The sequence below is a fragment of the Lolium perenne genome, chromosome 3, assembly GCF_019359855.2.
Source record: "Lolium perenne isolate Kyuss_39 chromosome 3, Kyuss_2.0, whole genome shotgun sequence".
Lineage (NCBI taxonomy): Eukaryota > Viridiplantae > Streptophyta > Magnoliopsida > Poales > Poaceae > Lolium > Lolium perenne.
The window spans coordinates 46259264-46331352 of NC_067246.2; the positions used below are offsets into that span (position 1 = coordinate 46259264).

The following is a 72089-nucleotide window of genomic DNA, read 5'->3' on the forward strand; positions in this document are numbered from 1 at the left end:
GAGCATCCTAGATCCCTCTGTATCTCGGTTTCGAAATCTCGCCGGAGCACCTCGCCGCAGAAGCATGTCGTCGGCGATGCTCCGCTGCTCCTTTTGGAAAAGCGTCATCACCATTAGGTTTACCTTGTTGTCCTCGTTCGATTAAGCCTAGTCGCTTGTCCCCGGGTGTCATAAATCGGCAGCGCCGTCGTGCGTTGGCCGCCGGCGTCAAGCCGCCGGCGAGGCCAACGTGGCCTGTAAGACCCCGTGTGGTCTTTGACTTGTCCACGCCAACGTGGCAGTCAACATATGTTTTGGTCCCACCAGTCAGTCGCTGCGGGTATACATGAACCGGTATGTTTAGTATTTTCACTTTATTTCAAATTCCAGAAAATAGCTGAAACTTTACAGAAATAGATTAAATTCATTTCAACTCAGAAAAATATGAATAATATATCAAAATGCTCACAAAAATAAACTCTATTCAAATAAAATATAAAACAAAAATGTGTGTCAAAATAAAAATTCACTTATTTTTAACCTTATTAATTATGCCATTTCAATTATTTAAGATACAATTTGAATTCAATAAATTGTTAAGTGTAAAAATTAAATTTTAACTATTCAGTAACTAAGTAAAATGTTAGGATTAATTTTATTTACCATATTTGCATTAACTTAATTATTAGTGGTAATTCATAAACCCTAATTGCAAATTACTATTTTCTATTTTCTTTAAATAGTAATAACTTATGAAAATATTATAAGCCAATATTATTTTGGTAAATCAAAACTTATTTACTTAAACATCTTTAGTTAACAAGTTAATTATTTTAAACCCTAATAACAATTATTAAACCCTGATTCTTAATTAAACCAAAATAGGAGTTACCCTAATTATTAATTCTTGTGGAAAATTAATAAAATGTTAAACCATTACTAATTTTGATTCAAAGTAATTAGTAACCAGAACTCTATTACCAATTATAATTTTAGGAGATGTACCATAATTTAGAAACCTAGTTACAATTTGAGTAAGACCTTGATCTCATTAATTCATGTGATCACCCTAAATTAGAAGCAACTCCAAAACCCTAGTTATGTGTTACATGTGATCATGTGAATTTCCCTTACATAGAGAACCTTATTATGTGACCAACAAATACAAGTCATGATCCACCAAAATAAAACTAAGTCACATGAGATTATCATTTCATGTCCCTATTCTTAATTAAAACCTATATGATCCACTAATGTCACCTAGGTATAAACCCTAGCTTGTTACCACATGTTAGCACCATTGATCATCAATCCTATATACCACACCATTAGGATCAACCTCAACCATCAAACCCTAGTAGAACTATAATGATGAACCTTAATACCAACCTTGTGTAGCAAATCACATAACATGCTCCTATCCAACTCAACCCTACTTAAGAAATGATAAACCACTTAGCTGGGCAACCATTAGAGATTACTTAGTGAAGTAGTTGTGCAACCATAGTAAACTCTAATAGCTAATTTATAGAACCATCTTAAACAACCATCCTTTGATATGATGTATATAGGAAACCATAGTAATAACCTTACCAATACTTGCTATATAGAAACCCAATCCAAATTAAGAATAAACTAGTTCCTATTAGTGAAACTAAAGGAATCCAAAAGTAAATCCTAGAAGCCATAGCCCCTAATTATAGTAGTTCTTGTTCTTATTTAACCTGTTCTTCAAAAGTTATTCTTTTGAAGTACAAATGTCAATCAAACCTTAGAAGCCCTATCCTTCTTTGAAATACTTAATATTTCTTAAACAACATGTTCTTCAAAAGTTATTCTTTTGAAGTATAGTATAAGTAATCATCAACCATGTTCTGTAGAACCTAAAATTGACAACTGTTCTTTATATATTATTCCACCACTATTCCTTATGTGTAAGATTGTTATGATGTCATATACCACTCAATTATGATGCTAATATAACCAAACCCTAATAAGAACCTTGTTTGAGAACCATTCTAAAAGTGCAACCAACCGAAAGAAATCTTTACAACCCATCCATCCTAAGTCATCAAGGTTAGGTTACGCTCGGGACGATTGCATCTCATACTATGCATTATAGCATTTTTACTAGTTCTTTAAACATTGTCCTTACCGGACAATGATGGTATTTCAGCATTTGGAGTTCTCACGTATCGAAGCTTTTGCCTGCATAATCTTGCAGTCAAGAAAGGCAAGTTCATCGCTTGCTCATGTCATTTGATTATTTTTATCAAATTATATGCAAAGTACTATACTTATCACTCATGCATTGAAAAGCAAAGTATTATTTTACAATTATGAATATGACTATGTGGTGGGCAATGGAACCATGGTATGTGTTGATATGGTGGAGGTTCCATTGCATGGGTTATATCACCCTAGGATTAATTACCAATGCCGTCCAGTGATTCTAGCGTCGTACATATCGCGTTGACCATAAGATCTATAATGGCTCTGGGGAAGTCAGCTGTATCTTTTCCCTTCTGCACGCCAACGGATTGGTAGAGACGGTGGGGTGTTGGAGGCACTGCCGCAATAGGTTGGGATATCCTTTTAAATCCCCATCCATTAGTGATGTTAATCTCTACCATCTATGAGGGATTGTCCGGAGTACACCATGAGTAAAGCCGTATTATCGGGGGAAGTCTACTGGAGGTGTACGGTTGGACAAAAGGGTGGGTTTGCAGGGTCGCGGAGAAGGCAGTGATTGGCTTGGATCTTACACCTGGCCCCACACCAAGGAAGTGTGGACGAGCATGCATCTCGGATAGGTATCAAGGATAAGGTCTCTTATGGGAAAAGTAACGCACCTCTGCAGAGGATACTGAATTGTGACTCACACCCTGTTCGGAAGGGAACTGCGAACGCGGCAGGAAAGGAACTCCACGAAGTTCTGTTCAACCTGTGAAGACTGACGGGCATAGTTTTCAGAATAAAATAAACCTTTTGAAGAAATGTTTATGAAAACTTGCATTGGCCTATGACTTTCTGGTCTATGGCTGTAGCTAGTGCATGATACACCTATTTCCTAATATGAACTTGCTGAGTACGCTCGTACTCATTCTATCTCGTTTGAACCCCCTTCTTAGATCAATGCACCGAAGGAGAAACTACCGTGGAACTCGAAGATAAAGGAGTCAACTGCAACAAGATAAAGAATCCAATCAAAGAAGTCAATGGAGTCAACTTTTGCATCAGCTAGAGTGGAAACTTAGACTATTAATAGAAGGGAACATTTCCCTAATCCTAGCACCTAATTAGCTAGATTTCTATAGCAAGCCAATTAGCTCTTAAACTTGAGTTAGCTATAAGATAGACTACGAGTCGTTCTTCTGGAGCTTTATTTGAAGTTTTACCTCACTGTAAAGTAGGAGGTTGTGTTGATCTTATGTAAACAGATTGTGTATCCTTCTATAGACATACCTTGGACTCGCATATGTTTCTGTTGTACCACTCTGAGAGATGTAATATAAGTGGAACGGTGTTTCACTTGTGTTATGTCAACGACTTGTGTACTACACCATGCAGTGGTACGCTGGGTCACCGCAGCTGGTATCAGAGCAAATGCTTTGACCTTAGGATTAAAACCCTTTAAAGGAGACCTATAGGTTTGGTAGTGTCTATAGGAAGTTGTCTTAGCCAAACCAACTACTCTTTTGACTTGAGATGGGTATTCACTTGAGAATAATCCTGACACACTTGAGTCAATCTTTCTTATCTATCTTCCTTAAGTAAAGTTAGTTAGTTATCTTGCTTCATTCCAAATAATTAGAACACCATTGAAGCTTAAGATAAATGGTGGTAGTAGACCACAGTTGGTATACAACCCATGGTAGTCCAAAGAGAGGATACAACCATAAGGAAGATATCCTATTGGAAGAAGTATACCAATATAAGTATAGTTAAGTTAGAGTCATTCAAAATGTCAAATGGCTGATGTTAAGTAAGGGAGATAAGTTATATAAGGTAGTATATGTCTATGATGAGTCAATCATAGGAGGTAAGGAAGAGTGATAGGAGTTACATGAGTCTACTTGCAATAATAAACTAGGTACTCATATATGAATCACTTGAGAATCATGGTATGATGGAGTAGAACATCATAAGTACGATAACAAAAGAATGATAAGGAGTAGGATTTAAGGAATAGTTCGAAAGCTTAGGCCTTAAAATCCTAATAATTGTACCAAGTATGTTAGAACCATAGTCCTTAATTCAAAGAAGGCTTATTTAGAGCATATCACATAGAGAAATCCTAGAGTTATAGGTGGTATATTCTAAACAACCATGTGTTTAGAGTAGACATGTTAGAACTAATTGTATTATAGGAAGTAGTCTTCAATAGCACATATATATAGTATTCTATTTTGTTAGTACTTCCAAAGAAAACTAGGTTAACTTCAACTATCCCAAGCCATTTTGTTTCAAGTTTGTCTCATTGCAAATGTGCAATTAAGATAAATGTTGAGACAAATAGTAGAAATTCACGTATTGTGCTAAGTATCACAACCTAAACCTATCTTATGTGGTGTTTTATACTACACATATGATCCTGATGTTTAGGGATGTCTTACCCAATTATTATATTCAGGCATATAAGGATGTGTATTATAAGCACAAAGCTGGATCTTCTTGGATTTTCTTGAATCTTCATTGATTGACTAGATCCATACATGAAGTTTGACTTTGATATGCAAATGCATGTTGCAATATCAAGCTCTTACTTGATGTTATAGGTCTAGAGGGTCAAGGTATTCGTGTGAGGAAGTGACGAATTCTGAAGATTTTGAAGATAATATGAAGGTTCACTAGAAGAAAGAAGTCAAATTGTGGGAAGCAACCACAATACTCTACAGGAAGGACCAATAAAACTTACTTCTATCCTTAATCAAGGAGTACTTCAATAAAAGTACCATGGAAGTGAGAAAAATAGTGAATATGAAGCAGAAGAAGTAGAGCTGTATTCATTATGGAAGAAGGGAATGCAAGTGAAGTCACTTACAATACTATTTTCATAGTGTCAACAAGTGGTTTTCTTGCAAAACAAACCCTAGAAGAAGGAAAATAGACAAGTGAAGTCGCAGCTGGTATAATAAGACCGCAGCTGATATAGGATAATCATGAAGAGAAAGAATGTAAAGTGAGGTATATCTTAACTAAAACTATGTAAGTAGCCACAACTGGTAGGTAGATACTGCCTAAAACCATAACATAGCCACAGCTGGTATGCAATCAGCCACATCTGGTACTAGGTAGTCTGCAGCTGGTACCAGATAGCCCACAGCCTGAACATTTCTTTACCCTAAAAGAAACGGGGATTCCGCAGCTAGTATTTCACAGCTGGTATCTCGTGGTTGGTAAATATTTAGTCGGAGGATTCATAATGGATACCCACAACTGTGTGGATACACCACAAAGAATTCTTCGTGAGAATTTAGAAAGGTACAAAATATAAACCAGACTTAAACCAACTACCTAACCTTGGAGTTTAATGATTAGAAGAAAGGAAGATTGAAGATCATTAGTAAACTCCAAGGGGGAGAGGAAGGCTGAATGAGAAGTATTAAGATATAATATTTAGAGTATGATGGACCAAGAAGAAGGTCTGAACTGAGAGGAAGTCCGATCTTATTTTTATAAGGTTGTTGGGAACTACTCATATAATAGTACTCTCGGGAGGTTGTCAGGACTTCGTGCTTCTAGATTCATATCTCGAGGAAGTAAGGGTTAGACCTTAACTTGAGTGGGTAATTATAATTACTCGAAACCAAGAGAACTCAAGTAAGCTTAAGATGATGAAGTTGGATGAAGAAAATGTCGGAGGACAATCCAAGCTTAAGAAGATACTATACGAAGAAGTTTGACCATACTAAAACATACGCCTAGTAGAAAGATTCCTTTCATGGAACCTAAAGAAACCAAAAAGAGGATAACTAGTATAAACTAGAAGCCATGATTGGATGGATTAAATGAGTCTAATCCATTCGTAGGACTAAACAACTAGGACCACACCTATTGTAAATACCTTACCAAGTACCATTACTTTCGTTATGGTAGTAAGGGAAAACAATACCCTACCTTAAATAAATCTTTTAGAATTAAGGTTGGACATCGCAGTTGGTACCTCATAGTGCCATATTACATCACAGCTGGTAGAACCAAGTTTTTAGTACCCAAATAGGAAGATGTCACCACAACCATTAGTAAAGACCATTAACACAATAAGACGTCCTAATCCAAGAATCTTTGGAGAGTAATCCTATAAGTTTAGAGTGTTGGAAGAAATCATAGAATTGAAGAAAGTATCAGTGCCAGACATCAGAAGACTTCCGGAAGGATCTGGACAAGGGATATAATCAATTATATCTAATGTGATCACCATGGAGTTGAAGGATGGTGATCTGTTCAACACATTTCAACATTCCGAAACATGAGAGCGTTCGAACTTCGGGACGAAGTTCAGTTTAAGGGGGAGAGGCTGTAATATCCCAAGTTTAGAGGCTACAAAATGAGAACACACCAAAGTGTGCATTGCATTCATGCATAGAAAATCCGGGAAATTTTCGCGCTTCAAATAAAACTTACCATAGTAACTGAAGTTTCACTTGACTTGCTGGAATTGAAGTAGATCATCAAGTCAAGCGCTATAAACTTCACTGTGATCTTTGTTAAAACCTTGTTTTGGGTAGAGATGATTTGATCTATGGACTAGATCAAATGAATTAGTTTTACAACAAACAACACCTTAAGTAAGGATCAACTACAAGATCTTATAAAGGATCTCAACATGCCATTCCTTACCACAACACATGAATAATTATTCAACCATAAATCCAAGAACACAAATAATTAAGAAACTATTCTTTACTTATCTTTTCAATGTCTTCTACTAAATAAATGTTCCTACCATGAGTCACATGGTATATATATTTTCAACCACAATAATTGAATCCATGTCAAGGACATTCAAATTTATTCTTAATTAACTTTGACATTCCAACTTTGTTTCCCAACTCCTACCATTAAACTTAGAGAAAGGAGAGAACTATTCATATGCTTATGTTATGCATTCAATAGAACCAAACTAAATATTTAAACCTTGTCCAAGGGAGGTAATTGTTGATACTAATTAATGATACAAGAAATAAAGTCAAGTATTAAACCCTACTTGACCTAGCTAACACTTGATGGTAAGCAAGAACCTATTCTTCTAGTAATTATAGAGAGGCAAGTGTTGTGATCATTACAACTTGGTAATGATCATAAACCCTAGGGGAACCCTACCTATTCAGTAGAGTTTAACCTAAAGAGGTATACTCAAGTATATGGACTTGTACTTGATCTTGGATAGAGAACCATAAACCCTAGAGAATCCTACCTTATGAATTGAGTGATGATCATAAACCTTAAGAATCTAAGTGAGGGTGTTGAGAGAAGTATTAAAGAAGAGAGATTGGTGAGGAATAAGTGAATCATGTATGATGCATGATCTTGCTTGATAAATATAGATGATAAGTTCAACCTATATATGTGATCCATAGATCTCATTCTTCTCATGAAATAATAAGCAACTCATTAGTAATTAACCAAACCAATACTCATGCCTTATATAGAGTAGTAATGATATTGTATTTAAACCTTGCCTATCCAAACACTTGAGACAAACCTAGCATTGCCTTGATACAACAATTCCACCTAAGTGAGGAGAATAACCCTAGCCAATTAAACATAACCAAGCTTATGCTCATACCTAATCCTAGTGGTGTATCACATTGGTGATCACTACTTAAACCCTAAACTACATTTGAATTCCAACCCATGGATTAACTTGGATTATAATTACAACCCTGCCATACCTCAGCCTATAAATAGGGGTGAAAGCACCGCCGAGCACTTCTTGATCTCATCCACTCCTCCAGATCTTCTCTATCCCTCTCAATCTGCCGCTATCGTCCACCGTACCTCGCCGGAGTCGAGCATGAATTCGAATTTGTAGGCCACCCCAGGGTCCAGGAGGTAGCTGAGCAGCACCGCCGTGTTCCAGAGAGTCTCCTGGCAGAAGGAATCGAAGGGGGAAGCTTCCTATCAACGAAATCGACTCGATTCCTTCCGCTCGGGTTCGTCGGAATCCATGGACTTGCCGTTGTCCCCGACCATCAACGCCTTCGTCGAGCACACCATCATCCTCAGGGTGAGTCGACGCATCTTTAGAGACCACTTGAGCATCCTAGATCCCTCTGTATCTCGGTTTCGAAATCTCGCCGGAGCACCTCGCCGCAGAAGCATGTCGTCGGCGATGCTCCGCTGCTCCTTTTGGAAAAGCGTCATCACCATTAGGTTTACCTTGTTGTCCTCGTTCGATTAAGCCTAGTCGCTTGTCCCCGGGTGTCATAAATCGGCAGCGCCGTCGTGCGTTGGCCGCCGGCGTCAAGCCGCCGGCGAGGCCAACGTGGCCTGTAAGACCCCGTGTGGTCTTTGACTTGTCCACGCCAACGTGGCAGTCAACATATGTTTTGGTCCCACCAGTCAGTCGCTGCGGGTATACATGAACCGGTATGTTTAGTATTTTCACTTTATTTCAAATTCCAGAAAATAGCTGAAACTTTACAGAAATAGATTAAATTCATTTCAACTCAGAAAAATATGAATAATATATCAAAATGCTCACAAAAATAAACTCTATTCAAATAAAATATAAAACAAAAATGTGTGTCAAAATAAAAATTCACTTATTTTTAACCTTATTAATTATGCCATTTCAATTATTTAAGATACAATTTGAATTCAATAAATTGTTAAGTGTAAAAATTAAATTTTAACTATTCAGTAACTAAGTAAAATGTTAGGATTAATTTTATTTACCATATTTGCATTAACTTAATTATTAGTGGTAATTCATAAACCCTAATTGCAAATTACTATTTTCTATTTTCTTTAAGAGAGCGGATTTGTAGCCACCCGGTGGCAATGCCCCCCACCTGACTGCCGTCCGATCACATGCTGGAGATTCGGTCTGCAATGGCAGTGGTCAGTTATGGAGCGGTTAAAACTAGGTAGATCTGGTACAAAATTGAATTATATCCTAATTATACGTTGATATGGCATGACACCGGCAGAAATGTGCAGCGACGTATCCGGCCCTTTGACCATTTGATGGCAGGCCGCCCAGCGTGCATGCATGCATGGCGCGCTGCCCCCAGCATGTGCACATAAACAGGCATTCATGGCGCTATTGAGCTGCTGGGTACACAAACAGGCATGAATTGCATGGGTACACAAGCAGGTCGCCAGTGCTCGCGCTCGCCGGCTGATACATTGTTGCTGCATGCTAGCTAGTGCGTAGCTACAAAAGCTGGGTTGGGAGGCAGTCGTGCTAGCTCAGATTGCTAGCTGCAAGTGGCTCCTGCGTGCCTACAAAAGCTGAAATATTTTGCACAGTATTTTTAAACATGCATTTAAGTGATAGAATCATGAAGAGGAGAGCAAAAAAAGGAGGAGCATCGGCTGGCTCTCTCACTCGATCTGTCTAGACAAAACATGGGCGCAACTCTTGTCCTCTCTCTAGAAATAGTTCAAGCCGTTTGTGCCTTCAACTGTTTCAGGGTGGTCGCTGGTAGGTATCTGTGTTGGTCTCTCGTCAATGTGGTGATGATTTAGTGAGCGGTGTTTATTTAATTAAAAGGTTTGCAAGTGCTGAGGTAGCTGCTGATAGGGACGCGAGCCGTGATTGAAATTTTTACTTGGACCACACGTAAATTAGGAGTGGTGGCTTCTAAACTGACCACTTTTGTTAGTAGTTAAGTACTATTAGATAGCACCACCTGACATCACCACATGTTGGTGGCATGTAAATTTATTGAGTGAAGATAACAAGGCTGAGCACACACAAGACATTGACAAAGTGGTCGTGAATGCAGTATGCTGCAGCGCTCTGTCCCCTTTCCGCTTGTGGCAGGCGTTAACGCTGGCGTATGCTGCAGCTCGTGCAGGTGTTTTGCAGATAGTGCAGGTAATTAGAGCTTGAGATGAAATATTACATTTGTATTGAGACCGAATCTATATGACAGATCGACGGCAGCCAAAGTGGGGGCATTGCCACCGGGTGGCAACACCATATTTGCCTTTCTTTAAATAGTAATAACTTATGAAAATATTATAAGCCAATATTATTTTGGTAAATCAAAACTTATTTACTTAAACATCTTTAGTTAACAAGTTAATTATTTTAAACCCTAATAACAATTATTAAACCCTGATTCTTAATTAAACCAAAATAGGAGTTACCCTAATTATTAATTCTTGTGGAAAATTAATAAAATGTTAAACCATTACTAATTTTGATTCAAAGTAATTAGTAACCAGAACTCTATTACCAATTATAATTTTAGGAGATGTACCATAATTTAGAAACCTAGTTACAATTTGAGTAAGACCTTGATCTCATTAATTCATGTGATCACCCTAAATTAGAAGCAACTCCAAAACCCTAGTTATGTGTTATATGTGATCATGTGAATTTCCCTTACATAGAGAACCTTATTATGTGACCAACAAATACAAGTCATGATCCACCAAAATAAAACTAAGTCACATGAGATTATCATTTCATGTCCCTATTCTTAATTAAAACCTATATGATCCACTAATGTCACCTAGGTATAAACCCTAGCTTGTTACCACATGTTAGCACCATTGATCATCAATCCTATATACCACACCATTAGGATCAACCTCAACCATCAAACCCTAGTAGAACTATAATGATGAACCTTAATACCAACCTTGTGTAGCAAATCACATAACATGCTCCTATCCAACTCAACCCTACTTAAGAAATGATAAACCACTTAGCTGGGCAACCATTAGAGATTACTTAGTGAAGTAGTTGTGCAACCATAGTAAACTCTAATAGCTAATTTATAGAACCATCTTAAACAACCATCCTTTGATATGATGTATATAGGAAACCATAGTAATAACCTTACCAATACTTGCTATATAGAAACCCAATCCAAATTAAGAATAAACTAGTTCCTATTAGTGAAACTAAAGGAATCCAAAAGTAAATCCTAGAAGCCATAGCCCCTAATTATAGTAGTTCTTGTTCTTATTTAACCTGTTCTTCAAAAGTTATTCTTTTGAAGTACAAATGTCAATCAAACCTTAGAAGCCCTATCCTTCTTTGAAATACTCAATATTTCTTAAACAACATGTTCTTCAAAAGTTATTCTTTTGAAGTATAGTATAAGTAATCATCAACCATGTTCTGTAGAACCTAAAATTGACAACTGTTCTTTATATATTATTCCACCACTATTCCTTATGTGTAAGATTGTTATGATGTCATATACCACTCAATTATGATGCTAATATAACCAAACCCTAATAAGAACCTTGTTTGAGAACCATTCTAAAAGTGCAACCAACCGAAAGAAATCTTTACAACCCATCCATCCTAAGTCATCAAGGTTAGGTTACGCTCGGGACGATTGCATCTCATACTATGCATTATAGCATTTTTGCCAGTTCTTTAAACATTGTCCTTACCGGACAATGATGGTATTTCAGCATTTGGAGTTCTCACGTATCGAAGCTTTTGCCTGCATAATCTTGCAGTCAAGAAAGGCAAGTTCATCGCTTGCTCATGTCATTTGATTATTTTTATCAAATTATATGCAAAGTACTATACTTATCACTCATGCATTGAAAAGCAAAGTATTATTTTACAATTATGAATATGACTATGTGGTGGGCAATGGAACCATGGTATGTGTTGATATGGTGGAGGTTCCATTGCATGGGTTATATCACCCTAGGATTAATTACCAATGCCGTCCAGTGATTCTAGCGCCGTACATATCGCGTTGACCATAAGATCTATAATGGCTCTGGGGAAGTCAGCTGTATCTTTTCCCTTCTGCACGCCAACGGATTGGTAGAGACGGTGGGGTGTTGGAGGCACTGCCGCAATAGGTTGGGATATCCTTTTAAATCCCCATCCATTAGTGATGTTAATCTCTACCATCTATGAGGGATTGTCCGGAGTACACCATGAGTAAAGCCGTATTATCGGGGGAAGTTTACTGGAGGTGTACGGTTGGACAAAAGGGTGGGTTTGCAGGGTCGCGGAGAAGGCAGTGATTGGCTTGGATCTTACACCTGGCCCCACACCAAGGAAGTGTGGACGAGCATGCATCTCGGATAGGTATCAAGGATAAGGTCTCTTATGGGAAAAGTAACGCACCTCTGCAGAGGATACTGAATTGTGACTGTCACTCCCTGTTCCGGGAAGGGAACTGCGAACGCGGCAGGAAAGGAACTCCACGAAGTTCTGTTCAACCTGTGAAGACTGACGGGCATAGTTTTCAGAATAAAATAAACCTTTTGAAGAAATGTTTATGAAAACTTGCATTGGCCTATGACTTTCTGGTCTATGGCTGTAGCTAGTGCATGATACACCTATTTCCTAATATGAACTTGCTGAGTACGCTCGTACTCATTCTATCTCGTTTGAACCCCCTTCTTAGATCAATGCACCGAAGGAGAAACTACCGTGGAACTCGAAGACAAAGGAGTCAACTGCAACAAGATAAAGAATCCAATCAAAGAAGTCAATGGAGTCAACTTTTGCATCAGCTAGAGTGGAAACTTAGACTATTAATAGAAGGGAACATTTCCCTAATCCTAGCACCTAAGTAGATAGATTTCTATAGCAAGCCAATTAGCTCTTAAACTTGAGTTAGCTATAAGATAGACTACGAGTCGTTCTTCTGGAGCTTTATTTGAAGTTTTACCTCACTGTAAAGTAGGAGGTTGTGTTGATCTTATGTAAACAGATTGTGTATCCTTCTATAGACATACCTTGGACTCGCATATGTTTCTGTTGTACCACTCTGAGAGATGTAATATAAGTGGAACGGTGTTTCACTTGTGTTATGTCAACGACTTGTGTACTACACCATGCAGTGGTACGCTGGGTCACCGCACATCATCACTATCTTTTACCTTTTTACTATCAAGTAGTGTCATATCATGAGTAGGGAAGTTATCATATAAGATAGTTTGCAGTGTGGAAGTATCTCTCTTTTAGTTGGTTATCTATGTATCCCTTGGTGTGAGTTATCGTTATGGAATATTAATGAGAAGTTTTATCATTTACTTTTTGCACACCTTATTTTAGTTTGCAATTTATGTTATATGATTGATCTTGTTGTTAGTATTGGTATCACTTTGGGAGCATCAAGTAAATCTATTTGGTTTTGGCAAACTTAGCATTGGTCAATAGCAACATTACTTGGAGACTTAAGTAGAAAAGAGGAATATACATGTAGATATATTATTTCATTATCTTTCTTTCTTGTTAGCTAATGAGCTTAGTATTCTGAAGCTAAAATTGTTTGTGCTTACAAGGAAGATGCATGATTGTTTCTATCACATGTATACCTGTTTGTTTCCCTCAACTCTTATGCTTGCTAATCAACCTTGCTAGCCAAAGACCTGTACTGAGAGGGAATGCTTCTCGTGCATCCAAAACCTTAAACAAAACTCATGCCATTTGTGTCCACCATAACTACCTACTATGTGGAATTTTGCGCCACTCCAAGTAAATATTTCATGTGCTACCTTTAAACAATTCAAAAGTTATTATCTCTTATTTGTGTCAATGTTTTATAGCTCATGAGGAAGTATGTGGTGTTTTATCTTTCAATCTTGTTGGGCAGACTTTCACCAATGGACTAGTGGCACATCCGCTTATCCAATAATGTTGCAAAAAGAGCTGGCATCGGGGTTCCCAGTCCCAATTAATTAGCCTTCATTAATAATTCTCTTCACATGTTTTGCCCTGATTCATCAGTAAGCAACTTAATTTTGCAATAGACACTCCTCCATGGTATGTGAAATGTTGGAAGGCACCCGAGGATTCGGTTAGCCATGGCTTGTGAAAGCAAAGGTTGGGAGGAGTGTCATCCATAAATTAAACTAAAGTACATGTGTAAACAAGAGAGAAGAGGGATGATCTACCTTGCTGGTAGAGATAACGTCCTTCATGGGAGCCGCTCTTTGAGAGTCTGTTTGGCAAGTGGGTTAGAGTGCCCACTACCATTCGTTGACAACAACAAACACCTCTCAAAACTTTACTTTTATGCTCTCTATATGATTTCAAAACTTAAAAAGCTCTAGCACATGATTTAATCCCTGCTTCCCTCTGCGAAGGGCCTATCTTTTACTTTCATGTTGAGTCAGTAAACCTATTTCCTTCCATCTCAAGCAAGCAATTGAGTTGTACGTTGTGATCCAACCATTTATATTGTGATCTATTTAATCATGTCTTTTATTCTTCCTTGTTTAGTACAAAATTAATCTGAATGGATATGACTTTGAAGGTTATCTATGCTTGAAAAATGAGTACAATCTGTTAATCGTTCTTTGACCAACAACAAAGTTTGCCATCACCAATTATGATTTCCTATGCACCTTTATTTGTGATTTCTCTTTACTTGTTTCAAGTTGAGTTATATGAGGAAGTTGTTTACTAGAATGTTTTGTGTGGATTAATAAATGTGATGCTTCTTGTCCGTATTTTATTTATCGACTCTTCACTCCATAAACATGTGGTCTTGTTTACTGAGTTCAGCTTCGCTTGGGGACAAGCGAGGTCTAAGCTTGGGGGGAGTTGATACGTCCATTTTGCATCACTATTTTATATCATAATTTACTGTTATTCATTGATATATTTCAAATTTAGAGATGATACTTATGTTATTTCGCCTATTTTGCATGTTTCATGATTATTGGAGAATCACTCACCGGAGTCAGGATTCTGCTGGAAAAAACACCGTCAGGATACAGTATTTCTCAAGATCAACAATTGACGGAAAATATACCGAAGCTCTTATTATTCCAGAAGACGGACACAGCCAAAAGGGGAGGCTGAGGAGGGCCGCCATAGCCCCCCCATAGGCCGGCGCGGGCTCCACCCTGGCCGCGCCGCCATGTGGGGAGGGGGCCCACGACCCCCCTCGGCCATCTCCCTTTCGCGTACTTCATCTCCAGAGAACCCTAAGGTGTGGGGGGACATCGAGAATAGACGCAGCCGCCTCTGCGGGGCGGAAAACACCAGAGAGAAAAGAGCTCTCCAGCAGGCTGAAATCTGCCGGGGAAATTCCCTCCCGGAGGGGGAAATCGTCGCCATCGTCACCGTCATCGAGCTGGTCTTCATTGGGATCATCATCATCTCCACCGCCAACACCATCATCTCCACCGCTGCACCTCGTCTCCGCTGTAACATCTAGGGTTGAATCTTGATTATTTCATAGGGGAAACTCTCCCGGTATTGATTACTCCTTGTTATTGATGCTATTGAGTGAAACCATTGAACCAAGGTTTATGTTCAGATTGTTATTCATCATCATATCACCTCTGATCGTCCATATGATGTCTCGTGAGTAGTTCGTTTAGTTCTTGAGGACATGGGTGAAGTCTAAATGTTAGTAGTGAACTATGTTGAGTAATATTTAATGGTTTGATATTTAAGTTGTGGTGTTATTCTTCTAGTGGTGTCATGTGAACGTCGACTACATGATACTTCACCTTTATGGGCCTAGGGGAATGCATCTTGTATTCGTTTGCCAATTGTGGGGTTGCCGGAGTGACAGCAACCTGAACCCCCGTTGGTATATCGATGCATGAGGGATAGCAGGATCTCAAAGTATAAGGTTGTGCTTAGATTTATCTTAATTACTTTCTTGTATTTGCGGATGCTTGCAAGGGGTTTAATCACAAGTATGTATTAGTCCTAGGAAGGGAGGTGCATTAGCATAGGTTCACCCACACAACACTTATCAAAACAATGAAGATTAATCAACTATATGAAGCGAAAGCACTAGACTAAATTCCCGTGTGTCCTCAAGAACGTTTGGTCATCATAAGTAAACAAACCGGCTTGTCCTTTGTGCTAAAAAGGATTGGGCCACTCGCTGCAACTATTACTCTCGCATTTTACTTACTTGTACTTTATTTATCTGCTATATCAAAACCCCCTGAAAACTTGTCTGTGAGCATTTACAGTGAATCCTTTATCGAAACTGTTTGTCAACACCTTCTGCTCCTCGTTGGGTTCGACACTCTTATTTATCGAAAGTACTACGATACACCCCCTATACTTGTGAGTCATCAACCGCTTCTCTTCTAGTCAACTTGTCGGGGTTGTATGGCTTGAAGCCTTCCATGATGATTCTCCAAAGTTCATTGGAGGCACTGCGAACATGTGAACGAAACTCGAATTGCCAAGTATAGTAATCTTTAATATTAAACTTAGGTGGGTCGCCCCTAATGTTTAAATGAGGATGGGGAACCGGGATATCGGGAGATAGGAAAGGCGGAGCCACTCGATTGTAGCTCTCACCTCCACTAGTTCCCCTAGGAGATGCAATGGGAGATTTGATAGAAGTTGAGTTATCACCATCCACGGATTTGGTGGAGGAGGGTAATGCCGAAGCACCTCCCTCTTCTAACACACCCGTGCCCTTTACCTCTACGGCGGGAGACATGGGAAGGACCGGAGTCAAAAGCTCGGAAATCATTTTTCTCATTCTTTCCATTTGAGCTTCCATGGAGGACCTCAACGAATTGATGTCATCCATGGAGACCATCTTAGCGTCCCCTTCCGCAGACCCATCGTCCGGCATACTCTTAGGCGGTTAAGCCCGAAATAAGAGCCGAGGCTCTGATACCAATTGAAAGGATCGTATGCCGCACCTAGAGGAGGGTGAATAGGTGCTAACCAATTTTTAGTTCGTTTTCAATTTAGGCTTGACACAAAGGTAAATTCTCTAGATATGCAACTAAGTGGATTTACCTATATGACAAGGTTACCAACTAAGCAAGATATAGCTACGCAATATATAGGAGATAGAATAGGATAGAGGTAACCGAGAGTGGAGCATGCGATGCCACGGAGATGATTCCCGTAGTTCCCTTCCTTTGCAAGAAGGTACGTCTACGTTTGGAGGAGTGTGGTTGCTATGAAAGCCAAACCAACAGCCACGAAGGCTTCACTCAGATCTCCTGTGAGCAACGCCACGAAGGCCTAGCCCACTTCCACTAAGGGATTTCCTCGAGGCGGAAACCGGGCCTTTACAAAGTTCTTGGGGCACACATCCACAACCGAATTGGAGGCTCCCAAATCTGTAACAACACAACAATCAACAACAATACATCAACACAAATCAACTAGGGATCCAAAGAGGAACACTAGCAAGGGGGCCCTCAAACAAATGAGGGGGAAATGTAAATCGCTTCGGTGAGGATGTAGATCGGTGTCTTCTCCTTCGAATCCCCTAAGATCAAGAGCTTTGGTTGGGGGAGGGAGGAGATCTTGCAAATCTTGAGTTCTTGAGGTGGCTCTAATGGTGGTGAAGCTTGGTAGATTTTTGTGCAATGATTGAGCAAGGAGGAAGGTAGAAGAAGGGGGTATAAATACCCCCCCCCCCCCCCGAAAAATCCAGCCGTTGGAGTCTTCGAGGGCCGGATAATCCGGCCTAAGTTGGGGCCGGATAATCCGCCCCCCACCAAAAATCCGGCCCTGGGAAAAATCCGGCCAAATGTCCGGCCCATGTCCAGGGCCTTACTGAGCCGTGTCGCCTCTGGTCCTTAGCCATTTTTTGGGGGGCCGGATATTTCGAAAATATCCGGCCCGGATTATCCAGCCTTGGGGAAACTCCGGGCAAATGTCCGGCCAATTATCCGGCCCTTGTCCAGGGGAGTACTGAGCCACTTTGCCTCGAGTCCTTAGCAAAAAATTGGGGGACGGATATTTTGCAAATATCCGGCCCGGATTATCCGGCCTGGTGAATCTATTTCAGCTTTCTTTTGACTCGTTTTTCCACACGAGTTACTCATATACATGTATCTATATAAATCCTACGCCACTTCATCAAACATTAGTGTATCACATATATTGACATCAAACACACAAAACATATTGTAAGAGATGTTCTTTCACCAGGGGAACGTGATGCAGAAGGGAAGATGCCATACTCCGGTGATCGGCTATGTGCCCTGGATGAGAGGAAGAAAAAGGTACAAGGGGCAAAGTCATCAACTGGCTCAGCATCGGCTGGTCAGGGCCAGCCGCCTGTGCATGCCACCAATGAGAGGCCATGTCAGGCAGCCAACAATGGTGGCGCAGCGGGTCAAAGTAAGAAGCAAGGTGATTTCGCCGAGGTGTCTTCTCCGGTGAAGAAACGACAGACACGAGCACGCGCCAATGATGTCTACGTTCCCCCTCCTTTCCTGTAGACAGTGTTGGGCCTCCAAGAGCAGAGGTTTGTAGAACAGCAGCAAGTTTTCCCTTAAGTGGATCACCCAAGGTTTATCGAACTCAGGGAGGAAGAGGTCAAAGATATCCCTCTCATGCAACCCTGCAACCACAAAGCAAGAAATCTCTTGTGTCCCCAACACACCTAATAGGTGCACTAGTTCGGCGAAGAGATAGTGAAATACAGGTGGTATGAATAAGTATGAGCAGTAGCAGCGGTGCCAGAAAATAGCTTGCTGGCGTGTAGTTGATGGTGGTAGTATTGCAGCAGTAGTAACACAAAGAAACAAGAAACAAGCAGTAGTAACGCAGCAGTATTTAGGAACAAGGCCTAGGGATTACACTTTCACTAGTGGACACTCTCAATATTGATCACATAACAGAATAGATAAATGCATACTCTACACTTTTGTTGGATGATGAACACATTGCGTAGGATTACACGAACCCTCAATGCCGGAGTTAACAAGCTCCACAATAATGCTCATGTTTAAGTAACCTTATAGTGTAAGATAGATCAATAGACTAAACCAAGTACTAGCATAGCATGCACACTGTCACCTTCATGCATATGTAGGAGGAATAGATCACATCAATATTATCATAGCAATAGTTAACTTCGCAATCTACAAGAGATCATGATCATAGCATAAACCAAGTACTAACACGGTGCACACACTGTCACCTTTACACACGTGCAGGAGGAATAGAACTACTTTAATAACTTTGCTAGAGTAGCGCATAGATAAATTGTGATACAAACTCATATGAATCTCAATCATGTAAAGCAGCTCATGAGATTATTGTATTGAGGTACATGGGAGAGAGATGAACCACATAGCTACAGCGGAGCCCTCAGCCTCGGAGGTGGATTACTCCCTCCTCATCATGGAGGCAGCGATGGCGGTGAAGATGGCGGTGAAGACGGCGGTGGAGATGGCTCCGGGGGCAATTCCCCGTCCGGCAGGGTGCCGGAACAGAGAGTTCTGTCCCCCGAATTGGAGTTTCGCGACGGTGGCGGCGCCCACTGGAGTCTTTACGGAGTTTCGTCAATTGGTACTGCGTTTTTAGGTCGAAAGGGCTTTTATAGGCGAAGAGGTGGCGCGGGGGCACACAGGGCGCCACACCTAGGCCGGCGCGGCCTAGGCCCGGCCCGCGCCGCCATGTGGTGTGGTGGCCCCCTGGCCCCTCTCCGACTCTTCTTCGGTGTTACGGACGCTTCCGGGACAAATAGGAGGTTTGGCGTTGATTTCGTCCAATTCCGAGAATATTGCCCGTACAGCCTTTCTGGAAGCCAAAACAGCAGAAAACAGAACTGCACTTTGTGGCATCTTGTTAATAGGTTAGTTAGGAAAATGCATGAAAATGATATAAAGTGTGAACAAAACATGTTGGTATTGTCATAAAACAAGCATGGAACATCGGAAATTATAGATACGTTGGAGACGTATCAGCATCCCCAAGCTTAGTTCCTACTCGTCCTCGAGTAGGTAAACGATAAAAGATAATTTACGAGGTGACATGCTACCAACATAATCTTAATCATACCATTGTAAAGCATATGAGATGAATGCAGCGATTCGAAACAATGTAAATGCAATGAGTAAACAAGTGAATCATATAGCAAAGACTTTTCATGAATAGTACTTTCGAGACAAGCATCAATAAGTCTTGCATAAGAGTTACTCATAAAGCAATAAATTCATAGTAGAGACATTGAAGCAACACAATGGAAGATTAAGTTTCAGCGGTTGCTTTCAACTTGTAACATGTATATCTCATGGATAGTTGTCAATGCAAAGCAATATAACAAATGCAATAAGCAAGTATATAAGAATCAATGCACAGTTCACACAAATGTTTGCTTCTTGAGGTGGAGAAAGATAGGTGAACTGACTCAACAATAAAAGTAAAAGAATGGTCCTTCAAAGAGGAAAGCATCGATTGCTATATTTGTGCTAGAACTTTTATTTTGAAAACATGAAACAATTTTGTCAACGGTAGTAATAAAGCATATGTATCATGTAAACTATATCTTACAAGTTGCAAGCCTCATGCATAGTATACTAATAGTGCCCGCACCTTGTCCTAATTAGCTTGGACTACCGGATCATCACAATGCACATGTTTTAACCAAGTGTCACAAAGGGGTACCTCTATGCCGCCTGTACAAAGGTCTAAGGAGAAAGCTCGCATTGGATTTCTCGCTATTGATTATTCTCAACTTAGACATCCATACCGGGACAACATAGACAACAGATAATGGACTCCTCTTTTATGCATAAGCATGTAACAACAATTAATAATTTTCTCATATGAGATTGAGGATATATGTCCAAAACTGAAACTTCCACCATGGATCATGGCTTTAGTTAGCGGCCCAATGTTCTTCTCTAACAATATGCATGCTTAACCATAGGGTGGTAGATCTCTCTTACTTCAGACAAGACGGACATGCATAGCAACTCACATGAAATTCAACAATGAATAGTTGATGGCGTCCCCAGTGAACATGGTTATCGCACAACAAGCAACTTAATAAGAGATAAAGTGCATAATTACATATTCAATACCACAATAGTTTTTAAGCTATTTGTCCCATTAGCTATATATTGCAAAGGTGAATGATGGAATTTTAAAGGTAGCACTCAAGCAATTTACTTTGGAATGGCGGAAAATACCATGTAGTAGGTAGGTATGGTGGACACAAATGGCATAGTGGTTGGCTCAAGTATTTTGGATGCATGAGAAGTATTCCCTCTCGATACAAGGTTTAGGCTAGCAAGGTTGTTTGAAGCAAACACAAGTATGAACTAGTACAGCAAAACTCACATAAAAGACATATTACAAGCATTATAAAACTATACATCGTCTTCCTTGTTGTTCAAACATCTTACTAGAAAATATCTAGACTCTAGAGAAACCACTCATGCAAACCCAAATTTTAACAAGCTCTATGTATTTCCTCACTAATGGGTGCAAGGTATATGATGCAAGAGCTTAAACAAGAGCACAACAATTGCCAAGTATCACATTATTCAAGACATCACACCAATTTCTACATGTAGCATTTTCCAATTCCAACCATATAATAATTTAACGAAGCAGTTTCAACCTTCGCCATGAATATTATGAGCTAAGAACACATGTGTTCATACGAACCAGCGGAGCGTGTCTCTCTCCCACACAAGCATTTATTCAAACACAAACAAAAACAAAAGCATACAGACGCTCCAAGTAAAGCACATAAGATGTGACCGAATAAAAATATAGTTTCAAGAGAAGGAACCTGATAATTTGTCGATGAAGAAGGGGATGCCTTGGGCATCCCCAAGCTTAGACGCTTGAGTCTTCTTGAAATATGCAGGGATGAACCACCGGGGCATCCCCAAGCTTAGAGCTTTCACTCTTCTTGATCATAGTATATCATCCTCCTTTCTTGACCCTTGAAAACTTCCTCCACACCAAACTCGAAACAACTCATTAGAGGGTTAGTGCACAATAAAAATTAACATATTCAGAGGTGACACAATCATTCTTAACACTTCTGGACATTGCATAATGCTACTGGACATTAGTGGATCAAAGAAATTCATCCAACATAGCAAAAGAGGCAATGCGAAATAAAAGGCAGAATCTGTCAAAACAGAACAGTTCGTATTGACGAATTTTAAAATGGCACCAGACTTGCTCAAATGAAAATGCTCAAATTGAATGAAAGTTGCGTACATATCTGAGGATCATGCACGTAAATTGGCTTAATTTTCTGAGCTACCTACAGGGAGGTGGACCCAGATTCGTGACAGCAAAGAAATCTGGAACTGTGCAGTAATCCAAATCTAGTACTTACTTTTCTATCAACGGCTTTACTTGGCACAACAAAACACAAAACTAAGATAAGGAGAGGTTGCTACAGTAGTAAACAACTTCCAAGACACAAATATAAAACAAAGTACTGTAGCAACATAACACATGGGTTATCTCCCAAGAAGTTCTTTCTTTATAGCCATTAAGATGGGCTCAGTAGTTTTAATAATCCATTCGCGGGAAATAGTATTTGAAGCAAAAGAGAGCTTCAAGAGGCAAATTCAAAACAAATTTAAGTCTAACATGCTTCCTATGAAGTGGAATCTTGTACACAAATGAATTCATGAAGAACAAAGTAACAAGCATAGGAAGATAAAACAAGTGTAGCTTGAAAAATTTCAGCACATAGAGAGGTGTTTTAGTAACATGAAAATTTCTACAACCATATTTTCCTCTCTCATAATAATATCCAGTAGCATCATGAGCAAACTCAACAATATAACTATCACATAAAGCATTCTTATCATGAGTCTCATGCATAAAATTATTACTCTCCACATAAGCATAATCAATTTTATTAGTAGTTGTGGGAGCAAATTCAACAAAGTAGCTATCATTATTATTCTCATCAAGTGTAAGAGGCATAGTATAATCACAACAAAATTTACTCTCCATAGTAGGTGGCACCAAAAGACCACTATCATTATAATCATCATAAATAGGAGGCAAAGTATCATCAAAGAAAATTTTCTCCTCAATGCTTGGGGGACTAAAAATATCATGCTCATCAAAGCCAGCTTCCCCAAGGTTAGAATTTTCCATATCATTAGCAACAATGGTGTTCAAAGCGTTCATACTAATATCATTGCTACTAGCATGCAAATAAGATTCCATAGGTTTTTTAATTTTCGCATTAAACCATTCATGTCTTGACTCAGGAAATAGAATAAAAAGCTCACAGATGTTTTCCATTATGCCTTACTAGTGTAAACAAGAAACAAAAAGTTGCAATTGCAGGATCTAAAGGAAATAGCTTCGAGTACTTACGGCGCCAGAGAATAGCTTAGTAGCCGAGATCCGGAGTGTGAGTACCTTTTACCTTTCCTCCCCGGCAACGGCGCCAGAAAAGTACTTTACCTGGAACCGAAGTATGAGTGCCTTTTACCTTTCCTCCCCGGCAACGGCGCCAGAAAAGTGCTTGATGTCTACGTTCCCCCTCCTTTCCTGTAGACAGTGTTGGGCCTCCAAGAGCAGAGGTTTGTAGAACAGCAGCAAGTTTTCCCTTAAGTGGATCACCCAAGGTTTATCGAACTCAGGGAGGAAGAGGTCAAAGATATCCCTCTCATGCAACCCTGCAACCACAAAGCAAGAAATCTCTTGTGTCCCCAACACACCTAATAGGTGCACTAGTTCGGCGAAGAGATAGTGAAATACAGGTGGTATGAATAAGTATGAGCAGTAGCAGCGGTGCCAGAAAATAGCTTGCTGGCGTGTAGTTGATGGTGGTAGTATTGCAGCAGTAGTAACACAGTAAAACAGTAAACAAGCAGTAGTAACGCAGCAGTATTTAGGAACAAGGCCTAGGGATTACACTTTCACTAGTGGACACTCTCAATATTGATCACATAACAGAATAGATAAATGCATACTCTACACTTTTGTTGGATGATGAACACATTGCGTAGGATTACACGAACCCTCAATGCCGGAGTTAACAAGCTCCACAATAATGCTCATGTTTAAGTAACCTTATAGTGTAAGATAGATCAATAGACTAAACCAAGTACTAGCATAGCATGCACACTGTCACCTTCATGCATATGTAGGAGGAATAGATCACATCAATATTATCATAGCAATAGTTAACTTCGCAATCTACAAGAGATCATGATCATAGCATAAACCAAGTACTAACACGGTGCACACACTGTCACCTTTACACACGTGCAGGAGGAATAGAACTACTTTAATAACTTTGCTAGAGTAGCGCATAGATAAATTGTGATACAAACTCATATGAATCTCAATCATGTAAAGCAGCTCATGAGATTATTGTATTGAGGTACATGGGAGAGAGATGAACCACATAGCTACAGCGGAGCCCTCAGCCTCGGAGGTGGATTACTCCCTCCTCATCATGGAGGCAGCGATGGCGGTGAAGATGGCGGTGAAGACGGCGGTGGAGATGGCTCCGGGGGCAATTCCCCGTCCGGCAGGGTGCCGGAACAGAGAGTTCTGTCCCCCGAATTGGAGTTTCGCGACGGTGGCGGCGCCCCTGGAGTCTTTCTGGAGTTTCGTCAATTGGTACTGCGTTTTTAGGTCGAAAGGGCTTTTATAGGCGAAGAGGCGGCGCAGGGGGGCACCTGGGGGCGCCACACCCTAGGCCGGCGCGGCCTAGGCCTGGCCCGCGCCGCCATGTGGTGTGGTGGCCCCCTGGCCCCTCTCCGACTCTTCTTCGGTGTTCTGGACGCTTCCGGGAAAAATAGGAGGTTTGGCGTTGATTTCGTCCAATTCCGAGAATATTGCCCGAACAGCCTTTCTGGAACCAAAAACAGCAGAAAACAGGAACTGGCACTGTGGCATCTTGTTAATAGGTTAGTTCCGGAAAATGCATGAAAATGATATAAAGTGTGAACAAAACATGTTGGTATTGTCATAAAACAAGCATGGAACATCGGAAATTATAGATACGTTGGAGACGTATCAGCCAACACCTCCAAGACTGTCAGGGGTCAAGGCAAGGACAAGGGTCCTGCCCAAACGGACGATGGGACGATAGTGGGGCAGAAGCGTAAACAAGTTTATCGTGCTAAGGCCTCGCTCATGGCTGAAGCGGAGACAATGAACCCACTAGCTGTGGCGGTGCACCAAAAGACTTATGTCCCAGAAAATAATGACGTACAAAATGATGATGTTCTAAGCTCATATTCTAATAAGAAGTTGAAGAAGAGCGGAGGAAATGGATCGGCGGATCTGGAGGGAGCTGTTGAACAGCCCTGCCACACGCAATGAGGATTTTATGTTGGAACTGTCGTGGATTGGGGTCGGACTACGCTGGCTTGTGCGAGCACTTCGCCCCTCCCTCCTCTTTCTATCAGAGACAAAGATGTGGGATTCTAGAGTGGTCATTAGGGTACTCTGGATGCTATGCTATCAGTAGTGTTGGCCTTAGCGGTGGCTTGGCCTTATTCTAGTTGTCTTCTATTTCCGTTACTGTTAAACCTTGTAATCCACGGTGCATCGATGTTCACATCACACCGAAAAGCGGAATAAAATGACGTGCAACCTTTATGTATGGAGAACCTCGTCGAGAACTTTGTTCGGAATTCTGGGAGTTTCTTCGTTTTATGCGAACTCAATGGGACGGCCCCTGGATTTGTTGTGGGGATTTCAATGAAGTACTGAGTCAAGATGAACATCTGGGGCCTCGGGATAGAACCGAAGCACATATCAGTGCTTTCCAAGAATGCTTGCAGGACCGGCAGCTTAGGGACTTGGGTTATGAAGGGCCTAAGTACACCTGGAGCAATTGACAAGGAAGCGACACTAACGTGAAAGTTCGTCTTGATCGAGCTGTCGCAAATGGTGATTTTTCACACATGTTTCAAGACTGTTGTGTGGAGAATCTAATTACTACTTCCTCAGACCACTATGCTATTCTTATATCTTTGATGGGGCAATCGGAAGTGGCCATACAGCAGCCGGTTCAGCTAGGCTTCAAGTTTGAAGCAATGTGGTTGCATGCCCCAGATTATAAAGAAACAATTGAAAAATCTTGGGTGGAAGGAAGCTCTGGATCGCGATCCTTGCAAGATACATGGTCTACGCTTGGACGTGTAGCGACGTCTCTGAAGGATTGGAGTCGAGCTACTTTCGGCTCGGTACGAAAGAAAATTCGGCAGCTCGAAGGAAGGAAGATTACGTGATGTTAGAGAACAAGAGGTGTCCGAATAGGTTGTAAAGGAAGAAAAGGAAATTGAACGCGCGCTTTGTGAATTGTTCGAAAGGGAGGAAATAATGGCTCGTCAACGTTCTCGGGTTGAATGGCTGCGAGAAGGTGATCGTAACACATCTTTCTTCCATGCAAGGGCATCGACACGACGGAGAACAAATAAAATTGATATGTTACTGCGTGCAGATGGCTCTAAGTGTGAAGTACATGGGGAGATTAAAGGGATGGTTCAGAATTTCTATGAGAAACTTTTTTCTTCACTTCCGGTGATGCAGTTCTAGATGCTATCACCTCTAAAGTAACAGCTGCTATGAATGAGGACCTTTGCAAACTGTACACTAATGAGGAGATCAGAGCTGCTCTATTCCAAATGGATCCGACAAAAGCACCTGGCCCTGATGGTTTCCCGGCGTTATTTTATCAGACACGTTGGGAGTTTTTTTAGGAGGAGATTTGCAATGTCGTTAGAGCCTTTATTTCTGGTGGGGAGGTGCCTAAAGGATTTTGTGATTTAGTCATTGTCCTTATCCCAAAGGTTACTAAACTAAAACACCTGAAGAATTTTCGTCCTATAAGTTTGTGCAATGTGATCTACAAGATCGCCTCCAAGGTTTTGGCGAATAGACTGAAAGTGATTTTGCCACTGATTATTTCTGAACATCAGAGCGTGTTTGTACCTGGCAGGTTGACCACTGATAATGCTCTCATCGCCTTTGAGTGTCTGCATACTATCCGACATCAAGACAATAAACGTCCCTTCTTCGCCCTCAAGATCGTTATGATGAAGGCATATGATAGAGTTGAATGGGACTATTTGCATGGGTGTCTCGGTAAGCTAGGTTTTGCCCCTTTCTGGATCCTGTCGGTTATGAGGTGTGTAACTTGTGTTCATTATGTTGTTCGTGTGAATGGCGAACTCACAGAACCAGTGCTGCCGTCCAGGGGCATTCCTCAAGGGGATCCTGTTAGCCCTTATTTGTTTCTTCTTTGCACTGAAGGACTGTCATGTTTAATGCAACAAAGGAAGGACCGTGGTGAGCTCTATGTTATCAAAAATGGTAGACTCGGACCCCTATCTCTCATTTACTGTTTGCAGATAACAACATTTTCTTTGCTCGGAGTGAGAGTAGGAGTGTGGATGCCCTCAAAGATACCTTGAAGACATATTGTGATGGATCTGGCCAGAAGATTAATCTGGATAAGTCCTCGGTCTTCTCTGGTAATCACTGCAATGTGTTGATCAAGAATAGAGTTAAAGATAGCTTGGGAGTTCAAAGTGAGACTCTCAATGAATTTTATTTGGGCATGCCTACCACGGTTGGGCGTTCTCCCACGGCTACTTTCAATTTCCTCCATGACGTGATTTGGAAGCGTATAAATGGGGTGATGGATCGAAGAAACTTTTTTGAAGGTGGTGATCCAGGCCATCCCCACTTTTGTTATGAGTTGCCTTCAGCTCCCAGTAGCTACATGTGACAAGATGAGATCATCAATCACAAATCAGTGATGGAGCGTGGAAGATGGTAAAAAGAAACTACATTGGTGATCTTGGGAGTGGCTCTCTTCTCCCAAATACCTCGGCTTCCATGATTTGGAGCCGTTTAACCAAGCTATGCTTGACTGACAGGGATGGAGATTATTAACGGAGCCACCCAGATCATCCTCGTATACTTGGAGAAGTATTATGTTTGGCCATGAGCTTCTTCTTAGAGGTATCCAGTGGGGTTTCGGCGATGGAAGAGCGGTGAAAATCAAGTCTGATCATTGGATACCTGATCGACCGCCGTACATGCTGAAGCCCAATAAACCTATTCCCGATGTTGCTACTGTCAGTTTGTCAGTTGTTTAATCGATGAACTAATAGGGACTTGGATTCCTGAGACTGTTTATGCGTTCTTTGATAAAGAAACTGCAGATTTGATTATGCAAGTTCAGATTGGTAGGCATGGGGGAGCTGATTTTGTGCGTTGGCCACACACAAGGAATGGCACCTATTCCGTAAGGTCGGCTTACAACCTTTCCAGATCTTCAAAGTTCTTTGCTGCTCGAAGTAAAATGGGCAGAGGTATGTCGTCTGCCATGGTTAATGAGGAGAAGGAGTGGAAATCCCTCTGGAAGATCAAGGCGCCTGGAAAATTGAAGATTAACCTATGGCATTTGGCACATGACTGCTTGCCGAGCGGGGCTCAGCTTCATCGCCGCCAAATTCCTGCCAATGATGCATGTGTGTTTTGCGGCAGAGATGAAGATGTCGAGCATGTTTTCTTGCAGTGTACCTTTGCGAGAGAAGTTTGGCACAAAGTTAAAGAAACCTTCAGTTTTCGACTTGTTAGACGTGATTTCATGTCACCTAAGATGTGGTTGTTTGCATATCTATCAAGAGCAACCGATCTGGAGGCAACTGTCTTAGCTGTGGGATGCTGGCATATCTGGAATGCAAGGAATGATGCAAGAAACAACCAGGAAAACCCAGATCCAACACGCACAAGTTTGAGGATTACTGCATATGTCGACATGATCGTGTAGAATTGTTGCACTTCTAAAACCGGTACTAGGCGTGAGACCAATAAGCCCCAAAAATGGTCTCCGCCGCCGCCGGGGGAGGTGTTGGTGAATGTGGATGCAGCGTTGTTTGATGATCGAGGTCGCATGGCGATGGGGGCAGTATTCCCGTGATCATGGTGGTCACTGTCTTGCGGCAGCCAGCCAACTCTTGTTGGGCTTCACTACTCCTGAATTGGCGGAGGCACTAGCGCTTCAGAGAGCTGTGTACCTTGCACATGATAGGGGCGACGACAAGGTGATCTTTGCTTTTGATTGTCTATCGTTGATTCATCGTCTTAAGTCTTCAACCCAGGACCGTTCTTAGGTGGGTTCGGTAGTGATGGACATCAAACACTGGGTACCGAGGTTCAGTTCGGCTACCTTTGGTCATGTCAATCGTTCTCTTAATGGAGCGGCACACATTCTAGCTAGAACCTGTGATGTTACTAGCACAGGCTTTATTTCAGATTTTGCTCCGGATTGCATCCGGGAGACTCTTTGAATTAATGTTATGTGATCAATAAAGTGCCGTTACCTCAAAAAGAATAGAGACCGGTTTTGAACACACAGACAAGCCTAACTCTTTATACAGTCAGCACTATGCAGTAAACATGGATTACTCTATTTGATTAATCGATGTAGCTAGTTCAACCCTAGTTTAAACCAGACATCCAGGCTGGTTGATCATTTGGCGACCAAATCCAATCGTAGCTAGCACACAAGGTAAGAAAAGCCAAACTTCGGTCAAGGAAACCAGACATATCTCTGAAGGCGTGCAGTCCAGCTACTGCTGTGCATAGAAAATCCACTGTATGACATGTTGAGGCCAGAAGTAAATCGTTTTTGTCCTATATAATCCTAGAGTCTAGCTGCGTCACTACTCCTGATGCCTCACGTTCCCTCGTATTTTTACAATTTTTTGCTTGGTCTCTCGTATTCTCAATGGTGCATATGTGATGTCGCATAGTTGTATAACATAGGCTAGTGGTATGAACATAGGTATTGAACTGAATTAAGTGGTACGACGGAGTTTGCTACCTTGTCGAATGAAAGGTTACCGGTATGTTTAAAGGGGAAAGCAATTATTCGCACATGTGAGTGGGTGGAGAATTTCACTTATGGGGTTCGAAAATGATCTTTATAAAATTCCTATCTACTAGCCCCGTTTTTGTCTCATATATCAACCAATGAGTCTGATAAGAAAGCCCATGCTGATTATGATTTCTTCTTTCTAAATTATTTTACATGACTCAAATATCACAATAAAACCTGTTTCTGGGGGATTGTCATGTGCACTCTGTTAGAGCATCCCCACTCGTTGGCGCTTCCCACGCCCAAATCCGGCGAAATTTTTGTCCGGATTGGAGGAAGATTTGGCGTGGGGGGCAGTATATTTCTAGTCGTGTGCTCCCCAAGCGGCGTTTCTCGGGGAAAAAGAGGACGGCTCGGGGAATCCGGACGAAAGAGGAGACACGTGGGCGTGGGCGGTTGGTTTAGCTTCATCCGGAGTCCCCGAGCGCTCCCCGGGGGGCCGGGGATGGCATGGGGAGTCCGGGCGAAAATAGGCTCAAATCCGGATCAAAACGAGGAACCGGGGGCCTGACTGGGCCGTTTTTCGCCGTCCGGATGAAAAAAAGTGGCCGTGGGGGGCTCTGTGGGGAGACGAGTGGAGATGCTCTTAGGCCCAGGCCATCGAGCACTTGTATCACCTCTCCTTTACTTGTGAGTCTATCAAAAGACTGGAAACTCTGCACCTAAACTAGACCTGAACTAGACATCTTCTTTTTCCAATCTCCTTTTCAATAATAAAGATCTGCACATAAACCGGAAAAGAAAGGAAAACTGAGCATACCAACCAGAGAAACACGGGGAAAGTGCTCCAGCCAAGATGGGTAAACATTGTACTACTACTAGATTTCATTTTGTTTGTCAAACCTAGTTATTTTTCTTCACCCCGCTAAGCATTGTGCATGGTCTAACAACATCTCTAACAGAGCCCGTAAACGGGCCAAAACCGAAAAATAACCGCTAGTTTACGGGTTCGGGCTGAAATTTGGCGCCGATCGGTGACCGTAAATGGGCCACCTAGAGACACTATACAATTAGCTCTTTATAAGGGATGTGTTTGCCATTCAACTGCAATGTATCTGCGGATGGCAATTTTATCTATAGATCCGGGTATCCACGGATATCCAGCCCAGCAGGCACGGGTATGAACGGCCGATTATGTCCACGGATTTCATGGGGCTGATATCCGGTAGGTCATGGAACGGGCACGGGTAGAGATTTTGCCCTGTGTATATCCAATGAATATCCGGATGACATAGATAGGAGTAAGTCTGATGCGTGCTCTGTCCACGCAGAGACCCGTTATTTTCGTTTGGTAGGCCTGATACGATCGACTCCGTGGGATGGCGCGGGGGAAGTGGGTCGTGATCAGCCTTGCGTAGGAATCGGTCACGTTCGCTACGACAATGTGTGCCTTGAATAGAAGGAAGAAGCAGACAAGACACGGAAGTTTTTATGCGTCGCAAAATACTCAGTCTATGTGCGTGTTCCTGGCTGTGTTCTTCAAGGTTTCAGGGTTTCAGAGGCTCGCGTGTCTTGATACAGGTGCTGCTCTAACAGCAGGTAGAGCAAAAGCAACTCGGTATTCGGCTCATGCTTTGAAGTCTCTCCTGCTGTCCACAATTTCTTGCTCCATCTGTGGCAACAAGAGGAAAGATAGTAGCTAGTCAACGTATCCTACAACGCACACACACTCATCAAAATGAAGAAACTTTGTTTTGTCTTGTCCACATCAACTACCAAGTTCTGCGAGTGCTCCCGATTCCTCATGTTCCCATATTTCTTGGGTTCTTCTCTCATTTTCTCCATGATATGCATAGACTATCTCGACTACTTGATGTAGGCTACTGCTTTGAAGATGTTGCTCTAAAGCGTGAAAAAGGAGCTTGCTACGAACTTGGAGGGCTGAGTGGTATTTAAGGTGGAAATCATTATTCGCGTAAACTATGGTGGATGGAGAATTTATTTACTACCAGATGAATGCCTGAGTACAATAGATGTTGTTGTATCGTGATCCAAATTCATATACTAAAGGGAGGCTAACTTCTGACGAGCGGAGCGAGGCCCGTCGCCGGAGGCTTGGGCCGATATATACATCTTGTAAGCCATCGGTTAGGGTTTTATCAGATTATAAGATAATCCACGGCGTTTGTAAACACCTCCCGATATAGTGAAGTTTTGCTGGTTGGCGCTCGTGGTTTTAACCCCTTCTGTGTTGGAAGGGGTTTTCCACGTTAAATCTTGTGTCCCCTGCGTGTGTTCTTGTTTCGTTCTTCGTTATTTGCTTGTCGCTTTTATAACAGATGTGTTGGTACTCGATATTTGGTAAATATTGTCTTACTTTGCCTACATCTAGTTTCGATCTCTAAATTCTGCCTGATAAGTTTGACCGGTTACTTAAGATATAGTACACATGTTGTCTCTCAAACTGTTGCAATGCGTTTTCTGAGACTCGACAATTGTTTTACACAAGAAAAAAAAAACACCATCACAAAATGGAACAGGGATCCAGTGACATTCAAACAGCATGGCACGCTGTGCCATGACCTCCCATCCACCCTACACTCTTCATCTAACGGCTGCAATCAAGCGATCAGAAAATTTTGCCAAATTTTTTTTTGCTGCGCCCAAAATACAAAGTATTTTTTATTGAAACTTTCCATACTTACAACATGATTCGTTGGCAACATGTAAATTTTTTTTTTGAATTTTTTGATCATTTTTAATTTTTTTTTTTGAAAATCATCCAAAAATTCAAAACAAAAAATGTAAGTATTGCCAACGAATCATTTTATAAGTACGGAAAGTTTCAACCAAAAAATACTTTGTATTTTAGGCGCAGCAAAAAAGACAATTTGCCAAAATTTTCTGATCACTTGATTGCAGCCGCTAGATGAAAAATGTAGGGTGGATGGGAGGTCATGGCACAGCGTGCCATGCTGTTTGAATGTCAATGGATCCCTGTCCCATTTTGTGATGGTGTTTTTTTTTCTTGTGTAAAACAATTGCCGAGTCCCACAAAATGAGCCGTTTGTTGAGTGCAACCTTCTTCTCATATTCAGACGAATTCAAACCCACAAAGACAGCTCAGATCGCTCGATCATCCTTCATAATTAAGTGCATAATAGTCTTTTAAAGAAGTATTGTATACGTAGCACAATATAAAACGCGTATAAACCAACTTATTTGTATAAATATATAGCGTATGTACAGGTAGAAGTAGTATGTTTGTACATCATTGTCGGCTCATTGGCGGCGCTTTGCCAGGCGGTGGCGGTCGTAGTCGGCAGAAGGCACAGCAAAGCGATGCTTGCCGGCCACGAGGCACTGCGTGCTGACACGAGCTTTAGCCAGGCCTCGTAGGTGCATCCCGACAGGGGCGACGGCGGCGTGCAGGCATCCTCTTGGCCGAACAGACCAGCAAAATATTTGGGCATTTTTTCTTAGGCCGGATTATCATGTGCTAACGGTTCGAACTGTCTTGCGCTAATCGGTATGTGCTTACGCAGGCTCGATTAATTGGCTTATTATCCAAGAGCCCAAACTAAGTAAGTTTGGGGGTTGTATCCAAGCAAACATAGTATGATCTGAGCTAAAGATTGAGACCCTGCTAGGGCCACCGGCCCTGCATATTGTTCCACGATGGATCTGATTAACTTGTTCAGATAAGGGCATGAGATTGCAATCGACTTTTATTTCAAGTTTAGGATGTGATTTTCTGCTGGCATCGTTGGGAAGGAAAGCAAAACTACTTCCAACACGCGAAAACCAGCAAGAGGTTTGATTCAGTTCTCATAGAAATGTTTGGAGGAACATATGCATGTGACACGACTACTCATAACGAGGTTCAGTTCATTCGATAAGCATCGTCAGTTCAGTTTGCTGCCTACTCATTCCCGTGCATGGGAGATCAATGTGAGCAAGCGCTTAAAATGATGCAATCAATCAATGGCATAATACAAGATTCTTATGATTGAGTAACCAAATGCATGACGAATCCCATTTGGATCATCAGTTCTTGAGCTCCGGGGGCACCAATCCACCGGCGTGCATCTGCTTGTACATCCACTGCCAGTTCTCCGGCCTCACCTCACCGCCGAGTGCCCTGATCACAGACCCACCGCTGCACGCTCCGACCTTGCAGCACTCCTCTAGGGGGAGCCCTTTCACCAGCCCATAGAGGAACCCGCTCGCGAACAGGTCGCCCGCACCTGTGGCGTCCACCGCGTTGCTCTCCCCAATGGCTGGCACCTGAACTACCTGCATGCAAACATCAGTTTGCTCAGCTCTGCAGGTTGAAACAGCATTCTGGCACAATTACAGCTAGCATATTTGTTTTTGTTTTTGCTGTTAGGGAAATATGTCCAGCTTAGCTTCGGCATTCTATGGTCCAGCTATGAATCATCGAAAGATAGAAAGAACATTATTGATATTTTGACCCGTGTGATTGTGGTTGCCGCATCGATGGCATGCGTCTCACCTGCTTGCCATGCTTAGCAAGGCATCCCTTTGATGCGAGGGTCACCACAGCCCATTTGCAGTACTTGGACAAGAATGCAAGTGCCTCCTCTGGATCAAACGTTAGCCCTTCCCTGCAGATACATGCGCGGCAGTTAAATTTCCACATCAGATATGAAGAAGGCCTAGCAATAAGGGAATGAAAGGAAGACCATGCACAGTTCTCTAAGAAAGAAAGCTAGGAAGAACAATAATTTGCTTTCCAGTTGGAATTTAACCCTTTCTTTGTTTTCTCCTACTTAAATTGAATGATATATAATTATAGAGAGAATCACCCTATGATCTCCCTAGCTTCATCCTCATTGGCGAAGCAAAGGTCAATGTTGCCAGTCTCCAAAAGGGCAATTAGTTGCGACCTATAGTCGCGAACCATCTGCATCAATGAGACAAACCAAAGAAACTAAATCTGGCTGTCTTTGCAAATTAAAATCAACTGAGCAATTAGCTTCTTAAAGCTGCAGTCAGACCTCAAAGCTAGCCAAATCTAATGATACCGAGAGACCTTCTTGTTTTGCAACCCTGATAGCCTCAACAATCTGGCCGAGATTTTGTTGTGCGTATCTCACAACCAGCCACTGCATTACATCAATATCCAATCATGAAAAAGGCATCCAGATCAGACAAATGTGTTGCAGAATTTTCTTTCTAGGACAGCAATATATGCTGGAATATACATGCACATAATGTAGAGTAAAAGGAAAAGGAAGCAACCTTGGAGCCTTGGAAGTCCTCCCTGGTGAACTCGTTTGCCTGTCAGATGGACAGCTTGTGGATCAAGACTAAGATTGCTTAGAAACAATAACTATACAACATTTAAGACTACATCAAACAACGGGTTACCTGTAGCTTGACTGCGCTAGATAGGCATGGGCGCATAGTGCGATTGCCACTTGCATCAACCAAGCATGCACACTATATAATAGGTACTATTTTCAGCCTTTACCACTAAGCAGGAAAATAAGTGAAGAAACGTAACTTTGACATCGAATTCGGAACTACCTGCGCAGTGTGCCCCTTTTTTGCCCTTAATCTTGTGAGATCTACACCACTAAAGCTCATATTGTTGACAAACAAAACACCTTGGTCATCGTCTCCACGAGCTCCAATTATTCCAGTTGATATCCCAAAACCCGCTGAGAGCCCTCGAATTGTATTAGCGACACTACCACCGGCCATAGTTCTTACTGGAGAGAGGCCGTCGCTGGATGGAAGGATGAGGGCATTCACTTCATTGAGAATATGATTCAACTCCTCAAAAGAGACCTGTGAACCATAATACAGTCCTCAAATAAATTCACAACATAAAAAAAAGAATATAAGGTTTGCTATCCCCATTCAGTTTTGTCAGATCAGTCCTATTATATTTATAACTCTTGTCACACAGCTCCTACCCCTTAGAAAATAATGCATGGTGTACAGCTCTAGATGGAAAAAAAGGACAGACACATTGGTGTTCAACCTGATATTAATATTAGCATAATAGGCTAATATCTAAGGCCAAAGATGAAGTGAAAAAAATGTACATCTTCGTTTTACACTGATTTCTATAAACTATTTAGACAAATATGAGTGCTATTGAACTTGAACTTGTACTAAAACAACAAGGATTGGCAAATCTTCAGCAAGGTAAACTGTAGAATCTCCTATATCTGAGTCCCACGGTAAGAGAGTAGATAATTTCATCGATATAGTGAACTGCACTCAAACAAATTACTTGTCTCAAATGTAATTCCAGGGCATCATCAGGTGTTAGAGAGAACATAATTTAGAGCAACCCCCCCTAATGAACAAGTATTATACTCCAGACAGGACAACAGGACTCAGCAGCTTGTTGTTTTAAATGTTCTGAGTGTCTACGTCAAATGATGATGTGCTAAGGTCATCAAAAGTAGTTCTTCCTTCATATCTTTCAAAATATCCCTAATACACTGGAACCAAAGTTGGCCATGAGAATGATACTATAATTATTTTTACAAGATATGGATCCTGGCAGCCTGCAACTATATGCCGTGTGAACGAAAAGTCAAGAGCACCAGGTGATAGTAGTGGCAAGGGGTGGTTCTGTGGTTGTTTCTTCTGGTTCACAACATGTACCAACTCCGAACACCTAAATAATTAACATAGTCCATGGACCAATCAGTTGGTGCGACATAAAGCCTTGTTTGACAAATCCCAGAAGTGTGCAGGCCAAACCATCTAGCAGGCCTTTCTACAATGAAAGCAACAAGTATCTGAACCTAACCAAACTAGTGCTTTTGCTATTTTTATTTGAACACTATGCCAAGATGAGCAGAGCAGTGCGACAGGGTACAAAACAGAAGCAGTTCCTGTTATGACATTATTATGAGGTGTAACACCCAAGACCAAAACAGAAACTGACGAGTCAAACACTTCCGAGAAGGCAAAAATAGTGAGAATCTTTTAAGAACCACATAACAGACAGGATTGCAAACATATACGGGAAACCACGCCAATTTGCAGGCAGGGGAGCAGTTCAGTTACATCTTACACATAACTTTTTATATAGAAAATTTGGAATTCCACAAGAAAGAACTGAGGATCTAACGATGTTATTTTAAGGACAGTGGATCTAAATATCACATGGCCAGCAGCTGGGAAAACAGACGGCGCAATCAGTGAGTGAGCGAGTTCTTTCAAGCTGAACCCGCGAGACCTGCTGGGGAACACATGGGATCCACCAGCAACCCAATAATGGCAGACAAAACGGGGAGAACAATTACAGGAACATGGTGTCCTGATATAATACCCGAGCGAGGTGAATTACGACGACTGTTGAAAGCGGGAAGGGTCAGGACGGACCTGCTGCGAGCCGCCGCGGTCGCCCGGGACGCGATCGAGGAGGGACCAGTCGACGTGGGCGACGTGGTCGATCAGCGCCGACACCTGCAGCCCCAGCACTGCCGGCGGGTCCGCCGCCCTGCCGGCCGGCCGGCCTGGCTGCTGATGATCTGCCTCGGCAACCATGGTTCCCCTGTGTTTCTCTTGGCCGCGCGCGCGCGCTCCTCCTCCCTCCGCGTCCACCCGCCTCTCGTGGAGCGGTGGTGGCTGAGGAGGAAAGGGTCGCCGCCGGTGGCTGCGTGGCGCTGCGCAGTGGGGCGGCGGTCGGAGTTTGTTGGAATTGAAGAGGGGTTCTCTTTTGAGGTATATACACCTCCAGTCCCACAACTTGTCTATGATGTGCAAATTAGTCCCACTTCTTGTGAAATGGACTATAGCAGTCCCACAACTTGTATTTTCTGTGCAAAACTAGTCCAAACAACCGAGAAGCGGACACATGGCGATGTTCTTTTTGCACAAATGCCCTTGCATATTTCCCTCTGGCATATGTGGCCGTTTCGTGGTCCCCCTCATACGGTCCCGGATGTCAGTAGATGAATAAACACATAAAATAACTTACGTGGGTGACAGAGATCGAACTCACGACCCCAGGTCGCGGTAACAAAGGCTACAGGTGCCAGCCACATAATTATGAAGCTTGATGTGTTAACCATCAACGTTAAAATATTCTAGTCTCGTGAAGGGCAGTATGCTGGTGTTGTTCACGATAAGAACGATAACTAAACGGATACAATGCATCTAAAAATCGGAGAAGTCGAAGTCCGATCCCGACGACTTGGCTCAGTCAAGACCAAATCCGCCTAACAATCATTGTTTCCGTCGATGGTTGTCGGGCCGACTTCCCGCACCTCGATGAACGGCTTGCCCGCGCGAATGGCCTCCTTCTCCGCCCTGCGATCTGCCTTCTTCTGCTCGTAGAAGGCGCGCTCGTCGAGGATGTCCCGCGGGAAGGCGGCGGCCCACGCCTCCATGGCACGTTCATCCGCGTGCGCAATGGCGAGGCGGCGGCCGAATCTGCCGGCGGTAGCGGCGCCGCTCGGCGGTGACGAGGGCTGTCGAAGCCAACCAAGAGACTCGCGGTCCTTAAAATTGAGTTTGTTGGCGGGTGCGCCCGAGGCGCCATGCCGCCACGTCGTAGGGGTGCACCGCTGCTCCACGGTGGCGAAGGTGCCGAGGGTGAGGCGAGCGCCGCCGGCGCGGATTTCCGCGTAGAACGTGCCGCTCGGGCGGGCGCGCACGCCCATGAAACCGGAGCGATTGCGCCGGGAGCCATGCGGCGCGGTCTCGGCGACGGTGGTGCGCGTGGAAGGGGAAGCGACGCGTGGTAGGCGGGAGGGCGGCGCGTGGCGGGAGGGACTTTTCAGCGGCGGTTGAGGACGGTTGCACGCGCCGTTTTATACCGCGAGCTCCGCGCACGCCAAATCTCCTACGCGCGGGGCAAAAATTTAGCGCGTACGCTATTTTCGCGCATTTGATAGTTAGTACTCCTTTTGTCTCGAAATTGATATCGTAAATTTGGCTAAATTTGAATGTATCCAACATATATTTCGAGGCGGAAGGAGTACATGATATATTGTGGTTATCATGCTGCACTTCTTAGAAGTTTGCTATTTGGGATAAAAAGTAAAGAATGGTAGATTGAGACGATGCAGGTTTGCTAATGCGATTTGACTACCTAATGAAGTTGAAGATCTTTACGTTCTGAAAACTAGAGGGATATTTGAACAGCAATTGAAAATGGAATTAGTGGGTTTCTCATTGAACTGTTCTCTCGAAGTTCCTCTGTAGATGGATAGGTGTTGTTTCTAGTTGTGGGAATGGTGTTGGATTCATATACATGAGGAACACGGCAACAAAGTACTGAGCGTTATACCAACAGACCATGTTTCAGAAGACAATACAAGGGCGTTGCAATATCGAACACAAATAATTCCTTTCTCAAGTGGCTTCCACATATAGACCCTGACCTTAGCTCGTGAGTTCGAACCCTCACCTGCACACAGATTTTATGTGTTTCTTCATCCACTGACAGGCGGTACCGTATGAAGTTGAACGGCCGCATGTGCTAAAGGTAAACATGCAGGGGCATTTGTGCAAAACGAACATCGCCACGTGTCCGCTTCTCGGTTGTTTGGACCAGTTTTGCACGACAAAGACAAGTTGTGGGACTACTATAGTTCATTTTGCAAGAAGTGGGACTAATTTGCACATAGTAGACAAGTTGTGGGACTAAAAATGTATATAGCTCTTCTCTTTTTATAGAGCGGCGAAGCAGAGGACGGGGTCTATCTTCTTCGGCACTCTGCTGCGTCACGAGTGCTTGGAGAAATTGGATATTTGACACATGGGTAAGGAGTAAACAGTAAAAACGCAAACATTTTACTGAAATATATCAGAAAAATATGAAATATTTTATCAATGTATGCTATTATATTTTACTGAAAAACTTTGTGTCTTGGCTACCTGAGAAAAAATGGGAGTTTTACGGCCACCTTGGCTTTCATCCTACACTAGAGGCGTTGAGTTGTGGCCAAAGTAGTTCTGCAGCGAAGGGCGACAGGAAAATCTGGAATTTTATTTGGCAGGCCAAGGTTCCCCAAAAGATGCAGATTTTTGCTTGGAAAGCAGCGACATCCACACTTGCAGTGCGTGCAAATCTCCACAGGCGAATTTCGACGATTGATCGACTTGTTCCATTTGTGGTGCTGGAATAGAAGATGGTTTTCATGCCCTTGTGACATGTACTGTTGCGCGAGCGCTGCGTGAAGGAATAAGACAGATATAGGACCTGCCCCATGAAAGCGTGTTGCGCAACACGGGAAAAGAATGGGTCATTCAGCTTATAAGCAACGTACCGACGACCTCATGGGCGAAAATCATTTTTCTGCTGTTGCGGACATGGCATCATAGAAACAACTTGGTTCATGATGATGGGAAGGCCTCTATATCTGCGTCGATTACATATTTGAACAGCTATTGGGAGTTTTTCGCTAATGCAAATACGGATACCCTAACAGCCAAGGGCAAGCAACCTATTCTACCTAAACGAGCTAACAGTTATGAGGGTCCATCAGATCTCTCGCGATGGGTAGCACTGACAGAAGGGACGGTCAAAGCTAATGTTGATGTTGGATGGGACTCTGCAAGCAGGGAAGGCGGGAATTGGAATTGTCTTGAGGGACTTATATACACGACATGGACAATTAACTTTAATTAAAATTTTCTTTTTTCTAAACTTGAAATACTTTACACGAGAGCACGTCTTCAAGGTGCAACTTTGAATTATTGTAATCCCTTATGCTGTGTTTGGATGCATGGAATTGGGCTCGGAATCACCGAATCTGGAATTCGTGAGCAGTTTCCACCGTTTGGATCGGTCTTAGAATTGGAGCGTGGAAACCGAGCCCAAATTCCACAGCCGAATCGGTATGTGTTAACATCCCGCAAAACTTTCCGAGGTCAGACCCTCGGAATCGCTCGGAAACTGAAGCCTCTTCCTCGCGAGCGCAAAAGAGCAAGCAGCAACGCGCCCATCGCCGCCTCCATCCCGACGCAAGTTCAGCCCCTCCTCTTCTCCCGGCAGTTGCGCTCGACGGCTAGCACAGGGTGAACGGCGGCGGCCCTTTCCCGCGAGCTCTGGACAGCGGAGGCGCTCGGCGGAGGCACCTGGCCGCGAGCGGAGGCGCGCGGCGCTCGGCCCCATGGCCGCGGCGCTCGGCCACGGCCGCGAGCGGAGGCGCGCGGTGGAGGCTCCCGGCCGCGAGCGGAGGCGCGCGGCGCTCGTCCCCTGCGAGCGGAGGCGCGCAGCGCTCGGCCCCTAGCAGGCGGAGGTGGAGACGGCGGCCGCCTCGCCGGCAAGTGCTGGCCGGAGCTGGGAACGATGGGGATGAGGCCGATGGATAACTGTGGTCTACCTCGTTTATTTTTATTATTGGGATGAGGCCGTTTGATTCTGCTTTCATTTTTTTTATATGGACACGAATGGATAGCTGTGGTCAATTTTTGTGTGTGCTTCATATTGTTTAAATTTAACAAAACACCTAATTCCAGGGTTTGCACATCCAAACAGGATTTGGAATTGCATTCACCTTCGAATTCAACATGAAATTCCGAGCACATCCAAACAGCTGAATTCTATTTCAGAGCCAATTCATTTCCATCTTAGATTTGGAAACTGAAAGTCCAATTCAATTCCATATAGGATTCTATGCATCCAAACACAGCCTTATGCTTTTTTACACCCTACTCACCCAAAATGTTGTTGTACTAGCATATTCCATTCACCTTTTTCATTTACTGCCGCTTATATTGCACTCAAGAGTGTGTATCCATCATAATGCCAAGATGGTGATACGATTATAATACCACCAATAGTGATGACAATCGAAAGATAAAGAGAAGAGAGTATTGGATGAAACTTACCATTCAGAAGGTATGAACCCTAAAGAGCACTATAAATAATAATGGCTAGCATACACCCCTCCCCCACTCGCAAACCACTTGATACTAAAAAAGCTAGAAAAAACTGAATTTTAAGTAAAGCACTTCATGAGTGCACAAAGAGAGAAGAGACAAAGAGAGTCGTTGCCATGTGACTTCTCAAATAGAAGAAAAACAATATGTTTGAGGTAATGATCGGAAGTTATCGGAAAACTGGAGTAAAGGAAACCATTATTAAGTTTCAAGGGGACAAATACGAAAATGTGCTATTCCCTCCGATCCATTTTACTTGTCGTGTGTACTGAATCATCGACAAATAATATGGATTAGAGGGAGTATGATTTTCCTGATTTTCAATTGCGATAAGTGCGATAAGGTTTTTATGTTGGGTAATCATCAAAGGCTCATCCTCGATGATAAGAGACTGCACGTTGATGGATCTAAAGCTATGAAACATTGTTGTCTTGGACCAAGAGATGCACTCACATGCAAGTTGATAAATTTTTCAACACTATCCAGTAAAGGCCAATACTATACGAAAATAAGCACTTTATTGTGCTATATATGGAGTCATTGAGGCTGTACACCGTCGTCTCGAAAATAATGGTCGCAAATTTATCTAGGCTCATATATATCTAGACATATTTTTATACGTAGATACATGTAAATAGAGACAAACCTGTCTCGTAAAAACATTTCATGTATTGTACACCATGTGCCCTAAAGAAGAAATGAGGTGAGATTGGAAAGGTGACATGGAGACGTAAGAATCTCTTATCATGGCTTCTCTGTCGTAAGCCATACATGGTAGCACAAACATAGGAGCAATATCAGTCGACACTATCTCAATCATACAGATGCCACTTGGTATCTTAATCATCCATGCCCCTCCATTAGAATACTAACAAAGGTGCATTCCTACAACTTGATCCTCTTTAGACTAGTGCTTGGTAATCAGTCTGTCCAAGAAATCCTCTTCATCGATCGCTGCGCCGTTTGAGCAAGTTGATGCGAAAGAGTGAGCGGCGGAAAATGGGAAAGAAAAAGGAGCGGCAGCATACGTGCGCATCTTTGGTGAAGTTGACGAGAACACCTGTGAAATTTCCTCGGTTCCTCCTCCAGCAGAAAATTAAGTTGACCATTGACTTGCGACTCACTCACTGAGTCAGTGCCACATGTACATGGATCGTATCAGCTTCGGCGAATTGCAGTAGGACTGGGAGTTTCTGAGCAGCTTCCAGTGAATGCAATCCCCGATTAATTATCACAAAGTGGTTTTTGTCGGCCGGGCACGAATTTCACCCTAATTACGTCCTAGCTAGAAACTTAACTGACGACTTAGACTAAGCAAAGCAACGGGGTTAATCAGTACTCGTAGCACTCGATCATCTGTAGATGCCAAAAACAGGCAAGATAAGAATAAAATTTGGGCGAGAGGGCCCCTGGAAAGTGCAAATTGCAACACAAGAGGACAGAGCAAGAATCTGATGAGGATCCACCCAATAGTGGGACGACAGGCAGCGTATGTAGGGCGCACATGGGTGTGCGCGAGACGGCGACACCGCGCCTCCGCCTACGTACGTAGGCCACCGGTAAAGTATGATATTGCAGCAGTCAGTGAGTCAGCCCAGAGTGACCACGCTCTGCACTTTACGAAATCAGAACATTTTACACTTCTTTTTGTTTAAATTTTTTACAGTTTAACAGTAGGACTTACGGAATTTGACTTAGAACATAGGAATTGATTCTGAATTCCAGTTTTTGTTGTAGAATATTTGAACAATGCCTTCTGGTACACGTATCGATTGAGCAAGGTGTGAAGTCTGGATATAATAGTCGATGACGCCCTCCGACATTGGCGGAGCCAACACCGGGTCGAGCCTGGGCAACCGACCCGGCTCAACTTTTGGGGAAAAAAAAATCCCCACCGCATCCTCGCTCCCGACGCCCCGTCCCCGACCTAAAATTCCCCAACCCGCTCGCTCCCGCACGGCCGCACGCGCCGCCAGGCCTCGCTGGCTCCCGCCGCCGGCCGCCCTCGGCTGCTCCCGCCGCCTCGCGGCCTCGCTGGCTCCCGCCGCCCTCGCTCGCTCCCGCTACGCGCCGCCCCGTTCCACTGCTCGCCCGTTCCGCCGCCGTCGGCCGTCGACCGCCGCCGCCGCCCGTCCGGCCGTCTGACTGCTCGCCCCCGCCCATCTCCAGTCTCCACGGCGCTGCAGCACCGCCGCCCGTCCTCTGCTCGCCCCGTTCCCGACCGCCGCCCCTCCTCTGCTCTCCCCCGCCACACACCGTTCCCGTCGGGCAAGGCAGCCCTGTTTGCCTGGATTGAAGAAGAGGAGGCTGCTGCACTCTCCCTCATCTCTGTCTGCTTGACCCGCCGGCCGTATTTGATGGACTCCAGCGACGAGGCTGATCTGGCTGCCTGGATTGAAGAAGAGGAGGCCGCTGAACTGGCCGAGGCAGCGGAAGAAGAAGCACGCAAGAGGGCACGTACAGAGGTTGAACTTTCCCCATTTGTCTTGAATTTTGATACATATTTGTCTAGTTTGTTTCCTCATAGTTTGTTTTATTTTCATTGTTGTAGGCAAATGTTCCGGAAATATTTGATCTAGCAAATGTGGTTCCCGATCCCGGAATTCGGAGACCAATTGAATCATATGGTACCGCTGAAATTAGAGATAAAATGCGATGGGCATATTTGTCGAGAGGTCGTAATCGTTTAGTTGGTCATAGCTATCCCAAAAATCCGGATAAGCGATCATTTCTAGAAGCATGGTATAGCAAGTATGATTGGTTAGAGTTTAGTGTGGAGAAGAATGCTGCATTTTGTTTTTATTGTTTTCTTTTCAAATCTTCAAACAATGGTAACCACTTTGGATCGGATGTTTTCACAAAGTCCGGGTTTACAAATTGGAAGAAAGCATCGGAAAATTTCAGGGGTCATGTAGGTGGACCAACGAGCTTTCACAACAATGCAAGAAATAGTTGTGAAGATTTCAGAAATAAAAAGCAAAGTGTTGCATATGCTCTTGTTTCTCATGAAGAAAAATCGCATATTGAATATGAGATTCGTTTGAGGGCTGTTGTGGGTGTTGTCAGATTTCTACTTGACCAAGGTCTAGCTTTTCGTGGGCATGACGAGTCTAGCACTTCCTTGAACAAGGGGAATTTCCGTGAGATGTTGGATTGGTATGGTGCAAGATGCAAGGATGTAGCTGATGTGATCAATGAGAATGCTCCTGGCAATTGTCAATTAACATCTCCTGATATCCAAAAAGATATAGTGCAAGCATGTGCAGAAGAGATTACACATGTCATTATGAGTGAGCTCGGAAATGCTTGTTTCTCTCTACTTGTTGACGAGTCTCGTGATGTATCAGTTAAAGAGCAAATGGCTGTGATGGTGAGGTTAGTCATACTCTCACAATTCTTTCTCATACTCCCACAACTCAATTATCATACTCTCACAATTCTCATATATGTTATTGCTTGTAGGTTTGTGAACAAAAAAGGAGAGATCATGGAAAGATTGCTTGGTGTTGAGCATGTCCTTGATACTACATCGGCTTCTTTGAAAAGATATCTTGATGCTATGTTTGTGAAACATAATTTGTCTACCGCCTTATTACACTAGCTTTGACATTGCCTGTGGCAACAGCATCAGTAGAGAGGGTTTTCTCGGCCATGAAGATTATAAAATCAGATCTTCGAAACAAGATAGGGGATGATTGGCTCAATGATTTGATGATTTGCTATGTTGAGAAAGAGATATTTGCACAAATTGATGACAAGAAGATTATGCTTCGTTTTCATGCCTACAGTAACCGTAGAGGTCATCTTCCTCGTGGATTTCGACTTCCTAGCATGGATTCAACTTAATGGTATGGTAATATCTCCTCAAAATGTAGCACTTTTGTATATGGTTCTTGTTTTTTAGTCAGTTTGTACTTCTACTCGGTGAAATATGATCAATGCATCAGTTTGGACCATTTTTTGTTGATTACATGTCATTTTTTGCTCCAAAAAATTTTAGTGCTTATTTGTTCGACCCGGCTCAATTCAAATCCTGGCTCCGCCACTGCCCTCCGATATTTACATATTTTGTTATGTCCCACATTAAAGTAATACTCTTATCATATGTAGATGAAATTTTTTTTCTAGAAATTTCACTAAGTCAAATAATATGTGTCACAAATACAAAACTCTAAAATAAAAATACTCCACAATGGCGTGGAAGGATACTATGTATGAAGTGGCCGGAGTCTGAATCATTGGACACTTGCATGCAGGATCAGAGAATCGAGCAGAGGTGCAGCTAGCTAGAGGCTGCCTGCCTAGATACTCCAAAGCAATCATGGATCATGCAGCCTGCAAATGATATCATACGATATCATGTGGCCTGCAGCCGTATATGCATGGAGCAAAATTATTGGAAACTCCTCGACCACGTGTGATGGGGATTGGACGGCCAGGAGTATATCAGATATGTGGCCGCCGTTGTCTGCGAATGATTTCCCAGCCGAAAGATGAAAGCGACCGTGTCTCGGATCATGTTGCCCGCCTGCTGCATGATTTGTGCCATTGTGTTTTTCTTTTTTTCGGGTAATTTGTGCCATTGTAGTAGCTGCTCATGTTCCTTTTTTGTTATTACCTATCTTGACTTTCGTTTGGCTCATGTTAGATGTATATAGGCTACAGCCCATGTTGGCAGTCCACACCGGTAGAAAAACAGGCTTCCGTCCAGCCCCATAAGTCGCGAAGCTATAGAAACCGCGACTAATGGGACCTTTAGTCGCGGTTCGGGAGGCGAACCGCGACCAAAGGCCTGGGCCCAGGGCGCTCGGTGGCCAGCTGGTGCACGTGGGGGGTTTTAGTCGCGGTTGGCCTGGGCCTCCTGAAGGCCTTTAGTCGCGGTTGGCCAGGCCAACCGGGACTAAAGCCCCTCCCCTATATATACCCATCCAGCAGCCAACACTTAGCCATTTGGAGCCATTCTCTTCACAAACTTCACAAGTGGGTGTTAGGTTTGCTTTTGGTTCCTCTTATGCACATAAGGTGTTTGATGAAATGCCCCAAGAGCATGAAACAAACATGATATGAAGTGTTGGAGCCACACTTGAGCTTTCTCATTTATTTTTTCCTCCTCGATCGCGGTTAGCAACTTGAACCTTTGATGTGTCATTGATAAAATATGCATGTGTGTAGTTCATTGTTTAATTTATATTGTTTGTAGCTAGTTAGTTTAACAAATGCATGATGGTTAATTATATATTTTATATTATAATAATGCAGATGAATCGGCAATGGATGTACGGTAACCGACTCTCCGGCGAGTTCAGTACGGGTTTGAAAGATTTCCTCGTAGTGGCTAATGCGAACAAGCAGGGGGGTTTTGTTATCTGTCCATGTGTTAACTATAAGAATCAGAAGGGTTACTCTTCCTCAAGAGATGTTCACATGCACCTGCTTCGGCACGGTTTCATGCCAAGCTATAATTGTTGGACCAAGCATGGAGAAAGAGGGGTTATAATGGAAGAAGATGAAGAAGGGGATGATTCCATCGATGAAAGCTATCTTGCTCATTTCGGTGATACTTTCATGGAGGATCTTTGAAGGTGAAGGGGAAGGTGAAGGGGAAGGTGAAGAAGAGGCACGTGATGATCCCGTTGATGATCTTGGTCGGACCATTGCCGATGCACGGAGACGGCTGCGAAACCGAAAAGGAGAGGGAGAATTTGGATCGCATGTTAGAGGATCACAGGAAGGCGATGTACCCCGGATGCGATGATGGTCTGAAAAAGCTGGGCTGCACACTGGATTTGCTGAAATGGAAGGCACAGCAGGTGTAGTCGACTCGGCATTTGAAAACTTGCTGAAAATATTGAAGAATATGTTTCCAAAGAATAACGAGTTGCCCGCCACGTACGAAGCAAAGAAGGTTGTCCGCCCTCTAGGTTTAGAGGTTACGAAGATACATGCATGCATCAACGATCGCATCCTCTACCGCGGTGAATACGAGAATTTGAATGAATGCCGGTATGCACCGCATTGCGTTATAAGATCGAGGCGATGACCCTGGTGACGATGTTGAGGGCCGAAACCCAGGAAGAGGGTTCCCGCCAAGGTGATGTGGTATGCTCCTATAATACCACGGTTGAAACGTCTGTTCGGGAACAAAGAGCATGCCAAGTTGTTGCGATGGCACAAAGAGGACCGTAAGTCGGACGGGGAGTTGAGACACCCCGCAGATGGAACGCAATGGAGAAAGATCGACAGAGAGTTCAAAGATTTTGCAGTGACGCAAGGAACATAAGATTTGGTCTAAGTACGGATGGCATGAATCCTTTTGGCGAGCAGAGCTCCAGCCATAGTACACCGGCCCGTGACTCTATGCATCTACAACCTTCCTCCTTGGTTGTGCATGAAGCGGAAGTTCATTATGATGCCGGTGCTCATCCAAGGTCCGAAGCAACCCGGCAACGACATCGATGTGTACCTAAGGCCATTAGTTGATGAACTTTTACACTGTGGGGCAGACCTGGTGTCCGTGTGTGGGATGAGCACAAAGAAGAGGAATTTGACCTACGAGCGTTGCTTTTCGTAACCATCAACGATTGGCCTGCTCTTAGTAACCTTTCGGGACTGTCAAATAAGGGATACAATGCATGCACGCATCGCTTACATGAGACTCGAAAGTGTACATTTGCCAAATTGTAAGAAGAACGTGTACCTTGGGCATCATCGATTTCTTCCGAAAGGTCATCCGAAGAAAGAAAGGCAAGCATTACAACGGCAAGGCAGATCACCGGCCGAAGCACATGGAACACACCGGTGCTGAGGTATTTGATATGGTCAAGGATTTGAAAGTCATCTTTGGAAAGGGTCTGGCGGACAATCGGTTCCGAAGGGAGCTGATGGGCACGCAGCCATGTGGAAGAAGAAATCTATATTCGGGAGCTAGAATATTGGAAAGTCCTAGAAGTCCGCTCTGCAATCGACGTGATGCACGTTACGAAGAATATTTGCGTGAACATCCTCGGCTTCTTGGGCGTGTATGGGAAGTCAAATGATACAAAGGAAGCACGGCAGACTCTCAAAGAAAGTTTGAAAGACCACGATGACCGGCATCCGGAACGGTTTCAAGGTCGTGCCGGCTACGCTCCGACCAAAGAAGAGAAGGTCATCTTTTTGAATGCCCGAGCAGTATGAAGGTCCCGTCAGGATTCTCGTCCAATATAAAGGGAATAATAAACATGGCGGAGAAAAAGTTCCAAAACACGAAGTCTCACGACTGCCACGTGATTATGACGCAATTGCTTCCGATTGCTTTGAGGGGGCTCCTGCCGGAAAATGTTCGAGTAGCCATTGTGAAGCTATGTGCATTCCTCAATGCAATCTCTCAGAAGGTAATCAATCCAGAAGTTCTACCACGGTTACAGAACGATGTGATCCAATGTCTTGTCAGTTTCGAGTTGGTGTTCCCGCCATCCTTCTTCAATATTATGACGCACCTCCTGGTTCACCTAGTCGATGAGATTTCCATTCTCGGTCCCGTATTTCTACACAATATGTTCCCCTTCGAGAGGTTCATGGGAATATTAAAGAAATATGTTCGTAACCGTGCTAGGCGAGAAGGAAGCATCGCCAAGGGCTATGGAAATGAGGAGGTAATTGAGTTTTGTGTTGACTTTGTTCATGACCTTAAGCCGATTGGTCTTCCTCGATCGAGGCACGAGGGGAGACTAAGTGGAAAAGGCACGATCTGAAGGAAATCAACGATATCTATGGACGGCCATTCTCTGACCGAAGCACACCACACGCTTCGACCAATTCCAGCTTGGTGGCTCCGTACTTTGAGAAACACAAGAATATTTTACGCTCGGACAACCCTGGGAAGTCTGAATCCTGGATTAGGAAGGCCCACATGGAGACTTTCGGCAGTTGGTTGAGAAAACATTTAATGAATGACGATCATGTTGTAGATCAGCTGTACATGTTGGCCAAGACACCATCTTCGACTATAACGACTTTCCAAGGGTACGAGATAAATGGGAATACATTTTACACGATCGCCCAAGATAAAAAGAGCACCAACCAAAACAGTGGTGTCCGCTTTGATGCAAGAACCGAGAATGGGCAAAAGGTCACATATTATGGTTACATAGAGGAGATATGGGAACTTGACTATGGACCCTCCTTTAGGGTCCCTTTGTTCCTGCAAATGGTTCAAGCTAACGGAGGTGGGGTAAAGGTGGACCAGCAATACGGAATGACAATGGTGGATTTCAACAATCTTGGTTACCTTGACGAACCATTCGTCCTAGCGAAAGATGTCGCTCAGGTTTTCTATGTGAAGGACATGAGTAGCAAACCGAGGAAACGGAAAGATAAGAAAACGATCGGTACATCATGCGATGATCCAAAGCGCCACATTGTTCTTTCGGGGAAAAGAAACATCGTGGGAGTGGAGGACAAGACAGACATGTCGAAGATTATAATATGTTTGCTGAAATTCCGCCCTTCAAAGTGAACACCGACCCAAGCATTAAGTTAAATGATGAGGATGCTCCATGGATACGGCACAATCGTAAGCAAGCAGGGACACAAGGGAAGAAATGATGTGTAATAATTTATTGTACCAAACTTTGTTGAATGAATCATGTGAATTATATTACCCGTGATGTGTTTGGTGTCCATTTTCGAATGATTCAATTGACTCGAGATAGCAACGATGATACATGAAATTTGGAGTGATTCGGTCATACTCCCGCATACGGGAAATTTGGAGTGACTAAGTCATACTCCCGCATACATGAAATTTGGAGTGACTAAGTCATACTCCTGCATACATGAAATTTGGAGTGATTTAGTCATACTCTGCCTAGGCGTATAATATGCATACTCGTAGTCTTCATAGCCGCCGCCGTTGTACCGGTAGTCGTCGCCTTCTAAGTTGCCGGCGTCGTCGTCGGCTGTCGTCGCTGCTCGTCGGGCGGCGCTCGTGGCTCGAATCGAGGGTAGCGCAGCGGGGGATATCGCCGGCCGTGATGTAGTCCATGACGCTGCAGTAGTCCGGCCGTACCACCATAGCCGACGGCCGGCCTCGTGGAAGTTTCCGGAGGCGACCGTCCTCCTCATACTGCGAGCGCCCTCTCACGCCGATTGATGAAGAAGGCGTCCCAAGTATGCGGTTATCGGGATGCCAACGGGGATTCATCCGCTGCTCCGGCGTGAGGTCGAGGTAGTAGTGGTTCGTGATGGCTGCCGGCGCGCACACGAGGACGGGAGGGACCAAGCACGCCGCCGGCGCTTAGGCTCCAGCCGGCAGGGACGCGGTAGCCCGGTGGGCAAGGGTAGTTCGAGGCGCAAAGCTCCTCCACCTGCTGGTAGGTTAGAGTGGGTGCGGTGGAAGCCATGAGAGAGTGATGAGAGATTGTAGAGATGTGATAATGCTGGCCAAGCCGGGCTACCTATATGTAGTGACAAATGGCGGGAAAAATGGAAGCGGGAAGACAGGAGGCGGGAAGAAAGAGGCGGGAAGAAAGTGGCGGGAAGAAAGAGGCGGGAAGAAAGTGGCGGGAAGAAAGTGGCGGGAAGAAAGAGGCGGGAAGAAAGTGGCGGGAAGAAAGTGGCGGGAAGAATTTTTCTGATTTATTTGATATATTATTTGTATTTTTAAGAATTTGAATTGAATTAGTTTTATTTTTCTGATTTTTTTGATATATTATTTGTATTTTTAAGAATTTGAATTGAATTAGTTTTATTTTTCTGATTTATTTGATATATTATTTGTATTTTTAAGAATTTGAATTGAATTAGTTTTATTTTTCTGATTTTTTTGATATATTATTTGTATTTTTAAGAATTTGAATTGAATTAGTTTTATTTTCTGATTTTTATTGATGTATTATTTGTATTTTCAACATTTTGAATTGAATTAGTTTTATTTTTTTGAAGTTTTTGATATATTATTTGTATTTTTAAAATTTTGAATTGAATTAGTTTTATTTTTCTGAATTTATTGATGTATTATTTGTATTTTCAACATTTTGAATTGAATTAGTTTTATTTTTCTGAATTTTTTGATATATTATTTGTATTTTTAAGATTTTTAAATGAATTAGTTTTATTTTTCTGAATTTTTTGAGATATTATTTGTATTTTTAAGATTTTTAAATGAATTAGTTTTATTTTTCTGAATTTTTTGATATATTATTTGTATTTTCAGATTTTGAAATGAATTAGTTTTATTTCTCTGAATTTTTTGATATATTATTTGTATTTTTCAGATTTTGAAATGAAAAGTAATTTGGAAAATACCTTTGGTCGCGGTTGGGGTCACCAACCGCGACTAAAGGGTATTTTTCCGCGGGAAACGAAAACCCGGCGAAAATACCCTTTAGTCGCGGTTGGGGTCACCAACCGCGACTAAAGGTACCCCTTTAGTCGCGGTTGGTGACCCCAACCACGACCAAAGGTCGTTCCCTATTTAAACTCGCGCGTGCCGCGAGGCGGTTTCATCGCTTCATCTCCTCGCAGACGACGCCGCCGATCGAGAGCTCCTCGCAGACGACGACGCCGTCAGGCTGCTGCCGCGCCCGCGCTCCGAGCTCTCTCCTCCGCCGACGACACCGTCGACGAACCGCCGCCGCCGTAAGTCGCCGCCGCCGACGAACCGCCACCTCCGCTCGGCCGCCGCCGTAGTCGCCGCCCACGCACAACGAGACGCCGGCCGCGCGCGCCGCGCGCGCACGAGACCGCGCCGTCCGCCTCCGCCGTAGGCCCGCGCGCGCGGAGCTCGCCGCCGTTCTCGGCCGTGGGCGCCGCCGGCCCTCACCACGCAGCCCACGCCGGCGCCCCTCTGCCGCACGCACGGCCGGTGCGCGCGCTTTGCTCTCTCTGTGAGGAGAGAGATCGAAGGGGCCGCCGGGGCTTTTTTTTTTCTTTTTTTAGTTTTTTTCTTGTTAATTTTGAAAGAAAAAATAACTAAAAAAAACTAAAATTTGACTAAAAAGAAACTCAAATTTGACTTAACAAAAAAAACTACAGTTAACAAAAAAAACATAACTAAAATTTGAGTTTAATTTTAACTTAATACAATAAGTTTAAACTTAATACAATAAGTTTAATTTTAACTTAATACAATAAGTTTAAACTTAACCAAAAATCAACTTAATTAACCAAAATTTACTGGCGCGCCGTTTCGTTTCGCCGTCCCGCACATGGATGTGAACGTGTTGAGCTAGCAGCACAAAGACCGACCGCGACGAGACACGCTCCAGCTGTGCACATGCATATGGTGGCGTTTTCCTCTTTGCCACCCTCTCGAAGAAACGACTTTTGAGCTAGCCAACGAAACGAAACGAAACGAAACGCATTCCGCCTCTCGGGCCTCTCTCTTCCCGAAAAATTGAAATCAAAATCCGCGCGCGTGCCCACCCGGTTGGCGGTTGCCTTCTCTGTTTGCCCAACCGGTTCACGTCGCCCTTCCCCCCCTCTCCACGGCACTTGTCCGATGAATCCGCACGTCGCTGTCCAACGCTGGCATGAATGCGACCGATCCATCCATCCTCGCTAGCTTTAATTGGTGCGCCACGGAAAACGGATCCATCGCCACGTCTCCGGCCCGCTCCCTTCCGTTTATTCTCCTTCTTCTTTCTTATAAAAAAAATGAAAGGAAAACGCATGCACGAGTTTCTTTTTCGCCCTGTTGGCCCATCGTCTTGATTCGGCCATCCATCCACCGCGACACCCTCTCCCACCCCTTCCTCGCCCCCTCCTTTTGCCACCGCCCTTTCGCCACCGCCACCGCCCCCCTTCTTCACTTAATTAATTTGTTTTGACTACATGTTTTCAGGACTGACATATGGCGGACGATAGAGCTGACCCGATTCTGGACAACTATGATCCGGACCTTGAAGACCATATGTTCGGCATCATAAAAGGCGATATTCTATATGTGCCGACCGGACAAGAAGAAGATGATATCTCTTCTTATCTGAACCTTGAGGGTGAAGATGAAGGGCGCCGTCAGCAAGATGATGCCGAAGAAACGTCGATAAACGACGATCTTCAATTGGAAGTAGCAACCACCTCCGGCGCCGAGGTATATATATACATTGAGCCTCTGGTGATACAAACTAACTGATTTGAATAAATATGTGTGTACTAACGCGCGCGACTCTCTTTCTTATTTTAGCCCTCGGCCGGATCGTCGAAAAAATCGAGTACGTCATCAAAGCGTGGCGCAACCAAGACGATGAAACCAGGAGAAACATGCACCATCGAGGTTGTCGAGGAAGCAACCGGCAGGCCGCTGGAGCCCAGCAAGAACGCCACCAAGTTTATCAGCCAATGCGGAGCCGTTGTTAGAGACAACGTCTCGATCACCGTCCAGGAGTGGAATGAGCCAAAGAAGGCACGTCTTGGTTTCACTTTTGTCGATAAGAGAACAAAAAAAGATTGCTTCAACAAGCTTATGGAACATTTCGTTCTACCTCCGGAATACCGCAAATACGATGAGAAGGGTAACAAGATTGAGGAAAACAAGGAGAGGTGCAAGCTAGTCAAACAGTTCGCTCTTTCTAAGATGTCCAACGCATTCCGGAAATACAAGCAAAATCTAGCCCATGACTTTGTCAAGCAGGGCAAGACTCCGGATTTCAAAGGACAATATGAGAAACTGCAACATGATTGGCCAGAATTTGTGAAGCAAAAGAAATCGGAGCAGTTCCTTGAAATATCGAAAAAAATAAGGATAATGCGGCCAAGAAGGAGTACAATCATATTATGGGGCCAGGAGGGTATCGCTTTTGGCAGCCTAGGTGGGAGAAGATGGAGAACGAGCTGAGGGCGCGAGGAATCCGTCCAGGTACGGAGGGATGGGACCCAAGGGCCAAAAGCTGGTGGTACGGGCATGGGGGATCGCTGAACCCGGAGACAGGGGAGTGTGTTTATCAGGGCAAAATAATTAAACCCACCCAAAAGCTTATTGAGGCAATGAGGGATGCTCAAGAGGGGAGGATCAAGTTCAACAGAGAGAACGACGCCCTGACAAAAGCCCTCGGGAATCCTGAACACGGAGGACGTGTACGAGGCATGGGGCACATTCCGTGGAAAGTAGGGTTCCCCCAGAACGATGACCCGTACGGTTACAGAAGCCGCAAGAGAAAGATGGATCGGGAAGCAGATGTTGTGGCGCGGTTGGCATCGGAAATGGATGTCATGAAGAAAACCGTGAGTGTACTAGTAGCCGAAAGAGATGCAGCTCGGGCGCAGCATGAAGATCATCCATTGGATCTCGGAAGCCAGCAGCGGAGAAGCAGCGTGGCTTCCACGGAGGCCCCACCGGCTGGTGCACCGACGATCGAAATTACTGCACCGGAGCCTTTGGTGGTCGAAATTACTGCACCGGAGCCTCCTCGCTACCCCGTGGACGATATAAAGGAGATGAAAGCATGTCATCTGTATTATCCTATCGGGAACATGTCCATGAAGGTAGCCATCGGCAGTGCTTTACCACCTGGAGCACTCCACCACAACAACCCCATTCAAGATGGCTATGCTCGTGTCACGGTGGAGGACATAGTCCAAGGGTTTGAGGACCTGGACATTGACATTGCTACACCTGAAGGGGCGAAAAGACTTGGAGATGTCAAGCGCCAGTTCATTCTATGGCAGAAGAAGTTTATCAAGTTTCCAGGCGAGGCGCCAACAAGTCCACCCCCTACGGTGGTGGTGGTGGCGGCGGTGGCGGTGGTGGTGGTGGTGCTTCACCTACACCTCCTTCACGTCGCCCGACGCCGCCCCAATTCACCTCCGGCGGGCAAGCAGCCGCCGCCCCTAGTCCGCCCGGCGGGTGCGACGCCGCCCCCAATCCACCTCCGGCGAAGAAGCGAAGCAGCAGTCCTGGATTATTAACCCGGACCCTTACGTACCTAAGAAAACAAAGGTACCGGAGCCATCACGAAGCCTCTCCCCACGAGGCCTTGGGAACGTAGTGCCGAGGAAGTCGAGGCGGCCGCGATCGCTGATTTAGAGAAATGGAAGGCGGCTCGCAAGAAGAAAAGAGAGCCCGAGCCCAAGCCAGTATTTTCTGATGAGCAAAAGAAGTGGGCTAAGTCATTTTTGAACGCACCGTCCCAAGCCGCGAAGAATCTGCCTGACGACTATGCACGTGAACTAAAGAATCAGGCACGCATATTCAAGGAGAAGAATGAGGAGGCCGATAAAGCGGAATTACAAAGTGCACAAAGCGGGAAACGAGTTGTTGCCCAGCTCGGGGAACAAAGTAAACAATCGATTGCCCCGCTTATAGTGACAGCCGCCGGTCCGGATGCCCCCGAAATCATAGAAGCTGCGGCAGCACAGGGATTGACTGTAACGAGTGCCAGAGAACAAGCGGCCAATTTAGGTATTACTCTTCGTGAACTGTTAGGCCTTGATGAGGCGCCAGTGAAGGAGGTAGTACTTACATATGTGAAGAATGGGCCTCTCGTCGAGCCTGCGCAGGAAGAGGATCTACCTCCACAAATGAAAGGTCTGCTGAACTGGTACAAGGGTTACATAAAACATAAAAACGCCAAAGATTATATTTATGCGGAAGTTGGATATGAGCATCACTTCAAACAATACTGTGTACAAATTCATCTGAGTGAATTGTTCCAGCTTTTCAATCTGCGCGAGCTCGACAAATCTATCATCAGTTGCTACGTTCTGTAAGTGATTTATTTCTACCCCATCTCGTTCATATTGCCTGCACTATATATATATATATATATGTCCTAACTATATTGTTGTGTCCGCTATTATACATGCAGATTGAAGATTAAGGAATGCAGAGTAAGGAGCATCCATGATGTTGGGTTCATTGACCCACACATCGTTAATGGATATACGTTAAAGCATCACCCCGCCGACGTGGAGAAAGACCTGTGGCGGTTTCTTGATAAGCAGGAACTCAAAAGTGATATTCTATTTCCTTACCATTTTGGGTGAGTGTTTATGTCTTGAGTACATTCTCTTTTGTTTACTCCATGCATGGTATGTGGCCGGCTAATCAATGAGTTATGCATGACGTACTGTGCATGTATCGTGTCTGCAGGTTCCACTGGATTCTGCTAGTAATTAAAGTTGACAAATCAGAATGTCTCATCCACGACTCTCTGGATATGGATAAGGCGGAGTGGGCCGACATGAGACAAATGATTCAAAAGTAATTGTTTTCATTCATTTGCGCTCTATATCGATCGGCCTATTTCGTTCATTTCCTAATTAAGCTTCAAGTAATTAACTAATAACTCTCTTGTTCATTTAATTTTCTTTGCCTCGTAGGGTTTGGAGACGGTTCGCAGATACAAAGGTCGGTGAATTCAAGAAAGAGCTAAATTTCATGCGGTCAAAGGCTAAGAATGGTAGCGATATGCAGCCACCGGGAACCAATCTGTGTGGATACTATGTCTGTGAGATGATCCGGAGATACACCTCTGAGCGCGTTCCGAGTGATCTCAATGCTCAGAGGAATAACCTCCGGATGATGCTTAGTCCAGAAGCTCGCTTCCGACCACTTCAAGAGGAACTAGCTGGATGGTTCAGGAGGGAAGTCCTCCATCCTAAAGAAGAACACCATTGCGATGACGTAGAACTATACATGCATTAAATTATGTATGGAAACTTGTTCAAACTTGTATATGGTCATCCGATGATATTGAATATATATTGTATATTCCTCTTGAATTCTTTTTGGTTCTAATTTCAAATTTGTTTGAAATTGTACATTCATATGCATGTATATATGTAAAATTTAGTAGAATATGTGAAACTCCTTCAAAATTACAATAAAGCACAAAAGAAATAAAACAATATACAAATTAAACAGAAAATATGTTTAGGGGGGGGGGGGCAGGTTTAGGGGGGGCCTAAAACCCTAAACCTGCGGCGGCCTTTAGTCGCGGTTGGCCAGAAGAACCGCGACTAAAGGTCCTCCGCCCCGACGGCCGCCTGGCGCCCACGTGGACGGGCCTTTAGTCGCGGTTCGTAAGGAACCGCGACTAAAGGGGGGGGGGGCTTTAGTCGCGCTACTTTGGTCGCGGTTGCGCAACCGCGACTAATGGCAGTTGCGAACCGTGACCAAAGGCCCTTTTTCCACCAGTGCCATATATAGCCTAAAGATTTTTGAATACATGTACGGAAGGGTTGGCATTTTCTGTTAACCGTGGTTACCGAAGATAACATGCCAAATAACGAGCGAGATTATCAAACGAAATTTGAATTTTCAATTAAAAAATGTGCAAACATTTTGAACATAATGTTTGCACGAGGAGGAAGCGAAAGTTTTAGATGATGAGATGGGACATGGAGTTATAACGAGGGGGGACACGTACGATTTAGGTTGGACTAACCAATCAACCCAAAGTTAAACCATATTCAAATGGGTTGAGATTTTTTGCACGATAAACTCAATTACTGGGAAATTCGGTTACCTGCCGGTAACCACGGCATTTCACTCGGTAAACAAATCCATGTATAGCCTCCAATTTATGAAATCTCAAAGCTCATCTATTATGGCAGATTAGGGATGTGGGAGACAAAATTTAGTCCCACGTTTACTAATTTAGAGAGAGTTGAAACTGCTTATAAGGGCGGATGTTGCATCTCCACTAAGCAAATGAGAAGTGAAAGACTTTTGTCGCACTCCTCCTTCTCCTCCGCCGCCGCCTTCCCACGCGCGTGTCGGATCACGTCGCGTGACTCGAGTTCAGAGTTAGAAAAAGGTTTTGTGGAAGACTAAACTTTTGCTTGGTGCACCAAGTGTCTCTCTCGTGACTAAGTTCATTTTGCTACACTGCTCTCTAATCTTCTCCATCCTGAGAACTGCATGCACGACAGTCCGACAGAGCAGGCCTCTGAAATCCGGCCGTCGAGATACTGCACGGGGAGACAGGCAATAAGATTTTTGGGAAGCGTCTCGGCGTGATTGCTCGCCTCTGTGTCTGCTTCCTTATCGGCTTACTTCCTCAACAGATCCGGCGACTTCGACAACACCATGGATGACATAAACCGTGGTCATGGTGATGCTACTACTAGAGCGACCTTCCCGGTCGCAAGTACGTGCTTTTCATCTGCTACCTTGCAATATTATTTGTTTCTTATTGATATCTGCTAGATGTGCTTAATCTAATGCATTAAGTCTGCTAGTGCATATCTAGTTGTGCTTTCGATAATTGAACTCGCTAAGAAAATGCCTAATAACTTGAATATCCAAAAACCTTAGTTGTTTAGGCAATTTTCACCTCAAACAAGTTCCTAAGAAATGTCATGAGAAGTTAGAAAGAATTTTGACAGCTGTGGGCTTTCTTGCCATCATGGTGGGGGCGAGGGAGTTGTCATATGCTTGTATGCGGATGACAAACACTGTTTTTTTGGGACAAATCTAGAAGTGATTAAAAAGGTCAAAATCTTGCTATCTCAATGTTCCGAGATAAAAGCTCTTGGAGAAGCTGATCTTGAACATCAAGTTGCTGAGAGATGAAAATAATGGAATCACACTTGTGGAATAACATTATGTTCCAAAGGTGTTGATTAGATTTGGCTATGGTGAGTGCAAATCTTTTCTCACACCTTATTATCCTAGTGTGTTGCTTCGAAAGAATGAGAAGAACACTATAGATCAATTGAGATACTCTCAAAACATTGGTGCACTCATGTATTTAGCATGCACTACGAGCCCTGACATCTCGTTTGCTGCGAGCAAAATTAGTCGGTTTGTGGCCAATCATGGAGATGACCATTGGTATGTGATATGTCTCCAACGTATCTATAATTTCTTATGTTCCATGCTAGTTTTATGACAATACCTACATGTTTTATTCACACTTTATAATGTTTTTATGCATTTTCTGAGACTAACCTATTAACAAGATGCCACAGTGCCAGTTCATGTTTTCTGCTGTTTTTGATTTCAGAAAAGTTGGTTTACAAATATTCTCGGAATTAGACGAAACAAAAGCCCACGGCCCTATTTTCCACGGAGTGTTCCAGAAGACCAAAGAAGAGTCGAGGAAGGGCAGCAGGGGGCCCACCCCATAGCGCGGCATGGGGGGCCCCACTGCCGCGCCAAGGTGTGGGGAGGGAGCCCCCTGGCTCCCCCGATGCTGCCCCTTCGCCTATTTATTCCTTCGTCTCCGAAAACCCTAGTACCGAGAGCCAAAATACCAGAACAGTTCCAGAGACGCCGCCGCCGTCAACCCCAACTCGGGGGGGTTCAGAAGATCTCCTCCGGCACCCTGCCGGAGAGGGGAATCATCACCGGAGGGCTCTACATCACCATGCCCGCCTCCGGACTGATACGTGAGTAGTTCATCCTTGGACTATGGGTCAGTAGCTAGATGGTTGTCTTCTCCTATTATGCCATCATGTTTAGATCTTGTGAGCTGCCTATCATGATCAAGATCATCTATTTGTAATGCTACATGTTGTGTTTGTTGGGATTCGATGAATATGGAATACTATGTCAAGTTGATTATAGATCTATCTTATATGTGTTGTTTATGATCTTGCATGCTCTCCGTTGCTAGTAGAGGCTCTGGCCAAGTTGATACTTGTAACTCCAAGAGGGGGTATTTATGCTAGATAGTGGGTTCATGTCTCCATTGAATCTGGGACAGTGACAGAAAGTCCTAAGGTTGTGGATGTGTTGTTGCCACTAGGGATAAAACATCAATGCTTTGTCTAAGGATATTTGTATTGTTTACATTACGCACAGTACTTAATGCAATTGTCTGTTGTTTGCAACTTAATACTGGAAGGGGTGCGGATGCTAACCCGAAGGTGGACTTTTTAGGCATAGATGCATGCTAGATGGCGGTCTATGTTCTTTGTCGTAATGCCCTAAGTAAATCTCACGGTAGTCATCATGATATGTATGTGCATTGTTATGCCCTCTTTATTTGTCAATTGCCCAACTGTAATTTGTTTATCCAACATGTTATTTATCTTATTGGAGAGACACCACTAGTGAACTGTGGACCCCGGTCCATTCTTTTACATCTGAAATACAACGTACTGCAATCATTGTTCTCTCTTATTTTCTGCAAGCAAACATCATTTTCCACACCATACGTTTAATCCTTTGTTTTCAGCAAGCCGGTGAAATTGACAACCTCACTGTCAAGTTGGGGCAAAGTAGTTTGATTGTGTTGTGCAGGTTCCACGTTGGCACCGGAATCCCTGGTGTTGCGCCGCACTACACTCCTTCACCAACAACCTTCACGTGATCTTCATCTTCTACTGGTTCGATAACCTTGGTTTCTTACTGAGGGAAAACTCGCTGCTGTACTCATCATACCTTCCTCTTGGGGTTCCCAACGGACGTGTGCTTTACTGTCACAAGAAGTATGCTCTTGAGAGAGTAATATGTTACCTAGCTAAAGGGAACCATGCGCTATGGAATTAATTATATCGGAGCTCCAAAGGTACTTGAAAGGTATAGTGATTCAAATTGGATCTTAGATGCAAATGAGATGAAGGCCACAAGTGAATATGTACTCACTCTTGTTGGTGGTGTTGTTTCCTGAAAGTTTTGCAAGAAGACCATCTTAACGGGGTCAACAATGGAAGCAGAACTCACAACATTATGCATAACTACCATTGAAGCGGAATGGTTGGGATCTTGATGGAGTTGCCTACAGTTGAAAAAACAAAATCGGATATCCTCATGAACCGGGAAAACCAAAATGTGATTGTCAAAATGAACAGTTCTAAGGATAATATGAAGAGTTTTTAAATCATGTTAAGAGAAGAGTGAAGTTTGTGAGAACACTGAAAACCCTAGAGTTATAGCTTTGAATTATCTCCAAACAACAAAGAACGTGAAAGATCCTTTCACAAAAGTACTATCAAGAAACATGATAGCTCTTGCATTTAGGAAGATGGGTTTGAGACCCACGTGAGTTGTCGACGGGGAACCCAACCTATGTGCTCGAAGAACTCGTGAATTAGGACCCATGTCCAGATCAATTAAGTTGAGAGAAACTTTACAATCTCCACTCCGATGTAGATGCAATTCTCTCATAGCAACTCTAAAGAAAAATGACTATGCCTTAATATGTTCTATTTGGCTCTTGATTTGCGAAGACACTATCCTACAAGGCGATCTTCACAAACTATGAAACAAAAATCTGATTATCAAACTGAAAAATTCTAAGGATAATATGAAGAGTTTAAAACATGTTAAGATAAGAATGAAGTCTGTCAGAAAACTAAAAAAACACTAGAGTTATAGGTTTGAATTAGTCCAAACAACTAATAATCTGGAAGATCCTTTTATAGAAGGACTATCAAGAAACATGGTAGATTTTGCATTGAGGAAGATGGGTTTGAGACCCACGTGAGTTGTTGAGGGAGAATCCAACCTATGGGATCGAAGATTCCATAAATTAGGACCCGGGAAAACAATCCGAATCAACTGAGTTGAGAGGAATTTACACTCCCACTCCGCTGCAGATGTAATTATCTCATAGCTATTGTAAAGCAAATTGACTATGCCTTAATATGTTCCATTTAGCTCTTGATTAGCGAAGACGCTATCCTACAAGGGGAACTTTAAAGAACACACTTGTATGAGCGGCATTGCTGGTCACAGTGCTTGAGATTTTAGTGAACCTCTAGTAAGCTCATGAAAGACCTATGAGTATGAATTATATGATCCACCTCAGGGGAGGTCTTTGGTAGCCTAATACCGTGTTGACATTGAGTGAAACTTGCTGCAAAAAGCTCGTTGTTCAGTTGTAGTCAAACATAGCTCCTTATCCAGGTAGATTTCAAGTTAACAATCTACACGGAAGTGCATGTATATTAAATAATGAATGAAACTAATGTGCCATATGATAGCGCCTCTGAGATCCGGTGAGGTTGTTAGATCTATATGCGCTGATACCCATATAGAGAACCCAAATAGCCTACAATTACTAAAATCTCACGGCCCATCTATTATGGCAGCTTGGTGGGTATGTGAGATAGAGTTTAGTCTCACATATTACTAGTTGAGAAAGAGTTGGAGCTCCTTATATTGCAGCTGTTGTAGCTCCACTGAGTGAGTGAGAAGAAAAGGAGTTTATGCACACTCCCCCTCCATTGTCCATACCTCCTCGACATGCATCGCGCGCACGGTGTTGCGTTTCGTGACTCGAATTTGAGTTAGAAATCGGTTTTGTGGAAAAATATTTTTTTCTTAGCGCACCAACTGAGTTGAGTATGTGTCGGTGTGCGTATGCATGCTCGCCGCGTGTCACTACCTTCCAACGTATGGCGTTTCAGTCGACGGCTCCTCTTCCAAGCTATGTCGGAAGACGAGAGACGAAACACATATAGAGTTCTCAACCCTTCCGTCTCTCTCATGCGACCAAGTTTCTTTTGTGTGCCTATAATTTCCCTATCGTAGCGACTACGTGCATGACCGTGCAGGCCTCGATTACCCCTCCATCGAGATTGTGCAGATGAGTAGTAGTAAGAGCTAATGGCCTCGCTGGACAGGTTCATGTATCCTTTGGTGTATGGGGATTCTTCCCTGAAAATGAGGAGCAGGGCCGACTCACGGTTGCCGGGTTTGACAGTGGAGCAGCCGAAGGAAGTGTCTGGATCGTTCGATTTTGTTAGCTTTAACTACTACCTTGACGCTTGACACTCTCATTTGAGCCGACGAGAGTGCTTTTGATCTGAAGCAGAGGGACTACTACGCCAACGCATCCATAATTGCACATAAGTATATCAAGTATCTGCTCTTCTCGGTAATTACTTCTGCTCCGGTGCTCCACCCTTGGAATTTTTTTGGGCCCATCAAATACAACAACGGTGGATGTCTTTTCATACATGTCCGTAAGCGGGGGCACGATAGTAATTTGAATGTAGGTCCATCGTCCGTACAGTTGCGGTGACCCAGCATACCACTGCATGTTGTAGTATACAAGTCGTTGATATGATCTTCATGAAGGGACTTCTTCACAAATATCACATCCCTCAGAGTGGTACAACAGAAACATTGCAGATCATATCACTCGAGATTATATTACAGTCACAGACTTAACAAGTTGGTATTCTCACAGGTCCGATGAGAACACCTTAAGATACTACTTAAGTTCATTACAAACCAGCATAAATAGTAAACTGAGCTCAGCAACTTATTTAGGTAAGTTTCTACGTTGCTCGGCTCTATGACACTAGGGTATGACACTACTGTTCCGCCTCATTGTTATCGGGCCCGTAGACTATCTCATAGTCCACACCTTCCACAGTTCCACTCCTCCGGATAGATCAGGTTCTTCATAGACCAACTCGTAGCCGCCTTCCGGTGCTCCGTCAATGGTCTCCACTTCATTCTCACAGTCTAGCAAATTTGATCTATACAGTATAGTATGTCTATATAAAATCTAACACATAAACTTTGTTTACTTGTAGTTGCTGGCACCGAGGCTATGAGTTGTGCTTGCAAATTTTGTTAGGTGTGGTCGGTTACTCCCTTTGTCCATTAAAGGATGTTTCAAATTTGATCTATACAAAATAGTATGTCTACATAAATGTAAATTTAAACAAAGTTGAGACATCTTTGTTGAAGGGAGGGTGTACTACATATAATTTATGTGTCCTAGATATTAATTTTTGAGCAACTTTTCTAGCCTAAATGTGAACTCACCTACATAGATAGAAGCAATTAGAAACATAGTATTAGTAAATAAATCACCTAAGACTATATTCTACCTAATGTGAGTGCTAGTGCACACACCTAGCTAGTGAAAATGCATCGATCAATTTTGAAGAAAATTAGCCTTAGAGCATCTCCAACAGACGCACGAAAAGGCGCCCTTGCGGTAAAAACCGCCATTTTAGCGCTCTGGCGCCGAAATAATTCGCTCCAACAGACGCACGGTGCGCTAATTTGTTTCCAGCGCGCGAAATTGCGGCCCAGCGCGCTGGATATTTGGCGCACGTGCATCCAGGCGTCCAAATAACCGCTTTGCCGTCGCCAAATCGCCGCCACGATCTCGCTGCATTTCGTACAGTTGTAATAAAGTATTTTTATTTTATTTAGTTGACTGTATGTGATCTTCATAGCACCTTGTAGTTATTGTTTTATGTTTGTGCATGCACCAGCGCTTCATTTACAGCACCTGGAATCGACGCGTTTAGCGCATGCTAAACATTGTAGCACCCGGTGAAATGATTCGCAAACGCGCACGCTAAAACTGGGAAAATGCTGTTGTACAATTGTTTTACCGCACGTTCAACATAAGGTTACACAGGCTGCTAATATTCTCCTCATCATAATTCTGGTCGCCAAAACCATCCATAAATGTGGTCTTTCAGGATATATGAAGTTCTTTCATTATTTTTGTTCGTAAAACGTGAATTCCTTTTGGATTGTCAAATGGCTTATGTAGTTACTTTTGAATTTATCCATTTTTATTGATATCCAAAATCCCTAGCAAATAATAAACTTAATGGAATGCATCCCATATATAGTTGGTAAATAGAATAATGAAATATGCGACAAGAACTGGAACCATCTAATAATAATTTTGTTTGAAAGATAAATTTGACGAGTTCCTATTCCAACTTAAAAATATATATTGGTAGAAAACTACTTATGGGAAGGAAAAAAGATCATGTTTTTTTCCTTCACATAGAAGATGGACACATGGAAAAAATAAAATCATTGTAAAATGTGACCAGCGGTGGAGATGATGAATTATATAATTTTTAAATGCTCTTAAGGCCTTGTTTGGTACTAGTGTATCAGTGGGGAATACTGGGGATAATACTCTAGAGTATTGGGTGAATTACTGCTGTCACCCAATCCCCACAAAACCCCATCCCCAATCCACTAGGTAAGTGTAGAGTATTGGGGATTGAAAAAATTACACTAAAATTTGGGGGGAAAGTGGGGATTAAACTCTCTCATACTCTAGCACCAAACATGCATTGGTGATAAGTGGGGATATAAAAATTCGAGCGGATTATCCCCGCTAATCCTCACTAAAACTCTAGTATGCAAAGGTGAAAAAAATGGATGGCTGATAATTCGGAAATTGCACGCTGGGTTTCCTTTTGCTGACGATGGGAGGGGACTAAGAAAGACAAGAGAAGGCCAAAAATAGTAAAGCGCATCTGTCATGCGCTAGTGTCATCACACGGTGGCAGTTTTGATCAATCTTGATTTTGTATCTGCTAAATGTGCATATCGCACATGCCACCGCCACGTCACGAGTTTCCCCGTGCGGTGGGCGTGCCTCCATTCGGGCACATCGCTTGCTCGGCCGGACGCTCTTATGAAGCAGGTCCCATTCCTCTAGCTCCCCGATGTGGGACTAAAAAAAGGTTGCTTTGTCTACCATTCGCCATGTCCAAGCTATGCTCTTGGCTCCAGGGTTTAACCGGCTACACACCTACACGATCGATCTTTGGGAAGTAGTAATGGACAAAAAACATGATAGATAAGCAACTGCAGTTTGATCGGCGACGTACTGGCCGGCCTGGCCCATACAAAGATGAGGCCTGATGGCAGCAAATAAGAACGAGTGGCTAAAAAATACGATGTCCATATTAGTAGGGCTTGTTCGAGCATCCACCCTGGTACGTCAATACGAGCCATTTAGGCCCAGTTTGGCTCCACGAAAATGAGAGCCAGGATCCAAACTCTTGAGGAAGAGAAAAAAATCGGCGCGACACCGTTTGGAGCAAAAGAATTCCAAAGAATTGTCTACGTGGACTCCATTGAAATTACTAGTATGTTATATGAGTCATTCTCCCAGAATTCTAGGGATAGAGAAACATGAGGTGCTTTTCCTTCTTTTTCCCTGTCTTAAATTCATGGCATCCATGGCGTGTAGTATCTTTTTCCCCTTTACTTTTTTGTGTACATCCCAGTCGAAGTCTTTAAAGGTCAAGCTGGTGTCATTTGAACAACTTCCACCCCACTCCAACACGGCTTTCGTGGCTGATATTGAGGAGCTAGTAATGGACTGATTTCTTCTGTTTCGCCATGTCATCATCTTGAGATTCTCCTTGGCCAGTCTACTTGTGAGGAATGTGTCCGAGCTGTTGTGTATTCAACATTCTAACCTCTTGTGGTGGGTGTTTCATGCACCTATTCACAACCTTAGTGGTTATTCAAGCTTGTTCATATTTGACCTTTTCTGAATTCTTTACGCGGAGCATGGAAGAATACTGAGATGCTATTGCCGGGGTTGAAGATGGAGATTTCAGAGTTGTTCTACGTAGCTCTAGAGTTTGTCAACGTTCTTTGATGGTCGCTTTATTTCACTTCCTTTAACATGGCATTAGAGAAAAATATATGGTTTTCTCTTCTGTACTAACCCATAGGAATCCATATAGCATGGCACCACAACTATCTATATAGAATCTTATTGGCCATTTGTTTGTGGAATTATGTAGATCCTACAACACTGTTTCCTCGAAAGTTGTGACATAAGAACCAGGTAAAAGTAGATCAAATTATTGAAGAAGTCACTAGCACTCGGCTCTCCTATGGCATCTCTTACTCTACCACCCGACCCTACAAAGCAGACGATGAGATAACACATCTATTAGACAAACACATGGTTATAGAGGGAGTTCATTGGGCGTTATGAGATTCTATATAGATAGAGTTTTATAATAAGGGAGTGCTCGCGGTTCGTCATGACCGTTCGACAGCGTTCGAACGGCGAGAGCGACGGACACGGTTGGCGCCCAGCGCCCTTCCCGCAGGTCGATCTCCGATCATGCGCGTGGTCTACGTTCATAATCAGTCGTCGACTCCAATCTCCAATGATACTAACTACGATGAGACTGCCCGTGCCCGGTGCTACTACAACCTGTCGGCTGGCTTGACTGGTTGGTTGCTTGTATTTTGGCCTTCTTGAGCTTGACTAGCTATGTGCTGGAGCATGCACGTAGTACGGTTCCCATTACTCATGGGTCGCCATTGTTGAAAGCTCGGACACGCGGTGTTGATTTCTACGTGATGGCCTGGTGTCTCTCCTGAAAATGAATATTTTGTCTGGGAGTCCAATAATTCACTACAGGAATGGCTCGGCAGCTGGAAACCCTCGGCGTAGGCTATATCGAGGGCAGCCCTCGGCGTAGCTCCTCGGGAAAGATCCGCCTCGGCAGAGCCACGTGGGTCGTCGGCGCAGACCCGGCCCTCGGCGTAGCTGCCAACATTTTTTATCAATCAATACCATATATATTTATAGTAACAAATAATACATGATAGAGATACATGAACTGACTCCAACGCTTACAAAATAAAGTCTAAAAGATAGTAACAAATCTTTGATGTTTTCAAATTCTTTTTTCTTCCACACCGCATTCTTGTACTCTTCTGAAGGCAACCAAAGATAGATAACGAACCATAGACCTGTAAATACCGATGAAAGTTCTCCCATAATTTTTTGAGTCGTAATGCCAAGGCTGCCTGCACGCACGCAACCACTAAAGCAGTCATTCAACATCGGCAAGAGTACCAACACCAGTATGTCAGGGAATAACAACCGACTAGCTTTATTGTCATTGTCGATGGAGAGCCGAGAGTACGAATCACCATTGTCGAGGACGTAGTAGTCGGGACAAAAACTGCGAGGATAATCCTCCTCGCGGCAACAACGAAAAAAGATCCAAAATCAATCTGGCGAAGCAAGATCTGAAAGCCCACACCTAGAGGATTGTAATCTTTCAACACCACCATTGACATCGGTAAGGAGATCTCGTCGTCGAACGAAAGCCCGAAGATCACTTATTGCAGACGATGTCATCTACATTGAGGGGAACCAACAAGAAGACGACTACCAAAACCTAACATAATCAACTGAAAACACTACTTTTACTGAAAACTCCACGCATAGATAGGGTTCCCCACTCCTCCGACGCCGGCGAAGCCGACCGGAAGAGGGGGAACCGATCTATGGAGGAGGCTGAAGTGGAAACGGGTAGGGTTTTGGAGAGGCGGCAGCTGTCTTTTCGCCTTTAATTTAATTTTGCATTCACTTCATCCCTAGGGAGGTAACAAAAGAAAGTTAAAATCCATAGTAGATAATGAAATTTGTGTCACTATTAAATCACCACCACCATTTACTCCATCTAATACACACGTTCCTCAACAGATAATGTCCATGCGCGATCATAAGGCTGTTCACAATGGGGGTATCTTAGCGCGGTATCCTAGATACTTTGCTTAGAGCAATTCCAATACTGTAGCCAGCTGCTGGCTATAAGCCAAGTGCTATGTCATCTATAGCCAACTTAGAGCCAACACATATAATAGTGAGCTACAAAAATGTAGTACTTTATCAATATATGGCCCATCTTTCACTCTTACAAAGTGCCTAGAAATACGTGCTAGAGCTGGCTCTTGCTTAAGAGCTCACTCTTCTTATCTCTCCTCCTCGCTCTCCTCCAACTAAGCAATAATATACTATTTTAATTCTTATAGTCAGCTGACTAAGACTTGTTATACTTGCTCTTATGTGGCATTACATTAAATGATGAAAGAGAGTGATGTTGTATCTTAGTTAAGATACAACTCTTGCACAAAACCATAGGCAAAATGCATTGCTAGCTCAATCACATGCATGCATATTCCTAAAATTATTAAATGTAGATAGAACACCTAAGTTACTCCCTCCATCTCAGTTTACTAGTCTTTTCCGTATCCCTAGATCGCCAATTTGCCCTATATAATTTAAATTATATAATATAAAAATTATATCATTAGAAAATAGAATATCTAAACTTTCTAATGATATAATTTTATAACATATAATTGATGCTAACTTGATTAAATTTGGGACCTAGGGATACGCAGACGCCTAATAAACTGTGAGAGAGGGAGTACAATAAATTGTGGGTACTGTCTCTTACCATATACTACTATATAGGATATCTGGCTAAGATACAACCCATTGTGAAAGGCATAAAACGGATGCACAATTTTAGAGGTGTGTGTTCGAATCTCCATGCCCGGATCATGATGTGTGGGAGGCAGTGCTATGGGCTCTTTACCTGCTTTGTCCATGCCACGAGGGGAGTGCGGTATCCATCCACCTTGGTTCATTCTTGGCATCTCCATCCACATCTGCATCGCTCTATGCCCGCACTGCATTTGATCTATATTTGTTTTTTGACATATGTTTGTCCATTTTTCTTTCTGGACTTTTCGTATTAGTTTTTGTTTCCGCAAAAAAAATCCTAATAGCTACTAATAATATTTATTGTACAGTTGTCAGAAAATGTTTCCATAATATAAGTACATATTTATATACACCGGTATCTAAAAAAGTATCATATATTATCTAAAAGATATCGATACATTTAATATATTTACACCACAAAAAATCTACCATTCAGCGGATCTGGTCGAAACATATCGATACGTACTATTTACATCGCTACATTTAATTTATTATTGCAAAACTTTAATTAGTATTTATTACAAATAAATAATAGACAAATATCTCATATCTCAACCTTGCTTATGATACTATAAGTAGACAAGCCCTTCTTGTCTAAACTTTGCGCAAGATCACACAATACTCTTGATCCAGATAAACTTAGTAGCACCTGAGAGCACTTGTCGATGATGGCAGAAATAGGTAAGCTTGTCCTTCTTATTGTTGTTGCTGCTTTCTTCATTGTGAGTGGTGTCCATGGGACACCACAAACAACATGCAAGGCAGCGGCTAACATTGACAAGCGTGTCAACTATGATTTTTGTGTATCGGAACTCCTTGGCCACCCTGAAAGTGCCAGCGCAGATGCGTGGGGCCTTGCCAAGATCACAGCGTTGCTCGGTGGCAGCAACGCTGGTGATGCAAAAGCTGAGATTGAGGACATGCTAGCCAAGCCTGGCACAGATGATAAGTTGAAGGTGCCGCTAGGGCAATGCCATAAGGTGTACGATCAGATGGGGCTAGCATTCGCTGATGCGGCTGATGAACTTAACTGGCGCCACTATGACCTAGGGAGGAAGAAGGCGGCGCAAGCCATCCAGTTTACGCAACAGTGTGACAACGCCTTTGTCAAGGCTGGAGTTCGTTCGCCGCTCATGAAGCGAAGTGAGGACTCCGTGCAGCTTGCAATCATCTGCACGGCCATCACCAACCTCATCAAGTGAAAACATATGAGATTTGTATTCACAAGAGAATAGAGTGGTGAAAATTTTAATTTATTTCATCCATCCATTTCTTGTTTTTAATAATATCATTTCCTAGTAATTAATTAATTACCCTATCATGTTTTCTTTCTGCTTGCCGGTATCATCGTTTTCATTTTCTTTTCTTTTTTGAACAGGGTAAAAGATTTGTCTTCTCATTGATATAGCAGAACTGAATTTCTCTACTACTTAAAAAGACTCAATTGGTTCCTTATTCCGCCATCTGCCAATACGTCAATCCGTTTCGTCGTTTCGTCGTTTCCTTTCGTCAATACGTTTCGTCGTTTGTCCGTCCTCCACATGGGCCAGGCCCAATACGTCAATAATAACTCCACAAATCCCGTGATATTTACAGTATAGAGATAACTTTCCAAAAACTGTTCCAAACCGCATCTCCACAAATCACGTAACAAGGTTACATGCCATCACACGGCCCAGACTGACGTGATGTACATCTCACATAATCATTTGGAACATGGCAAACTTCATGTCAGCGCAATATAGTCTTATGGAAGTTCTTAAAAATCTTATTGGAAATCTTATTGGAAAACAGAGCATAATATGGAAGTTCTCGGATCTGTTAATAAATATAGCATAATTTTTGGTAAATTGGCAAAAGGAATGTCAATCAGATCAACTAAATATTCGTGTCTCCTGAATTTTCTCAATATGATGACGTCACATAAAGGCATGGATTTCTTACCATTTTCGAAACAGTCAATATGAAATCACGCTGCAATCCAGCACTTTGGTCGTCCTAACCTTCCCACAATATCAACTCGCGCATTTAATCAGCCCGGGCCGCAATGTTACAAAACCATCAGCCCAGGAATCACGCTATGGTAATCTTACAAATTACCTTCCTCAGGTATGTAATATCACCTTCCCACAAATTACATAATAAATCCCTAAATTACGCTATGGTAATTAAAACATTTCCCATAAACGCCCCATATAAAGGGTACACTGAACCCTGGCTCGGGCTAGAGATCTCGTGTATTTGGAGTTCAACCTGCCCCTCCCGAATTTCATTGAATCAAAAAGGCGGATCATCAGAGCAGGGAGTTCAGGTATGTAACACCCTCTCCCCCTCTCGAATCAGACATGCTTTTTTCTGGAATCTCGCAAGAACTGAAGTATTTTTAACCGTTTACGTTGCAAAGTCATTCCATCAGGGCAGCAACTGATGTATTAATAATTATTTATTATTTAACACCAGGAGTAGAATTAAGTAGAGTTGTACAGCACCATTACAGTCATTATAATCATAATGCATGAACATCAGCTGTAACAGTTTCGAGATGAATCTCTTGCTTAACTAAAAAGCAAGAAAAGATCATGTATAGGACCATCTATAA

The 72089-nt window shown here is 43.2% G+C and overlaps 4 protein-coding genes and 1 long non-coding RNA gene across 5 annotated transcripts; 3 read left to right on the forward strand and 2 right to left on the reverse strand.

Annotated features, from left to right (window-relative positions):
- Window positions 1–33546: 33546 nt before the first annotated feature.
- On the reverse strand, window positions 33547–37381 carry LOC127341384 (uncharacterized). Its single transcript, XM_051367220.2, has 8 exons — window positions 37050–37381; window positions 35229–35492; window positions 35070–35141; window positions 34941–34979; window positions 34697–34804; window positions 34505–34602; window positions 34192–34303; window positions 33547–33971 (listed from the first exon to the last, which is right to left on the reverse strand). The coding sequence occupies exons 1-8, from the start codon at window positions 37212–37214 to the stop codon at window positions 33723–33725; spliced, it is 1107 nt and encodes a 368-aa protein (XP_051223180.1). The 5' UTR covers window positions 37215–37381; the 3' UTR covers window positions 33547–33722.
- A 507-nt stretch (window positions 37382–37888) lies between these two features.
- LOC127339291 (uncharacterized) lies at window positions 37889–38332 on the reverse strand. The gene has a single exon (XM_051365160.2). It carries the CDS (start codon window positions 38330–38332, stop codon window positions 37889–37891), a length of 444 nt encoding a protein of 147 aa, XP_051221120.2.
- Window positions 38333–43065: 4733 nt separating this feature from the next.
- LOC127339290 (uncharacterized) lies at window positions 43066–45195 on the forward strand. Its single transcript, XM_051365159.2, has 6 exons — window positions 43066–43105; window positions 43287–43342; window positions 43538–44026; window positions 44113–44936; window positions 45024–45075; window positions 45187–45195. The coding sequence occupies exons 1-6, from the start codon at window positions 43066–43068 to the stop codon at window positions 45193–45195; spliced, it is 1470 nt and encodes a 489-aa protein (XP_051221119.2).
- An 18622-nt stretch (window positions 45196–63817) lies between these two features.
- LOC127338190 (uncharacterized) lies at window positions 63818–64125 on the forward strand. The gene is made up of 2 exons (XR_007874232.1): window positions 63818–63887; window positions 63981–64125. It is a non-coding gene; the product is annotated as an uncharacterized lncRNA (long non-coding RNA).
- A 6033-nt stretch (window positions 64126–70158) lies between these two features.
- On the forward strand, window positions 70159–70692 carry LOC127339289 (pectinesterase inhibitor 8-like). The gene has a single exon (XM_051365158.1). The coding sequence runs from the start codon at window positions 70159–70161 to the stop codon at window positions 70690–70692; it is 534 nt and encodes a 177-aa protein (XP_051221118.1).
- The last annotated feature ends 1397 nt before the right edge of the window (window positions 70693–72089 follow it).

Excerpts from the sequence above, each read along its gene's own strand:
- LOC127339291 (XM_051365160.2), bottom strand. The coding sequence starts at position 38,332 with ATGGGCGTGCGCGCCCGCCCGAGCGGCACGTTCTACGCGGAAATCCGC.
- LOC127339290 (XM_051365159.2), top strand. The coding sequence starts at position 43,066 with ATGGGTGTGCGCGAGACGGCGACACCGCGCCTCCGCCTAC. Across the intron at positions 43,106-43,286 it reads GACACCGCGCCTCCGCCTAC|TTTTTGTTGTAGAATATTTG; the intron begins GTACGTAGGCCA and ends TCTGAATTCCAG. Across the intron at positions 44,027-44,112 it reads GCAAGAGGGCACGTACAGAG|GCAAATGTTCCGGAAATATT; the intron begins GTTGAACTTTCC and ends TCATTGTTGTAG.
- LOC127339289 (XM_051365158.1), top strand. The coding sequence starts at position 70,159 with ATGGCAGAAATAGGTAAGCTTGTCCTTCTTATTGTTGTTGCTGCTTTC.
- LOC127341384 (XM_051367220.2), bottom strand. The coding sequence starts at position 37,214 with ATGGTTGCCGAGGCAGATCATCAGCAGCCAGGCCGGCCGGCCGGCAGG. Across the intron at positions 34,980-35,069 it reads CTAGCGCAGTCAAGCTACAG|GCAAACGAGTTCACCAGGGA; the intron begins GTAACCCGTTGT and ends TCCATCTGACAG. Across the intron at positions 34,304-34,504 it reads GAAGCTAGGGAGATCATAGG|GGAAGGGCTAACGTTTGATC; the intron begins GTGATTCTCTCT and ends ATGTATCTGCAG.